At 41.4% G+C, this 70,624-nt stretch overlaps 2 protein-coding genes across 2 annotated transcripts; one reads left to right on the top strand and one right to left on the bottom strand.

The window, feature by feature from the left end:
- Positions 1–12,673: 12,673 nt before the first annotated feature.
- Positions 12,674–25,183, top strand: LOC134639889 (uncharacterized). The gene is made up of 8 exons (XM_063491402.1): positions 12,674–13,225; positions 13,531–13,589; positions 20,690–21,017; positions 22,316–22,432; positions 22,547–22,788; positions 23,259–23,426; positions 23,532–23,589; positions 24,189–25,183. The coding sequence occupies exons 2-8, from the start codon at positions 13,573–13,575 to the stop codon at positions 24,285–24,287; spliced, it is 1,029 nt and encodes a 342-aa protein (XP_063347472.1). The 5' UTR covers positions 12,674–13,225; positions 13,531–13,572; the 3' UTR covers positions 24,288–25,183.
- Positions 25,184–30,223: 5,040 nt separating this feature from the next.
- LOC135933744 (transmembrane protein 254-like) lies at positions 30,224–51,364 on the bottom strand. The gene is made up of 5 exons (XM_065471893.1): positions 51,224–51,364; positions 50,871–51,041; positions 48,684–48,787; positions 31,886–31,945; positions 30,224–31,677 (listed from the first exon to the last, which is right to left on the bottom strand). The coding sequence occupies exons 1-5, from the start codon at positions 51,362–51,364 to the stop codon at positions 31,557–31,559; spliced, it is 597 nt and encodes a 198-aa protein (XP_065327965.1). The 3' UTR covers positions 30,224–31,556.
- Between the last annotated feature and the right edge of the window lie 19,260 nt (positions 51,365–70,624).

Below are 70,624 nucleotides of genomic sequence, written 5' to 3' on the forward strand. Positions count from 1 at the left end.
CAGGGAGGAAGCAAAACTGAATGCACTGAACACGGGACAAGCAACTATCAAAATAAAACAGGAAATACGAGACACACACTAAGACGCGAACTGACTGAATACAGAGAACAGAGGGAGCGAGAGACACGACTGGAACACAGATGAATAAACACGGAGACAGAACTTATCATACATGATAGACATGACAGATCAAATACAGGGAACGCAGGAAGAAGACAGAGGCATCAAAGGGGAAATGCAAAAGGAACTAAACAATCTAATCAGAACTCATAAGCACAAGAAAACTAAAAATAAGTCACTCAGAGAAAATAACTAAACTCAGAATATAACTTCAATATTTATATCCTGATGATGTAGAAGTGAATCAAATATTATGGTGGTTAAACGTAGTACTGTTAAGTGCTTTAAATATGCAATATTCCGAATCGCCAACAGGGGGCGACTCCTGTGATTTCAAAAAGGAGTGTTTATACAGAAGTCTTTGAGGCAATTGTCTGCAGATCTGTGATGAGTTGATGGGCTTTATCTCTAGTTTCACATCTAATTTAATACAACATGAAGTTTATTGTGTAAATTATGTTCCCCCGTTAGAGCCAATCCGGTCAGTAAGTGATGACGTATGAAACCTGCTTCCGGGTCCAAACTACTCTGCATTTATTAAGGCTGTTGTGTTTTTAACATGTTTTAATGCTTTGTATCTTGTTCTGTTTAATCTGAGCAAGCCCCTAAAAGAAGTCAGTGATCACTGTCAGCCTCTCTCAGTTTTTATTAGCACTATTCATTTTAAAGCTCAGTTTTTAAAACCTTATGATGTAACTACAGCCCAGGAAACTAGCGAGCTAACTCCCTGCTAGCTTCTAACACCGTTAAATTTCACATATTCTGTTTTCATGGATGTGGATGTTAAACTTAATTGTTACACCTGGTAGAGCAGCAACAGTGATCATTTGATTAAAGATGAAAGAATCTGAACAGTTTGTAACTCTCAGTGATGCCGCAGTGTTCGTTTGACGTTGGGATCTGAAGCGGAGTTTTGGCCCGGAATTCACTAATGATGTCACACTCAAAGATCGGATAAGGACAATAGAGCAGGGCATGCTTGTGGTTGGGCCTTCTCTGTAATTTATACACCACATCCCGTGGTGTATCCCTCAGTTTAGGAGTCAGCGGACAGCAAAACTACTCCGCTTGAAGCTTCACACTGGGTAATCACTAACTAATGGGTAAACTTACGGTGGCTACATCAATATACAGTCTTTTTGAAACACAACATTTCAGGTTCTCCCTCAGAAACCTCTGGATGTTGCAGTAATATTTAATGTTGACAGCTGAACCCTGGGGGACCAATGCAGGCTACACTGTGAACTGTGCACTATGGATGTCGTTCTCCTGATCTGATGTGGTGGCGAGAGGTTTGGACTTTGTGGACTCACTGAGGGATTTGAGGGAGACCTCTCTCATCACCCGTGTTAATCATAGATAGCTAAGTAAGATCATGTTGACGGGCTATAAGCTATCTGAAATGTCTTTTCTTACATTTTGTTTGTTGCTTCTGTAGGAACAGTCCATAGTGCCACATTAATACTTAGCAGTGTCATTTTATATTTTCACAAAAAGCCACTCTGTTTACTTTCCCTGAGCTCCAGTGCCCCTAAAAGCCACTAAAGGTTAACCTGTCTGGTCAAGATAAATTTAATTTCATCATTTTATTGTCTCTGCATGAATGTCCTGTGATTTCCTCTGACCTGATGACCTGAACACATGTTTCTTTATCAAACACACCATGGAAAAAGCCCAGGATAGTACACAAGATGTCAGGCTCGAGGCTTTGCACTGTTTTTCCTGCAACAGTGAAACGTGTGTATGTTGTTTGTACTGTTTTGGCCTCCTGCCTTCATCCTTAAGATGAGAGGAAGGGAGTTGTCCTTTTGTTAGAGTCTGCCGTGGGTTCCTGTCCCTTAGGATTAAAAAAAGACACAATAGGCTAAGACGCAGGAGGCAACGTGGCTCTTCAGCCTGTTGTGGTCCCTAAAGATAGATCAGCAGAGGAAATGTTGCAGACTGTTAGTGCCGAGCAGGTGTTCACAAGCACATGATGCATAATAACAAGATGCAGACAGCTGAGAGTAAAGAATACTACCACTGAACCAACATAGGATTGAAAGCAGTTCTCTTTGTGTTTCTCTTTCAACAAATGTGCCCCCTCGAGTCCTCAGCAACAGACTCGGCTTATATGAAGAAGTGATATAAGGTGACCCTGAAATGACCAGCTTTTTAGGTTTTGAAGCTTTGTTCATTTTCTCTATTTGAACTATCCCTCTGTTTTTAGAATAATTTATCATCTTTTTAGCTCATCATTAATTCCCCCCATCCCCATCAGACTTTAAGGAATCGCCGGTGCAAAGAACAGTAAGTCTTGGCATGGATATCAGTTGTCTGTTCCCCGAAACAGTAGCTGATCATTAAGAAGCTAAGTCATCAGATCATAAGTGATGGGTTCCCAGATTGTTTCAGCTGTCCCCCTATGGGCATGTTTTGAGAGCCAGGAAAGCGCTATTATAAAAATATAATTCAAACTTGAGTCCGTCCTTGTGACTGACAGGATTAAACAGGATGAAATAGCAGTTCTGTCCACTGACATGAGTCATGAGGCCAAGCTAAAAGTTTTTGCCAGTTTGTTTGCATGTTTGGAAATGCCATTTTCCTTCCTTTTACTTAAATAGTCTTGAGAGGTCAGGCCATAAAACATCCTGAAGACGTCATATTATTTGAGCAGAGCACTTCACTCTGAGGCTGCAGGTTTACTTGTGGTTCCTTAGAGTTTCTAAAAGTAAAATGGGAGGCAGAGCTTTCAACTATCAGGCTGCTGGAACCAGCTCCCAGTTTGGGTTCAGGAGACAGACACCCTCGGTACTTCTAAAATTAGACTTTAAACTTGTTTATAGTTAGCGCTGGATCAGTGAAATCAGTGGAAATGATGCTTGCATTATATGTCATTAACTTTTGTTTCTTCGTAGTTTTTATCTTCTTTGTATCTCCTTCAGTGACAGACTGCTGCATCCCAGATGCATGAAGGAGTGTTTCCGCAGGTCCTTCCTCCCTGCAGACTGCAAAATCAAAACTGCTCCCAACAAACATAGATGTTTACATCAGCGCTGTAATTTGCACTAATAGACCAAACAACTACTACTGTTATAACTTGCACTTTACTTTTCTCAGTGTATATATACTAACTTATTGGAAGTTACATGTCTACTTTTTAATGCACAGCTACAATACACAATCTGCACTTTTCTAATTATTCTAAATATTCTTAACTATTTAAACATCTTTCAGTATCCTGCTCTGTTTGCACACTACAACCTGGGTTTGCCACTTATCTGTACTTTAATTTTAATAACTGTACAGTACTGTTTTGGTAACTATTGTCCATGATGTAAATATGTAAACATTTTGTGTGTTTCTGTTCTATGTCCTGTGTCCTATTCTGTTTGTATATGTGTTTTTGTATATTGTGCTACTGTTACAACCAAATTTCCCCCTGTGGGACAATTAAAGGATTATTCTATTCTATTCTATTCTATTCTATTCTATTCTATCCTATCTGTGCTCCTCCTTCTGTCTTCTCCCTCCCTTCACACACTAGACCTGTTTTTTGCTGGAGGTTTCTTCCTGTTAAAAATGAGTTCTTCCTCGCCACTGGTGCCAAATAATCATAGGAGACGCCATGACGACGGGTTATCTCTCTAATAATGTTGTCTTTGGAATAAAATATAAAGAGATGAATGTTTTTGTGACATTGCTTTACATAAATAAAATTATATTGAATTGAATTTAGCAGACGGTGCTTTGATACTCAGATTAGGTGTGAAACACAAGTTACCATGGCAATCTATCTGTTCCACGGCAAAAAGTGTATCAACTTGCTAATGTCATGATGGATGACACAGGGATTGTTGCATATGGAATAACAGTCCATGTATTTAGATTCCCCCAAAATGAACAACACCAGGATCACTCAGAATCACATCATCCAGCCTGTTTCATAATCACAACACTGCAAATGTGTCTACGATCAGTCTTACTAGACGCTATTGCTATGACTGCCACTGCTCCATGTTTAGAAATGCAAGTGAGAAATGTTGTTGATGTTTGTTTTTCTTGATGAAAAAGCCGAGCTACATATTTCACATGATCCTTTGACAGCTCCCCCACACGCTGAATAAATTTATGAGTCAACCACCAACCATCAGATGTTTCTGTTAATCGGACCTTGTTTGGAAAAAAAAATTATGGTGCTAATCATCTGTCTCTGTTTGCTGTAGATGACTGCTTGTTTCTTCTCTTTTTGCCCTTACAGTTAGAAGTGATTGCTTAACAGAAGCGGTTCCTCTAAACCTAAACTTGGTTCCACTCGGTGGTGTGCAACATCATGAGGTTTAGCATCAGTTTCAGGGTTAGGCTGCTTCCAGACACAGTAATTTCCACTCGTAATCAGCTGAGGTTTTCATGTGATGAGGGTTGTGGCCACATCTGAGGCTGGAAGTGTCTAAGACCAGCGTAACATGGCATGACCTACATTCATGTGAACATACTTATATGAGCAAGCTTGATTAGCAAGACAGCTATAAACTGTAAAGGCACATATACATTATATTGCCAGAAGTATTTATGCACCCATACAAATCACTAAATTCCGATGTTCCAGTCATGGCCACAGGTGTATAAAATCAAACACCTAGGCATGCAGATTGCTTCTACAAACATTTGCTACCTGGATGCCACCTGTACAAAAAGTTTAGCCATGAAATTTCCTCGCAACTAAATATTCCACATTCAACTGTTAGTGGTATCATAATAAAACAGAAGTGATTGAGATCAACAGCAATTCAGCCCTGCAGCGATAGACCGCCTTAAACCACAGAGTGGGGTCAGTGGATGCTGAGGTGCATAGTGATGTGGCCTTTAGATTAGCTCAAGAAAGCTAAAACCTCGAAAAACGTATTCATGCTTTCATTATCTCTAGACGGGACTATTGCAACTCTCTTTACGTGGGCCTCCAACACTCTCTCCTTCAGCGTCTGCAGTTAGCTCAAAATGCCGCTGCACGCCTCTTAACTGGTACTAGAAGGTATGACCACATCACTCCAGTTCTAGCTAACTTACTCTGGCTCCCCGTTAAATACCGTATTGATTTTAAAACTCTTTTGATCACTTTTAAAATTTTAAATAACCTGGCGCCTAGCTACCTAACTGATCTCCTCCACTTGTGCAACCCCAAGAGAGCACTAAGATCTTTGAGTCAGTCGCTGTTAGCGCAACCAAGGTCTCGGTTAAAGACCAGAGGTGATCGAGCCTTTGCTATATCTGCACCTAGACTCTGGATTAATCCCCCAGCTGATATTCCCACGTCTGAGTCTATCCAATCGTTCAAATCGCGCCTAAACACTCACTTCTTTACTTTGGCTTTTGAATCAAACTAGTTAGACTTTCATCCGGGTTGCTCTGTGCTATGCAAATGTGTTGTTTGTTCCCTGTTTGCTTGTTATGCTCTGTCCCGAATTTTATCTGTCTTGTGGTCGACTGTGAAGCACTTTGATGAACATAGGTCTTTTAAAATGTGCTATAGAAATAAACTTTGATTTTATTTGATTTGAACAGATTACCACAGACCACAGGCAGTGGAAAAATGACACCAGGTAACATGGCCATGGCCATTCTCTGTCTGGTGATCTGATGAGTCTGGGTTTAGCAGTTGCCAAATGTGCCAAATGTAAAGTTTGGTAGAGGGGGGATTTATGGTATGGGATTGTTTTTCAGGAGTTGTGCTCAGCCTCTTAGTTCCAGTCAAAGGAACTCTTAATATTCCAGCATGCCAAGACATTTTTGACAACTTCATGTTCCCAACTTTGTGGCAACAGTTTGGGGTTGGCCCCTTCCTGTTCCAGCATAACTGTGCACCAGTGCACAAAGTAAGGTCCATAAAGACACGGATGAGCCAATTTGGTGTAGAAATACTTGACTGGCCTGCACAGAGTCCTGACTGGGCAGACATCATATTAAACTCTTTGGATTAAAAATGGGATGTCACTCAAGTTCATATGTGTGCGAAAGCATACAAGCAAATAGTCAAAGGAATTTGCAAAGAAAAGCGTCTGGACTTCTTTGAGTTGCTTGAAGACGTTTCACCTCTCATCCGAGAAGCTTCTTCAGTTCTAAGGTCAAATGGCCGAGAGTCCCAGATTTAAACCCAGTGGGAGTATCCCCCCAAAGAGGGACAAAGGACCCCCTGGTGATCCTCTAATCACATGAGCCAAGGTGTGAAAGCGGGTGTGGTACTTCCTTTGACTACGATGACCTGGATGACTGAGAACCTTCACAGACATACGAGCAAATACTTTTGGCAGTAAAGTTTATGTGTAGATTTCTGCTAAACAAAACGGAAATAATATGCTGGAGCTTCACTCACCAAAACCTAAGCACACATTTCTTAGACTAGTGTACCACAAAGTTCCTCCTTATGATCTATAAGATAATGCCAGAAGGTGCAAACAGCAAAAACACAGTGGAAAATCTTCACTCTGTAGAATTGTTATGAAGGTAGAAATCAGCTCTACAAAACAAAACCATTTTATTTTGCAGCAGGCTATAAACATGCTACTTGCTGAATATATGGGAGTCTAAGGGAGATGTCTTAAGGTTTTACTAGTCTTTAGTTGCCATTAGAGGAAGTGCAGTTTTTGGCACTTCCTTATTGGCTTCATTTCTGACTGTTGGAGGTTGCCACTTGAGACTTCTGGCCTCTTTGGTTTTTGTCTGTCTGCGGCATGCGTGCGATCCAAAGCAACACTGTTGTTCCCAGTAATTAATATTTACAGGGCACATATACAGAAGCTCACATCAAGCAATAAAACTGTGACCGTTTCTAAGAATGGCCTCATTTTGCTCCTGCTCACCAGACACACACATACATTCGCAGGCGTTAACAGCTCCGATGTTGAGCAAACTGGAGGCCGACAGGCGTGTGAGTGATGGTCCTCAGCTGCCCTGGCAGTTCCAGGGATGGAGCCTAGCCTTCACTAAAAATATGGCCTGTAATTTAACCAAACCCTCCCAGGGAGTCCGAGCGGGCTACGCGCGCTAAATTAGGAGCTCATCTGAGCACTCTGTGATTGCACAGCACCACTCTCTCCTGTCTGCTGCCTTGCCTGCGCTTTACACGTCTCCACTGTGACTGATGTTGGTCAGTCACAGAGAGGGAGCATGTGCTCTTGTGAGTGTTTGTCTGCATGTGCACTATACCTTCTGAAAGATAGTATCAGGAAACTGGATAGGAGACGTGAGAGTGAAGAGTTCTAACATTTATTTGGCTTTATTAAAATAGAACAACAAACCACTGGCCAGCCAGTGGTTTGTTACAGACCGATGTAACACGACACAGCTGACTATGTGCATTAAATGCATGTAATCATAATGTAATTTTGTCTGTTGGGAACACGGAGATTTACAGGCTTTATACTGACATGCAGAATTTAACAGTGGAGCATATTTTATTGCAGCCTGCACCTCTAAACTTGGCTCCTTACAGAAATAGAGAGTTGATATTAAATGTCATCCACACAGAAAATAAGGTCAGCAGCTCACTGATGAACTCCCCGGCAGCAAAGTCTTCAGGTACCTGCCAGCACTGACTTACTCTATGGCTACCTGATCCACTGCATTAACACAATATGTGTCCTTCATGAAACGTCCTTAAAACATAATGGAAGGTTCACATGACCCCCCCTCCCCCCGGCAGGAATATAAAAGCACAGGAGAGGAAAAACATTATAAGCTCATTACAGACCGCAGGCAAAATGAACAATAACACATGGAGCTATTTCATTATTTATCATTTAAATAACTAGTTAACACTTTTATTTGCACTTTTTTCTTTATTGGATAATCTTCATATTCACATTCAAGTCTGAAGATTATGTTCAAATCTGTCTCCCGTGTGTTTTCAAGGTAACCTGGTTCTCTTTCTGTTGTCTTGTATCGTGATTCCTGGCCTCTACAGGCCAACCTTTAAGAGATTTTTAGGGCTCCACTCACACGCCGCTCCACTTCATCCTCTTCTACGCCATCTTCACCTTACAGCAGCAGCAATGTTTGACACCACCGCTTATGGTACATTCATGCTGCAAGCAAAAGTACCCAAAATCTTATTCCTGTTTTGTTTTTTTCTAATCTAAACAGCGCAAATCCTCTCTCTGAACTTCTGATCTTCTTTGATTCTCTTTTGGCCCACATCCACATGTGTCTTAAGTCAAATACAGACCTCATTCTGAACAATCAGTTTATGCAGTTTCTACATCCTTTGCCTTGTCATGAGAAATAAAGGCAGACAAACTATGAAGGCTACAGTTTTTGAATTAGGAATGTGAAGAACAAATCTGTTTTTTTCTCCAAAGACACACAGTTAGCAGAGTTAGGTTAACTGGTGATTCTAAATTGCCCATAGGTGTGAATGAGAGTGTGAACAGTGGTCTCCCTGCGTTAGCCCTGCGACAGACTGGCAAAGTGTCCATGGTGTACCCACCTATTCTTGCCTGGCTGGGATAGGTCAGAGTTGAAGGTCAGAGGACAGCTTTTCTGGGAATCACCTAGGATTTTTAAATTCATTCTACAGTTGCATGTTCTAGGAGGCAAACTGTAAATTCGAAATTTTCATTCAAATCTTCTCACCTGCTCAGAAGCATGATTGAAAGCGAAAGTTTGTTTTCATGGTGTCCTGTATCCCCCGTTGCAGTAACTGTTTAAACTGTTTCAGCTGCTGCCCTGACCAGTGTTGAGTAAGTTACTTTAAATTAGTAACTTAGTTACATTACTAGTTACTTCTCTAAAAAAGTAACTCAGTTACTTCAAGTTACCCGTTACTTTCAGAGTAACTAGTTACTAGGGAAAGTAACTTTGGTTTTACTCAGAATTCTCTTGTTAATGTGTTGCTTCCGTAACTGGATACCCAGCAAGATTGCCAGTCTTCTAGCTTGCTTACTTGCCACAAGTGCACTGTGCCACCTACCAATAGAAAGGAAAAAATAATGTGCACATTTCCACGAGAGAAATCCCACGCCTGGACCGTCGTTGACCGCCGCCATGATTCTAGCCTGCTTTTTTCATCCAACACAAAAACTACAGTCGTGGTGCTTTTGATTGTACTCAGAACTTGGAAATTCTGCCTTCTGAATAGGAAGATGTAGGTAACACCAGACTGCAGATGAGCTGCATACAGAGCTGGACTGGGACAAAAAAATCGTCCCGGGCATTTTGACTAGAGACCGGCCCACCATTATAGGAAAAATCATAAAGCCTTTGAATGAAAACAAACACTGTTGTGACAGTGATGTAGACTGTTCTGGTGGTATATATGTTTCAATCTATCAATTGTTTGTTGTAAGACTCAGATAATTATTTTTTTAAAAGCGAGACATTTTAAATGAGAATAATAAAGAAAAGTATTTCCTTGTCCCCCCCTTTCCCTGTTAATGCCCTACCTGGCCCCCTGGCAACACTTTGCTAGACCCGCCCCTGCACAGTTACCAGCTGTCAGCTACATAGAAAAGGATCCTGGTGTTATTTGTCTCTCAGAAACAGTTCATAACTTCCCTTCAACTCATTCATGTGACCTAAAAGGTAAACCTGTTTCTACATCACCTGTTCAGCTCTGATGATTCAGTAAGGACATCTCCTGGTTTCATCTTCATGTTTCCCTCTCACCAGATAACCAAACTGATATCATGACCAGCAGCTTTACAGCTGTGGCTCCAGCAAACATCAGCTGATACTAGAAATTAATATTAAATAAATTCTAACAACAGCTGATCAAGCTTAAGCGTGCTGCTGTTGTTTAGCACAACATCCGCTGGTTTCCTCTTTCTGGCGCAAAGTGGGCGATAAATAAACAAGAGAGAAAAGCCGATCAGCTGATCATTGATCAGTTTCGTGATTGAAGTAGAAACAGGAGAGAGAGGAGAGAGAATGAGAGAAGAAGAGGCAGCTGTGCAGCTCCAGCTTTGTGTCTTTTTCATTGTAGCTGAAGTCCGGGACAAACTGTGTTCCTTTTCAGCTCAATACGAAACGCGAAATATTTTCTTACGGGACGGTTGGCAACTCTAATAATTAACCGTATGAACAAAATAAAGTTCAACATCAGTAACATAGCACCCACCCAGCTGTATAGAAACTCCGTCGTGCTAGCTAGCACACAGTACGAAAATGTCAGCATAACGAAAATAAACTCCACCTAAACTTGGTTTATATCTGACCCAGATAGACTGCAGGTCATAACTTCTTACCTGAAGTTCAGTTCACCTGACACTCGGACCAGCGGCCGCCTCGGGTCTCTCCTCTTGCCTCCCTTTTCCTTCATCCACCTGCTGCCTTCCACCACTTGCTAATGTTATTGAATCTGTGGAAGCTCCGCGATATCCACCGCAAGAAGTAACGAATAACGAGCCTATCTAAATCCCAGTAACGAGTAACGCGTTCCTGGTTTTGGCATAATAACTAGTTACCGTGCTCGTTACCACAATAATAACGTAGTTACTGTAACGCGTTACTTAATAACACGTTAGTCCCAACACTGGCCCTGACCGGTAGTCATCTGTGGGTTTCAGTGGTGACACATCCATAAATCAGCACCTCTTCATGAGAGACACGTGTCTCACGTCAGTAAGTGGGACATATCTCAATATGTGGAAAGTGTGCACACGTGGTCACCCAAAACTCACAAACACATTGATGAACATGCCGAACATCAGTCAGCTTCAAACTGCTAAAGATCCATGATGATAAACTACATCGAACTTCATGCACTTGTTCTAATTTTGCAGTATGAAGACGCCATGTAGTAGCTACATCTGGTGGGTGCTTGGCTTGACTGGAGGCTCTAATTAACCTTGTCATTTAAAACCCACTGATATCTACAGGAAGTGAAATCATCACAGTGATTTCATGAATGCTCCCTCTCCCGCCACCATCCCAGCCCAACGCAGGGAGCGGTGCCTCCAATGTAACACCTTCAGCAGGAGTACTACATGTATGAGGTAATTGTTGTTTGGTCATGTGAGCCGCTGCAGCAGCTGTCAAATGTGATGATAGCAGGAGAATCCTCGGCACCGCCCCCTTCAGCTGATTGGACGGCTCGTAGTCGCCTAGGGACCATCAACCAAGAGATCAGCTTATAGAGGGAAGAGGTGGGCGGCTATGAAGATTAGTTTTAACAATACACGGAGATTGAAGAATAGAAACTATTGATGTTGTAAAACTTTACAGTAAAGCCTCTGACCTCTGTCTGACTTCTGACATCTCAAGTTTAGCAAACTGGTGTTGTTGTGCTACTGTGACTTGTGCTTATTTGCTGACTCTATAATTATTATTTTTTTCTTTCACACAATCAGTTTCTAGATATGAGACGTTTCCTGCCAAACTGTGACTTTGCTGATTATAAATGTAGATTGTGTTTTCACTTGACGATGGTATCTGGTTTATGTGGTTATATTTTACTGCTGTTCTGCTGCTGCACTGCCTCATTTCACATTTATAAAGTCAGAAATAAAACTAAAGATATGGTGTGAACATGGACTGCAACAGCGCTATCAAATGTGTGGTCTAAGCGAGACGAGCTCTTCAAAACAAACTTGTCTCTTGTTGCCTCTTAAACTTTTAAGATTAAGAAGTCTTTGCCTGACTCTGGGATTCCCCTTTGCTTTCTCCAGGTCCTGACTCTTTAAATGCCCACAAAGCAGAGACAAAAATATGGAGAGACAAGAAAATAGGCTGCACATGTGCCTGCTCACTCCTTTTCACTTCAAAAAGAGTCGCTCCTTATTAAGATGGCTACGGGTGCACTAATTCAAGGAGACAGCCCACACCTGGCCAACTGCATCGCAGAGGTCAAATCTGTGTGCCTCCTTCACTCCTTTCATAAACACATGCCTCCTCCTGTGGCGTCTCCATCTGCAGCTCCCCGGTCCCATCTCACATATCGCTTATTCCATCCATCCCACACACACACACACACACACACACAGCAGGACAGTAAGGATGGATCGTCTATTCATCCTCGCAGCCACAAAGTCATGTGAAACGCAAACAGAGAGAGAGGGAGACGCCTAAATTTAGAGGCTGAATGTTGACTTAGACTTAGGTTACACCATTTCTAAACTGACAGGCTGGGCATATTCTTTCATTTTATTAACAAGTGTTCAGTGACACATGCATGTCTGGCCAACATATATCACTACTGTCTTTATTTAAAGATTTATTGATACTTTAAATGAGGTTTAATGTAATTTTCTTCCATGGACATCCTACTGTGAAGCTTATAAGCCAATAAACTTTGTACCAGCCTTGGACTGAGAAAGATTCAGATGGTGTGTGTGTGTGGAAACTAATGGTAAGTTTATCTCAAAAGCAGGATATTGTTTTATTTCCTGTAACACCCCCTAAGAGAAATCTAATGTTTGCACACAGGATCCTTCTAATGAAGCGTAAATGGCTAATTACTGTGTGATCCAGGCATTCACAGCAGGCGGACTGTACTTTATCCGGAGCCCCTTGGTTTTAAACCCAAGCCCCGCCTCTTCAGTAGGCTAAGCGCACCCACCTTATCCACCAGCGGCACAGTGCGCCAGGGAGCAAGAGCGCAGGCTGCACCGGGGAGCGGGCACGGTGGACATGCAGTACCGGCAGACTGCTTCTCCCATAAAACGCTTCCGATATTGGGTTTAAGGAGACAGCTTATTTGAAAACCGGCTTGGGCCGAGGGGATCTTATTCTTTCTGACAAAAAGAATAGTACAAAAAAATAAAATTAAAAAAAAGGAACTCACTGACATTTGGAAGAACCTGATGGGTGGTGGGGAGGAGGGGAGAACGATGCAGTTCCAGCCCGACTCGGTGAGCCGCGCAGTCCGCCTCCGACGCTGGTGATGCCCGCCGTGCGTGGATCACCGCCCAGCAGCAGCAGCAAGAGGAGGAGGAGGAGGTCGGGATAACAAGGGCGTCAGGGGCCGATGATGTCGTTGGGAAGGTCGGGATCATGGCAAACGGAACCGGTACTATCATGTTAAAATGCATCGTGGTCGGAGACGGTGCGGTGGGTAAAACGTGTCTGCTGATGAGCTATGCCAATGACGCCTTTCCAGAGGAGTATGTACCCACGGTCTTTGATCATTATGCAGGTAGGAACACAGTTCTGCTGCTCGCCTTTCTGTCTTTATTATCTCATAATAGCGTGACATGCTGAACTGCTGCCGCTCTGTGCTCACTGATAATTGGCCACATGCGAATCTAACAGAAGAGAGATTTTAGAGACCCCCCCACCCCACCACTCTTCCTCCAACTGCATTGCATCTGTTGCTATAACCAAAACCACTTATTTGCCGTCTTCATAGCACAGAGGGGCTGGGACCCCCCCACCCACCAGCACTCCCCACCCTCACCCCTTGCTTCCTCCTCTAAACTGCTCTTTGTCATTTCCTTACAGTGAGCGTCAACGTCGGAGGAAAGCAGTACTTGTTGGGACTGTATGACACAGCTGGTCAGGTAAAGTTTATTTTTTCCTCTGGCTCTGTGCCAAGCACGTCAAGGACACGCACACACGCTCCAGCTCTATCTCGGTCTCCCCATGTGCTCCTGGGACCAATAACTATCCAACAGTGCCTTCGAAATGCCCACAGGCTTCATATTCAGGCCAGACACTAAGCTGCAACAGGTGATGGGTTTCGCACATGGCTTTAACTGCCAGAGTGTGCTGTGGCATGGACAGTGATGGTAGTGAAGGGGTTTCAATAGTTCTATTATGTGGAGAACAGGGCTCCTATGTCCAGTAGTGATGTCACAGGTTTGTTAATAGGGCTGCTTAATGCTTGGGCCTTTTCTTTACAATGTGCCATTCAGTGGGCAAGAGTTAAAACTGTAATACACACACACACACACACACACACAAAATAATGTTTCCACTCAGCAGAAGAGCCAGGGTACACACAGATGGAGGAAGCTACGTGAAACACACGGCACACAGAAGCTCACTGAGGTGTGTTTATGGGAAAGACCCTCCATTATTTGTTTTTAGTGTAAAAGTTATCATTTGGTTTTTATGACGGTTTCGGTTTGATGTGAACAGCTAAGCGACAGCAGCTAAACAGGAAGCAGTTAGCACATCAACTCTTTACATATTAGTTATGTCAAAATTTGGTGCTTCCATCTTTGGGATTTGACTGTTTGCTTGTTTTCTTAGTCGTATTTCACACTATGACTGGATACGTATGCAAAGTCTTCATCAGTGTTTTTCATTATTGATTATAATTCAATTCAATTTTCAATTCAATTTTATTTATATAGCGCCAAATCACAACAAAAGTCGCCTCAAGGCGCTTTATATTGTACAGTAGATAGCACAATAATAAATACAGAGAAAAACCCAGCAATCATATGACCCCTATGAGCAAGCACTTTGGCGACAGTGGGAAGGAAAAACTCCCTTTTAACAGGAAGAAACCTCCGGCAGAACCAGGCTCAGGGAGGGGCGGGGCCATCTGCTGTGATTGGTTGGGGTGAAAGAAGAAAAACAGGATAAAGACATGCTGTGGAAGAGAGACAGAGATTAATAACAGATATGATTCGATGCAGAGAGGTCTATTAACACATAGTGAGTGAAAAAGGTGACTGGAAGGGAAAAACTCAATGCATCATGGGAATCCCCGGCAGCCTACGTCTATTGCAGCATAACTAAGGGAGGATTCAGGGTCACCTGGTCCAGCCCTAACTATATGCTTTAGCAAAAAGGAAAGTTTTAAGCCTAATCTTGAAAGTAGAGATAGTGTCTGTCTCCTGAATCCAAACTGGAAGCTGGTTCCACAGAAGAGGGGCCTGAAAACTGTATAGGAGATAGTTATCAGCAGATCAGCTGAAAATGAAAATCAAGAACTGAAAAAGAATTATATTCAAACACAATCTGTCTACAGAAACATTTGCAGGTTGGATGACTGTCTGAAATGTACTGACAGTGTAGTTTGGAGACTACATGAACCTGTGTGCTAATGAAGCTACTCAGAGTCAGGTGTTCCAGTAAAGGTGATGGGAGGCGTTGGGTTGGAAAAAAGCTGAAAAAGGCTCCAAGAAGAATTTCTAAAGGCCACATTGGCAGGTACTACCAACCTCAAACTAAGCAAAAATTGTGCCTTTGAAACTAAAATAATATTTGTTATTCACTGGGAACTATTAGACCGTTCCCAAAAGACTAATCAACAACTAATCAACCAGTTTTAACTGCTAAACGACTTGTCATTTGCTGGCTTTACCTGGAAGTTTGCAGTGGACTTTTATTTTTTAAGTAGTTTCACAGTGAACTTTGACTGTTTGTTCTAACAGATTGCCATTTACATTTTCTGGAGATATTATGCTTCGTCGATGGTAACTTGCAGACTCTACCTTACAGATTTAGGCGGCCCATCTACCTGCAGAGAGCATCTCTTGTCAAACGGGGGCAGTCAAAAATATGTCGTACAGCCGCTCTGTGGGCTGCTCTTGTGCTTTTGTCGGTCCATCAGTCAGCCACGGAAAAGAGCAAAGTTATAAACAGACAAAGAGGTGACGTCAACCTGAGTGTTTAAAAACAACACTGTCGCTGTCTGCACTTTTCCTGCTGCTTCTCCTGTTCCCGACGAACTCCGCCGCTCCGTCTCTTTTCCGGCCCGCCTGTCGGCCGGTCAGCATTTGCTTGACACGCAGCATTATCCACATCGCGTACTGTGCAGTTGGGTTTTTGGAAGAACTCACAGGAGCACATTTGTGGTGGTTGAAATTCCCCCAAATATCTCCTCAGGTGGGCACAGCCACAGTAGCTTAACTTAAGCCTAGTTTAGTTACCCAGTGGCTCATCTTTGGTAACATGTTCTTTTATTTTTGTTGTTCAGTGACGTTAGTGTTTGTTAGTGGTCCACTGATCCAACTTTTTCCTCCTCCGATTCAGTACAGATACCTTGGTTTAGAGTATCTGCTGATACACTGTTACATTAATAAGCATTTGATGATCTCTGCACCCTTAATAATGAGATTTGACACTTAAGTATATATGGTTCAGTATGGTGTGATGACAATTAGTGTGGGTTCTGGAATATTCCAAGAGTAGCCTTCGTAAATAATAACGTAGGCATTTATTGAATTGGTAAGAAAATAAAGCACAATAGGCTCAAAATACAACAAAGAAAAAATATATATCAACGTTATTCATCTTTATTGAATTGGACAAGGATTAGGCTTTCAGTGTGAGTCCACCTCCTCTCTACATGCACTCATTTCACGTTTGGAGCTGACAAACAGGTTAAGAGAATATTAATGAAGTTGGTGACTAAGTGTTGTTTTATCCCAAGTGCAGTAAAACCTTCCAAATAAGTGTTTTACAAACTGTGACAACAGTGAGAGTGAGCAAGTGATGTCATCATCATCTCTGGTTTTTTTAGTTGTGCCAACTAACATGACTGCAGTTTCTCTTTAAACTAAAAACTTTTCCAAAAATATAAATGAAATCTTTTGATGTAACTACAGTGAAATACCTCGAAATACCTCCACACTGCTGAAAATGTGAAAGTCTACACCATGACTACTATAAATTCTGTTACTTCCTGAAAGCAGGATGTAACTGAAAGTACCAGGTCTTGCTTTAATCATTGTTCATGAATCCGGTTTATGAAAAACCCTGAATAACAAAAACAGTGACTCAACCAACCAGGAGCCAAAATAGCAGATTGCCTAACATTTGAAATAGGCTACTTTGGATGTGCAGTAACATGAGCATGGTGGAGGGAGCATCGTGAGTTAGGCTTTCTTTGCTACCTCAGAGTCTGGATGCCTCACAGTCATTTGGAGAATAAGGATTTAATAATTGTGCCATAAAATTTTAAAGAACAGTGTCAGGGTAGCAGTTAATGTCCCGAATCTTTGGAAAGGTTTGGTGAAAATACAAGATGACAACTGCACAAGTAAATCATCAAGCACAAAAAAATAAGGAAAGTAATGTTTTTAGGATTTACAGAGTCAGTTTTATGACATTACCTAATTAGGATGCCCTGGCATGACCTAGGGAGAGCTGTCCAGTCAAGACATCTAAGCAGTACTGATGAACTCGAAACAGTTTGTTAGCTCTAAAATTCCCCCATCATTGTGAAAGTCTTATTAGCAGCAACAGGAAATGTCTGATCGAGGTTCTCCAAATCGCTAAATTCATGAGATCACTTTCTTTTTCTATAGTCTGCACTTTGGACAGTGTTATTAGCTTAGTCAGATCATGTTTGTGAGTCAGATGACAATCATTGTGTGTAATGCGCTCAGAAATCCCAATAATTTCAAATGGCAAAAGCTCTGAATGGGCCTCTCTCGTATCATTTCAGGCATTTCTATGGCTAAAGCAAAGGACTAAAGGCACCCTGTAGATTTTAAACCTCCAGTAGTGCTTTAAAGCAAGAGTTTAATCAGTGTGTAACAGATTGGTTTATTTTGTGCATGTGCAAGAACCAGAAGCATGTGGACAACTGCATAGACCTTCCTGTGTAGGGTATGTCTCGTTCATGCTCCTTAACAGTTGGCAGCTCAGAATAACCTAGCAATAGTTCAACAGCTGAGCAGTAGAAGAAGCAGCCATGCTTACTGTATATTGCACAACTCATAATACTCAAACACTGGCTGTGCAAATGAGGAGGAAGGAAATGGATTCAGCACTTTTGTAGACACAAGACTAACACACAGTGTGTTTTGGTGAGAAAAACTGAATCCACTCAACTATGATTTTCTTGCAATAAGGCCTTCTGGTCTAACTTCAGCTGCACTGCAGGACAGCGAACAGTCAGTCACCCAAGGTTAACCTCCCCCTACTTACAGCAACCTAAAACTACACTCTTGTCAGAAGCTGAATAGTTATTAACACTTTCGTCGTGACCTGTTCCGACGTGATCCATGCAGCAGAGAGACAAATGCAAAGCTCAGAAAGGTCAGCTTTGGCATATTTAGCTGGTTTCCTTCACAAACCCTGATTTACACACAAATCTGTGAGTGGGAAAAGATCGCAGACAGCCTCCATTTTTTTCCCTGTCTTAAACAGCTACCTGTGGCTGCGCTATAATTTTCCCGTAAGAAAACAGATGGTAGAAGTGTTACTACTCACTTGTGAAAAGAGGAACACAACCTTTTGTCTATTCTGGCGTGTTTGATAGGGTGTGTGTGTGTGTGTGTGTCAGAGGAGGGTTTGTTTTCAGCTGATTCAGAGTGTCTCTGAAATGGAGAAGTTCTCCCAGATGTCTGCTGTGGGCGCCGCCGGCCTCCCAGAGTATAGTTACTGCTCTTGAAAATGTGCCCCCGCCACCCCCTCACGTTTCTCCCGTGCCTCCGCCCCCGACTCGGCTGACCTCTTTATGTGGAGCACAAGGCCAGCTGGTAATGTTTATAGCTTCAGCGTCTGATCAAAGATTCAATGCCCCCAAGGAGAGGAAAGGGGGAGGAAAATAGTGTGTGTGAGACAGAAAGCAGAAGAGAGAGAGACAGATGCGGGAGGCTAATCAAATGTGTGGGGGTGAAATAGCTTTGGTTAAATTCAGACGCCTCGGTTTCGTTTTCCTTTCCATTTCTCTCTTGTCGATGTAAAACTCGCCCTTCATTACGTCCACCTCTGTCCTGCGCTACACGTGTTCAGTTGGCTTCGATCTCTCTGCAATATTTATATTCCTGGCATTGGCTGAAGCTCCCATAATGCTTCGCTAATTCCCAACGCCTATCAGAGACCTTACGTACGCATTGGGGTCGGCGGTCGCGACTCTGTGCTGTCACGTCGGTGTCACATGTCACTCAGTGCCACATAATCACAGCTCGGCTCTGAGCCCAGTGCCGCTGCGCCGCGTCTGTTGTTGATATTGCTTCCCTGCCAGCTATTGTCTGCGTCTCTACTCCAAGCTCTGCCTATTGAATTATTCCATATGGAAGGTCTGTGAAGTCTGTTTCGCTGCAATGTGGCGAGGGAGCAGGGGGGAAAGTCTTTACTTATTCATTCATTCATTCATTCTCCTGCTGCTGCTGCACTCAAGAAAATCTAGCACCACTGGCGAGGAGGAGCAGGAGGAAACAGGAAGTGGATGCTAAGTGCACTAGAGCCAATGGAAACGACTTTTAAGGACAGGAGCTCAGGAGCTGCGACCCCGAGGGATCCGAGTCTTACTACGCTATTGACTTCTGCTTTGTTGTTGGATTGTTGCTGATTTTCTCAGCATGTCAGATGCACTCTTTACTCAGCTGCACTTCCTGTAAACACTTTTAAACTTCCTGTCCAGGCTTTGGGTACAGTCTGATGAGTCTTTTTTGACTCAGCAACCCAAGGTGACCTAGTGACCCAATAGGGGTGAAAGGATGACAGGTGGGGACGTGGGTGGGGTTTGGAAGAGGGGAAACTGGTTTTACTCAGCCGTGAGCCGGTCACCAGTCAGCTGCTCCAACATAGAGAAACAGGAGTACTGTAGGCACGCCTCAGAAAGAGATTTTACACTTCAGAACAACTCTAGTGCTATTCTCTTGAATGGAGTCAACTAATTTACACACTGACTGACGATTGTGAGTGATTAATCAGTCAGTTTGCAACTAATGGATTCTCTTTTTAATAAAATATCAGAATAGTGAAAAAAATTAATAATAATTTGAGTAAATAAACCTTTGATTTTATATATTTCAGGTGAATTATGCTCATAATTGTTGCTTCACATCTATGAGGGCAAACGATGTGCGATTATTAATAAAACTTGGAGCTGTAGTGATGATGTATACTTTTAAAATGTAGAAAATATCAGCTGATACTGTCTGCCAAAGGCCTCGCAACTCCGCCCTAGATTCTGGCTGACATCCAGAGGATAGAAATTAGAATTTGTGCCAATAAACTTTTGTTAAATTGTTTTCTTAAGCTGTTGGTCCGGTTTTAGTTTTTCTTTATATCTTAAAATTGTGTTAATTTGTCATGAGTAGGAAGTAATAAATCAGATCTGATGCTTGACAGATGTTCTATTGTACTATATATAGTACTATGTTACTATTTCCAAAGCATACCCTGCTGTTAAAAAATGTTTTAAAAAAATTCCCTATCTTTCCGAAACGACTGGTTTAATACTGGAAACCAGATACAAGCTGATTGCAAAGCTACTCACTGTGGAAAAACATGCAGCTGAAAACAGTAATCGGTTTTAAAAGTTCCCTCTGGTGGTGCATTTACGTACTTGGGAGAAATAACCTTCATGATTTGAGAGCTAGTGGACGCCAACAACCTGCTTAATTGGAAAAGCTATTATATTCACATCAGCGTTCTCACATTTGCTCACTTTTTATCTTCGGGGTTTGGAAGATGCAAATCAAATCTCGCTGCACTCCAGCTCATGACTGTGTGGTACTTTGCTAAAGCCTCCGTGTGTTATTTTGCTGTGTTAGCTTGCAGTAGTATGTGTGCAGAAAATTACAAATTTACACTGTGAAAAAGACCAAGGTAGGATCAGGAGCTGTAATCTTATGGTTTTAAATGAGAAGGACTCAGCAGCTGTGCAGAAGCACACTTTAGTTTTCTGAATATGATTTGATATGATTTTTAAGTGACACCCCTAATGCCTGCTTGTGGTTTTCAGAGAGGAGTTGTATCTGGGCCCCAGTCAGCCCGGTAGCTCTTACAAATATGGTCCCGTCAGTAACGTCACCGTGGGCCGCAGACCCACCCTTATTGAACCGGAGCGTCTGAAGGACTTTGGTGTGGAAGAACTTCTCAACGGTGATGTGAAAGTCCACGAAACCAAAGTAGTGATGGCTCCTGAGGTTGTCCTCATGGACCCCCCCAAAACCAGGCGAGTCAGCGAGTTCAGGATGATCCCGAGACCTCCTGCCCAGTACCTCCGCTTCGAGGACATCAGCGCGGCAGCCTTCAGGATCCAGTCAGGGATGCAGAAGACGCCTTGCACGGTACACTAACACAGAATAAGTGCAGGAGAACGTGCAATAAAGGTGACCTTTGACCTTTGTTTGGGAGCTGACATCACTTCCTTCAGTTTAGACAGAAGTTTAATTTGACAGGACAGCAGCCAGGCATCACATATCTAAGGAAGATTGCTGTAAAAGGACCACAAGAGGGTGAACTAATATCAGAACTAGTCTGAATGGGATGCAGATTTTTGCTCATGGAAAAACTGAACAAAGCATTCATGGTCTGTGTTACTTTGATACATTTTAAATAGATGATTTTATGTTAGAATTAAGTTGTGCAGAGCTTTTTTGTACCAGGTTCTAAACATGTTTGTTTTTGCTTAAAAATGGGAAAGTTAGGGATTCATTTTAGAGTATGCCTTAAGTTAAATGTGATCTGACAACAGTGTAATGCTATCTGAGTGCAAACTGGATACACAGAAGTGTCAGAATTGATGTAAATTGATGGAGTGATGAAGGCAGAGTTGCTCTAGAAGAAGGCCTTGTCACTTGTCACCCACCTTGAACCACCTCTCTCCGTCTCAGTAGTCACCAGGAAAAAACAAACAAACAAAAAACTCAGATATGTGCTTTTGCTTTCCCCAAATAATCCCCCCCAGAAGTAGAGTTACACTTTTAGGTTAGGTGGGTTTAGTTTCAGTTAGTCTCTAGAGTGGGTTTGGGTCCTTGGACGTTATACTTTTGCTGATTCAAGACCCTCCCATTAGTTTCAAATCAGGAGTGCCATGTCCCTCTTTTATAATGTCTCTGCACATCTCTGCATTTTCACTGTGCGTGGTTGTGTGTCGCTGCTAATAACCACAAAACGCACAAAGAAAAACTCTTTTAATTGAGGCTTGCTTTGACATAACTACTGGTGATGAAACTGTTAGCGGAACAGGTGATAATAACTAAAGATCACCCAAAGGTGAAGCCCTCATGGGGACATCATCGCTAATAATGCACTGCAGCTTTTAGCCAAATTAGGAGGAGCCCTCATATCTGCTTCATACTTTATATTGCATTATGCCCACCAAGTGCGAAGCAGATTGGATTAACGGCTGTTGGCAAAAAGCAAAGAGCAGGCAGAGACTCCTGGAGCTGGATGAGCACCAGCGTTAAGGTGAATTCATGCAAAAATAACATAAAAATTGAACATGACTCGGGGCAAAGACCATGGATTTCATACGTCAGGAGTAATTATATGAAGTGAAAACTATTTCAGCATGCATGTGAGCACCTGAGTGGTTTTTTGCTGCTGGAGCTCTTGAAATATGCTGCTTCTTTTGTGTGCTCAGTACTCCAGATTGTCCAAACAGTACGGGATGGAGATCTACCTGAAGAAGGAGCACCTGCACTACACTGGCTCTGTGAAGGAGAGAGGAGTGCTGTACCTGCTCACCTCCCTCACGCAGGTACATTGGGGCGGGGGAGCTGAAAAAGACGCTGAAAGGATCCACTGAAGTGTGCTGTGCGTGCATATTTGTTGCATGTGATTATATGTCAGGCGTGTGTTTCTGTGCTTGCAGGAGCAGCAGAGGATGGGTGTGATCGTGGCCACTGACTGTAACTTCTACATGGCCGTGGCGCACCACGCGGTGGAACTGAAGATCCCGATGTTTGTCATCATGCCGTCAAGTTGCTCCTCGCCCCGCCTCAGGATCTACAGAGACTACGGCGCCATGGTTATCTCCTACGGCCGCACCGGCCGCGATTCCCAGAACCACGCCTGCCATCTGGCCAAAGAGAATGGATACCTCTACCTGGAAGAGTCAGTCTAACATTCATATTACGACTTGGAATGAGAGTTTCTGTGTCTGTGCAGTACTAACTGATGTTTTAGTATCTTAGTAACATAACACATTTAGTAACATGGGTCAAGTGTATTAATTTCACGGTTTCCTACCTGAACCATGTAATTTCTCTTCACTCATTGACCTTCTAGTTTTCAAACAGTGCAAATTCCCACTAAAAAAGAAACATATATATATATATATATATATATATATAGATATGTTTCTTTCTCAAAGATATATATATATATCTATATATATATATAGATATATATATATATATATATATATATATATATATATATACATACCTACATGTATTTTAAATATAGCCTAACTCTGTTTTCCTTAACGCCTGAAAAGCTCACATTCTGGCAACATAACAATGTCAGCAGTGCTAATCCTTTTGGCTGCAGATAAACTAAGCCTTCCTCTGTGTCTTCTGCAGGGTGGCTGTGGTGGTGAGCAGTGCTAACATGGAGCTGGAAGTGGTGAGGCAGTGCATGGACCGAGCTTTGGTGTTGGACAACCGGATCAGTAAGTTCTCAGTGCAGCTGGGAGAGTGGCCAGGAGACATGGCTAAGCTGCTGGATGTTCTGACCAGAGAGGACGTCAGGTAGAGTAGGAACCTATTCGGACTTAATCGGTTTTGTTTTTAACGTTGCCCTGTGCCACCTTTAGTTTATTCATTCCTTCGCCTCTTTTGTCTTTTTCCTCCCAGGTTGTTGGACGTCTGCCATCGTAGACACAGCGATAAGTCAGAGCTCTTCAAGGCAAAGGTAGGCGACTAATCTGTCCTCTTCACTTCATTCTGTTTCCTTCTCCTCTCCAATCCGCTCATCCACTTTTCCTTTATTGCCGTGGAACTCTTGGCTTGGAGTTGTCAGGGAGTTGGCGGGAATTAAAAGACCAAAAATACAAATACATATTTAAAAGATATAAAAAAGTAGCATTGCTCAGTTCACTACCCACCTACAGCTTTACTTGGTCTGGTACAACCATTAGCCAATTTTGGCTGTTGTTTTAGCAAGTTACAAACACAGTGTTGCTATGCAACAGTCAAGTTATGACGTAACTTGACTGTAAAATGACTATAAATCTTGGGCCATCTTAGCTTTTTTAAATAATGGATTTGTTTTATTCTCCTTCATTTCTAAAGCTCAGGGATGGAGCAGACTTATCATGTGATCTCCTGGCTCTGCATTCTTACCCCCACAGTCTCCACTGACAATTTGTACTGCTTATTCAGAACTAGTGTCAGGAGGTGAAAGGTGTTGCATAATGCAACAAGCAAACCTCTCACTGCCCTAATTCTAGAGTGTGTGTGTGAGACGGAGAGTGACGTAAGAAGACTAACTGTATGTGTGTGTGTTGACAGGTGGAGTGTGTGGTGGAAACCAGGGATAAGATGCAGAGCGCTCATCTGCGCAAGACGCTGAGCGAGCGCTACCCCTCTATATGCTGGCTGGACCGGTGATCACAGCGAAATCCTGAACACAAAACTAGACTGACTGAAAACAGATTCCTGCCATCGGGATAACACATGCAAACCATTCCTGCAACACACACACACTCTTATGATATGCAAGCTCTGTTATATGAGACTCATTAAGAGAATGCTTGGTCAGCAAAACTAAGTGTAAACAGAAAAGCCTTGAGATTATAGTGCAAATCTACATGTTCCTTCTATCACTAATGCTGCTTTTGTTCTTCTTCATCATGGCACCTTAAATATACTGTGAAGCGGTTAAACTGCATCCCAGTTGATGATGCTAATTCTAACTGAATGCTATGGCGGATTCACACTATTTTTATAGTGGTTCCCAACTTGGGCCATTTAATGGGTTAACATTGGGCTGGCACAGAATAAAGTATTTTTCTGTGTTTTCAATTACTGTAGGGCCAAGATTTTTCTTCATTTACTCTTATTATATAAGCTTTTTATGTACGGTAACCCTCAAGTGATTAAATAAATCTGTAACAGTGGATAAAGCTTTTTTCCCCCAGTTGTTGGTAAAGCATACAAGCTAATTACAATTAAAATGTGTCCCTATAGAGAAACAGTTCTGCAAAAAAACTATTTGAGCTCTGTGAGTGTGTGTCGAGCCCTCTGGGTCTTCATTAACAGCTGTCATGGGTGGCCAACTTGTGGCTCCACCCCCTGGCAGAACGTGGATCAGTCTGCATTAGCTAAAGGATGGAGTGTGACCTCTGTAGCACACATACAGCTTCCTAGAGTGTCACTATATAAGGTCTATTTTTCATTGAATGTTCTTTTTAAAATGCTGTAAATATTTCTGTATTTGTTCTGTCCACAGTGGCAGTTTCAACCCTCCTAAAACCGTTCTCCAAATAAAACTCCGGACAAATGAACCGTAACCGTGTTTTCACATTTGTGAAGTTTATATGCAAAGTAGGGGACTAGCTAGACTAGACAACTAGCTTGAGTTTTTCTTCATTGCTGGTCTACTTTCACCAAAAGTATAAGTAACACAGGATTTAAAAATAAGTAGTGTCTGGGTCAGGTTTTGCTGGGAACCAGTGTTTTTGTCTTATGTTCAATTATATGGGTTAATAGGTTCAGACTGGTCAAATGTAGATTTAATTAAATATGTAAACAGCACAAAATATATATTGCTTTTCCTTTATGTCAGTTAAGATAAGTACCCGGAATGTTAAAGGGTCCAACAATGTGGTGAAAAAAAAATCGATTTTAAATTCTCTGAAGAAAGATTTGATTCACATTGCTTTTTTGCAAGAAACCCATCTGACAGATGATGAACACAGAAAATATTGTAGAGAATGGGTTGGTCAAATTTTTTTCTCATCCTACTCCACAAATAAAAGGGGCGTTATCACTCTTATACACAAAAATCTTCCCTTCAATGTTACAGCCACTCACAAGGACAATGAAGGAAGATATATATTGGTAAAAGGGATGTTACATGGGGAAACTGTTCTCCTAGGTAATATATATGCGCCAAATGCACAGGATGAAGAGTTTTACACAGTATTATTTAGTCAATTAGTGGCCATGGACTGTGCTAATATAATATTAGCGGGTGACTTTAACTGTGTTCTATGTCCCAAAATGGATAAATCTCCCCCACAATCTATTCTGACAAAAAATTCCAAAGCCCTCTGGCAAATTATAAATGAGCTGGATCTTATAGATGTCTGGCGACACTATAATCCAGTATCTAAAGAATACACCTTCTACTCTAACCCTCACTTGTCAGCATCTCGTATAGATTATATTTTTATGTCCAAGTGCATCAGTCAGTTAGTTCAGCAGGTAAATATTGGTCATATAGGTCTCTCTGACCACGCTCCTGTGGTCCTAACTATTCAACCCATGAGACATATTGAGCGCTCCATGTTTTGGAAGATGAGTACACTGTCTCTTTTGGATGAGAAATTTATACATTTCATAACAGAGCAAACAACATTATTTTTAGAAATAAATGATAAAGGGGAGATAGACATGAGAACTTTATGGGATAGCTATAAGGCTTACATGAGAGGGATGATTATTTCATATACAAGTCATAAAAGAAAACAACGATTAACAAGGCAGTTAGAGATCGAGAATAATATAAAAAAGCTGGAGAAACAATATTATGTAACAAAATCAGCTGAAACATTAAGTGAGCTTAATATAGCCAGGACATCTTTGCATAACTTGATAATGCGAAAGGCTGAAAAAGACGTCCTTCCTTCCAGACGACGGCTCTTTGAATCAGCTAATAAGCCTAATCGCTTTTTGGCTCGTCTTGCAAGGAATACTCCATCAAGTTCTTTTATTACAGCTATTGTGGATGTGAATGGTGAAAGGCAAGTAGGAAACAGATTAATGAGTGTTTTAGAGAATTCTATACAAACTTATATCAGTCTGAGATGGACATAACAAGGCTTAACTCAGGCTTTTTTTCTTAAACGACTTAGCATACCCTCAGCTCTCTGAAGATCAGGTTAGCCTGCTGGAGTCACCCATAACATTGATAGAGGTGGATAAAGCTATCTCTGCACTCCAGTCAGGGAAATGTCCCGGGGCAGATGGCTTTCCAGTAGAATTTTTTAAGGTAATGAAAGTGAAGTTAAATAGTTTATTATTAAGGGTTTTTAATAAAGCATTTGAAGAATCGAAACTCCCAGAATCTATGTACCGGGCTAATATAACATTGATAGCTAAAAAAGATAAAAATCCGGAGTCATGCTCATCTTACAGGCCTATTAGCCTTCTTGGGGTTGATAATAAGATACTTTCAAAGATACTGGCTCTTAGGCTAGAAAAAGTAATGTGCTCTATTGTGCATGCTGACCAGACAGGCTTTATTAAGGGGAGGAATTCTTACAATAATACCCGACGTCTATTTAATATTATTCACTTTTTAAATTTTCATCAGATCTCTGGGGTTGTTCTTTCTATGGATGCCGAAAAGGCATTTGATAGAATTGAATGGGAATATATGTTTGAAATATTGAGAAGATTTGGGTTTGGAAAAAACTTTCTGGGGTGGATCAAAATTATATACAAATCACCAATAGCATCTGGAGACACGTACGAACTCCAAAACACGTATAAACTCAGAAGCGCGGAAAAACTCCAAAACACATAAAAACTCCAAAACACGTAAAAACTCCAAAACACGTAAAAACTCCAAAACACGTAAAAAATCCAAAACACGTAAAAACTCCAAAACACGTAAAAACTCCATAGCACGTACAAACTCCAAAGCACGTACAAACTCTAAAACACGTAAAAACTCAGAAGCATGTAAAAACTCCAAAACACGTACAAAAGACAACAGAAGTGCTCCAGGATGCTAGGCCCAGTGTTGAGCTTTTGTTACCTAGTGGCTGCACAAGCCAGCAAGTACCAATGACCGGATTTGGTGTGTGGTAGTAGCAGGTAAATGAACATTTTTATTCATTTACCTGCAATTATCTTCATTACCTTCAATTATTTGAATATATATGAGTGCTTGTGTATAAATACACAAACAATACACATATGCTTTCAATTGTGTAATTTAAGTGATCTAGGTAGTTTGTTTTGGAAGTTCAGTTCATGCTAGAAATGTGCCTCGGAGTTTGTACGTGTTTTGTCTCTAGGGGCCACCGCATATATTTATATATAAATAAAACCACTTTTTTTTTACATTAGTAATTCCTTTTGTGTATAATTTTATATTATTGTTAATAATAAATTAATTAAAGCAACAAAACAACCTGAAGAGCCGGTTCGGAGCCGAAAGAGCCGGCTCTTTTTAGTGAGTCGAACCGAAAGAGCCGGTTCTCTAAAAAGAGCCGGAAATCCCATCACTAATTGTGACCCCGTGCTACTGCTTTAGCCTGATTTGGCCCACGTCGCACGCTGCTTTAGCCCACGTCATACACAAACAGCTTCTTGTCAGAAGAGATACATTCAGAGCTGTGATTGATGAGTCCAAGGTTTCCCGAAACGGCTAAAGCTCCTAGCCAGGAAACGATAACTTCTTACATTAACAATTATTATTACTTTGCTAATTGGGCTACATAATTAACATAAGTAGATAAGCTACATAATCTACATACAATCATTTAAGTAAGTGTTTAATTAAACATTTGACCCAGACATAGGGGGGTTACAAGCCAGTGTACTCCTAGTGCTAGTACCAGACTTGGCTAAATGGAGAGGGGCTCCACCAGGAAGGGCATGTGGTATAAAATGTTGGCCAAATCAAACACATGGATGATAAAGAATGAGATTTCCATAGCAGTTTGGTCAAAGCTCAGGTTAACAATGACCGCCTCTGTTGGTCAGAAGGATTCTGGTGGAAATTGTACTACTGTTGGCCAAAGACAAATAAACATGGTGGTTCTAACATGGTGTAGGTAGGAAGAGAAATGGAGTTGGGGTAATTTTGAAGGGAGAGTGTGTGACTAGTGATTGTGAGATCAAAGCTGGAAATCAAAGGGGTGGTGTTGAATGTTGTCAGTGTGTATGCACAAGTTGGCTGTCACAAGATAAAAGAGAATTTTTGAGATGAATGAAGGGGTAGAGAGTGTCCCCAGGGGGAGATGAGTGATTAGAGCAGATTACAGGGGACATGGAGGTGAAGGGAGCAGAGGTGATGAAGAAGTGTTGCGTAGATATGGTGTTAAGGAGAGAAATGCAGAAGGACATGACAGTGGATTTTACAAAAAGGACGGGAAGAGCTGTGGTGAATACTTCAAGAAGACGAAGGAACAAACACACAGGTACACACAGTTATATCTTCCTGCACTCTTTCAGACTGCAAGAGCTGCAATCTGGAACAGATAGGCAACTGGAAGGTGGTGACAAGGGAGAACATAGCAGCATCAGATGGCAGTCTATAGGAAACCTTTGGAACTTGGTAAATCAAGTAGATTAGAGCATGTCTGCACTTGAAAATATGGCTGACCTGGTAATCTTAGTACAGATTTTACAGGAAGATTTCTGGGACCCCAGTGAATGGGGTCTTGTACTTTGCGTCTGTCATTACATTCCCAGTGTTTGTTTGTTTTTTTAATTAATCAGCAAATTGAAATCTTGTATAAGAAGACACCAGCGCATCAGTCTCTGGTTTGAGTTTTTCATCTGAAATGGATTATGTTCAGTGAACACTTGAATTGATTGTGACCTAGACTTAATGTAGATTTCACAGTTCTGCAAGGCAAGGACTTCCTTTTCAATAGTGCTACAGTTTAGCTGTTTGTGAACTTCTTGGAAAAGTAGCAGATGGGATGATCTATACCCTGTGAAAGGACAGTTGAAAGGAAGTGCAAAATTGGGTGTTACACAATAATGCTCTAGCAGATTCAAAGCATTCAAAGTTCTTCAGTGAGCTAAATACTCCCATGGGAGGGTTAGTTAGCTCATAGAGAATCCTGGATCAGGCAGACTATATCATCCCAAGCAGATTCAGACAGATGGGACAGGATGAACTCTAAATGATCTAATACCTAACAATGAGAATTTTTTAACTGAGCACCAAACACAAACACCTTTTTAAATCAGCCCATCATCAGAGGGTTTATATTAAGCAATCGCACACAGTGATAGTGGAGCAGCCGGGCTGCTTCTTGGAAAGTAACATTTCAACATGTTCATATGGCAGATCCTAGTTATTTGGATTACATAACTTACTAGGCAGGATCCAGCAAACTGTGCTTGCAAGCTGGACCAAAAAATGTTCTCACCTGTTTAAAGAGTCCTGAAAATCGTCTTTTTGTCATAATGGGCCTTCATCTTAGACTGAGCATGGTTTTCCTTTGGCTAACTGATGGGCGTAATGGAGTTTCTTTCAGAAACTGCTGACTTGGGGGGGGCACCAACAACCTTTCTTAGGCAGGTTCTCTCACAGAAGACAACAGCAGACGGCACACTCTCCACCAAACCGAAGGCAAAACTTGCACCACATGGTTTGAAGTGTCTGATTGAGTCTTTCTATAGATAATTGAGACTCTAAATGGTAACAGTTGGATTCATCTCGAACCCTTTTACATGAAATATGAGCCTTGGTCAGTTTAAGGAACTTTTGGTAAAGGTGGGGAAAAAAAAAAAATGTTATAGCCTCTGGGAATCTTGTCACGATGTGTGTTTACATGTGGATTTAGTTTTGGGTAAAGGATCCACAAAATCCAGTCTTACTCTGTAGCAAAGTTTTGAGACTAAAGTATATAGTTAGGGCTGATCAGGTGACCCTGAACCCTGTCATGTTGCCATAGTTTCAGACTGCTGCAGAACATCATGTGGGTCATTGAGAATACCCTATGTTTAGACACCACAACAGGAGGTCATTAAATTTTTGTCTTGAGACTTCTGTTAAAAGGAAGTTCTTCCTTCCCATTGTTACCCAATACCTGCCCATTTAATTGCAGTTTTCTCTGGACTACTGAAAGGCACGTACCTCACAGTATAAAGCACCTTGAGGGCTGTTTTGATTTGCCACTACATAAATAAATCTGAATTGAAGAAAGCGGTGAGACTGCTTCATTCATCTCAAATCACACAAATGCTATTAAAAAAAAATGAATAATAAAGAAAACACCCCACAGTGGATTCAGTTCAGTCATCCTTTATTTTGTAGTGTCAATATTAAGACTGAATCACAGCACTTTAATCTGAGAAAGGCAAATTTGACAGCAGCTCCCCTCTTTATTTAATCCAAGAGCACTTTTGAGGGTGACGGCAAAAATACCATCTGTAGCAAACGTGTCAGGCATCCTGTTCATCCGAGCAGCTGAGAAAAAAGGGAAAACCCTCAAAAACCAACCCACCTGTACTGCACCACGTAGGCTGAATGTAAACACCTTTAGGTAATCTGTTCTAAAATTTGTTCCATGTACTGCACTCAAATTCATCAAGAGAACACTCATATTTAAATAACCCTTGTCCCTAGTCATCACCATCAAGACAAACTTTAAAATATATTATTTCTGAAAAGGTAGCACCGTTCTCCCTCAGCTCTAGAAAATATGGAATGAAACATTGAGCTCTATTACAGGAATTAAAGATATTTTGTAAACTATGTAAGAAAATTTCTAGCGTTTCTATCAAAGATATGTCTTTGGAATTCTATTAAAAGAAACACTATTAAAGAAAAGGCTCAAGAGTATTGCTCCACTTCATGCTCTCCAGCAGGATCTTATAATCAAAGTGAACAGTGGAAGAAGTTGAGGCCCCAAGAAGGGGTCTCTAGACTCAGATGTGTTGTTCTGTAGGCTTCTCCTGGTAAGGTCAGTCCTGCTTGGAACGCTCTGGGTCGTACTTAATTAGCAGGTGGAGGGAGGCGAAGCCAAACAGAAAGGTCTGGATAAACCACAGGCACCGAGTGGACATGTCCTTGATGCCTTTGTTACTGCAGGAAAAAGTTAAGTGTATTTGTAGGAAGTAGATTCATCATGTGCGCAATGGTTGTTAAACCCTTAAACAGAAAATTATGCACAATTTGAATCCAGATGGCCATTTTTTTTTTTAAATTCAGAAATGTACATGTTGACATGAAATTCTGCTAAAAAATAGATTGCAGCACCACCTAGTGGATGTTAAGGTTCCTGTATTCTTACCTGCACAACTTCAGTGCAACCAGGGCCTCAGAAAGATGAATAGCACAGGCCAACCACCATCTGAAATGGGGGGAAGAAAAAAAAAAAAAAAAAGAAGTTCAACTCTCCAGTGATAACATTTCAAACTAGGATAATGCACATGCTTCCAAAAAGGGGGGAAAACCTACAAGTTAACAGTGAGGACTTTTCTGGTCTGAAAACAAGTTTTCCCCTTGTGCTGTTCTAATCACCGAGTGCTGATAAGCTTAAATTGATCAGTCGTTTCAGATTTCAAACCACCAGTGACTCGACAATGGCTTCCAGCTGCCTTGCCTTTGAACAGACTGACTTAGCAGCTGAGTCACGTGACCGAAACCACAACAATACATTAAGCTCTGATTGCCGTCCTATTACTCCACAGCATGAGCGTCAATTTGCAACCTATGAATGTTGTGTCAACGATCCACATGTGCAGGGCGTGTGTGTGCGTGCGCGTGCGGGGCTGGGCGTGGTGATTTGCACATCATTAGAAAAATGTCTATTTAGATCTCCTAAAGTGATTGGCTTGCATTACAAAAGCTATAATGAGCAAACCTCATTACCAGAATTCTTTGTTTGCAGGCTTCACAGTGCTGCATTACTTACCCTTTGTACAGTAGATCAGGATGGTTATACGCAAGGTTTTTGGAGAAGGTGCCAAATGGACCAAGGAGCTCAAATGGGACTACATCTGGTGCAAACACTGTGCACTGGAACCAGAAAGAAGGAGTTTAAAAACACCATATACAAAAAACAAAACTCCCTTCTAAGTTTTTGAAGGGCAATATCTTTAAATAAGCAATTATTCTGAAAGTCTTTTGAAGTTTTTTTCCCTGCTCAAAAAAGACCTTTGGAATGTCCTTCAAGTCCAGAGAACTATTCCCAAAGACTACTTAAAGAAATCACATGAAAGCTTGCCCGAGAGAGTTAGTGGTGTTTCCAAGCGGTCTGTTACCGTTGTTTTGCTGGTAGCACATGGAGTGGTTCTTCCCTGGGGTTTGGTCCAAGAACACTGGGAAGTGAATGGATGTGTTCCAGTTTGTCACATTGAAGTTGATCCAGAAAAGTTGGTCACACGTTCCATTGTCAAGTCCAGCGTCTTCAATGGTGATTATCTCGTATTGGGGTGGTCCCTGAAAGATACTAAGGAAGTTAAGCGAGTAGATGGTAGATGAGCTTGTCTCGTTGATGGTGATTTTATTATGCTGATAGCCAATGCCCAAAAAGCTGGCGGCACATTTGGCTTGTGTTTTGTTCATGTAGTCTCCATAAAAGGTGGGATGCGTTGAGGTGCTTGGCATGTGGGAGCAGACGTAACACGCAGTGTTGTTAGGCTCTCCCTTGGTTCTGTCATGCACGTAGCGATACTATGCGTTATTCATCCATGGGTGAATGTGGTCTTGTGTCATGTCACGAAGATGTGAGTTGTCATGTGTCCATCTTGTCTGCAGGTGGTGTTGTCTTCTTTATTGTCCTCGAAAAGCGCGAGGAGTCCTGCTAGGAGCAGGAGGACAGCTGCTAGGACGGCGAGTGTCTTCATGACAGCCAAACACACCTAGATCCTCGGGTGAGTAGACTACTGGCGAGAAGTAGAGGGCGGGATATACCCAATCAGCCCTCTCTTCACCAGGTAGATCACCAGAAGGTAGGGGTGCTGGAGTCTATGAGTCTAGGCTGTCACTCACTTTCTTGCAGTGGCTTTGGTGAATCCAAGATGGTCTTTCTGCCATCTTACAGGCGGTTGGTGTGGTGATGAGCACTTGGTAGGGACCTTCCCAGCGGGGCGAGCTCCAATTCTTTCTATGGAGAACTCGAATCAGGACCCAATCACCTGGCTTCAACCTGCAAGATACTGGAGAAGATTCAGAAGGCAGTTTATTGTTCAAAACAATATCTTTGTTTTCTAGTAGCTTCGACATCCATTCTGCTAGTGTGGTCTCTCTGATTGATTTATCTAAAGGTTCACTTGTGATTGGCAGTGGAAATGGTCTGCCATGAATGATTTCAAAAGGTGTGAGTTTCTGAGAACCCTGTGTTAGTCTCATCCACATTTTTACTAGGCCTATACACTCAGGCCATGGTCTCCCTGTTTCTTCCATACATTTTCTAAGTCTCTGTTTTATTGTGCCGTTAGTTCTTTCCACTAATCCTGCACTTTGCGGGTGATAAGCACAGTGATTTTTGATGCTGAATCCTAGTGCTTCAGAGACTTTGCTGATTACCTCATTGACAAAGTGTGTCCCATTATCTGATCTTATCAGAGTGGGGATGCCATATGTTGGAATAAAATGGTTACATAAGCATTTTGCTACTGAAATGGCATCTGCTTTCTTTACTGGGTAGATTTCTGGCCATTTTGAGAATACGTCTATGATCACTAGAGCGTATTTTGAGCCTTGGCATTCATTTAGTTCAATAAAATCCATGTGGATTGTGTGGAAAGGATGAGGTGGTGTGGGAAAATGACCTCTTTTTGGTCTGAGATTCCCTTGTGCATTGTGTTTTTGGCAAATCATGCATGTTCTGACAAATTCTTTTGCTGAAGTTTCGAAATTTAGAGTATAGAAGTGTTTGGAAATTATATCTACTATCCCTCCTGTTGTCACATGAGTAACTCCATGTGTCACTAAGGCTGCTGTTTTGTGTAGAGATTTTGGAAGTATTGGTTTTCCTTCACAAATCATCAAGTCATCTTTTAGTTGCGCTCCGCATTTCAGCCATTTCTTTTGCTCAGCTGTGGGAGCTGCTTTTTGTTCATCCTTTAAAACATCAAGTGATATTTGTGAGGGTGATGTTGACATTAGTGTGTCTACAGTTTGTTGTGCTGCTGATTTTGCAGCTTGATCTGCGAAGTTATTGCCTTTTGTTATGCTTGAGTTGTCTCTTTGGTATGCTGCACATTTACATATTGCTAGCTGTCTTGGCAGAGTTATTACTTCTAAAAGTGTTTTTAGAAGATTTCCGTGTTGTACTGGATGTCCTGTGGAGGTAACCATGCCTCTATTTTGCCAGATTTTTGCAAAGTGGTGTACTGTAAACGTCAACTCGTGGTTTGGTTTCTTCATCTAGCTTTCTTATGCAGCAATGTGCGTCGCCATCTTCCAGAGTGGGAAGAAGTGTGCTAGGGTTTAGCTGTCCACACTTCTCAATTCTGATGTGTGACTGTGAGAGTAAAATGCCTACATAGGAAAGTTGTTGTGCATGTGTGAGGTATGATAGATTTGCTTGCAGTAAGATGGAGGTCACAGCATGTGGGACTTTAATGATCAATGTGTGTCCTAAAACAATATCAGTGGACTTTTTAACTTTTAATTTAAAAGCAGTACAGCTAAGGCACTCTATTATGCTAAGCTCACGTATTTTTCCTTCATTTCCCGTCCAGGTGTGGTTTCAGAACCGAAGAGCTTGCACCCTAAAATCAAAAGGATCCAGCAAAGCCCAGTGGCAGTCTCAGAGCCCAGCGCACAGTCTACAGGCTCGCCACCACACACAGGCCTTTGCACCTCAAATGCAGCAGGTGTTAAACAATGGACAGTTTCCTCCTGCCTTCAATGCCACCGGACAGTGTGGAGTCTCGTATGGGATTCAACCAGGAGGCTCAATGGGCAGTAACCCCAGCTCAAACCTGTGGGAGTACATGCCTCAGCCAGGCTGCCAAAAACTCCACTGGGGTGCCTGCGTGGCGTCAGCCTTCCATGGAGATGGTAAGCTACAACTCAAGCTCCAGCCAGGCAGCCTCCATGCACCCTAGTTCAGACATACACGGCCTCCTTCAAATATTCAAAGCAGACACTCCTGATTCTGGATTCTTCAACAGCAGCCGAGAGAGCAGCCCAACGGGTTGTCTGGAAGTCCCGACCCCACAGATGAGGAGTATTGGGGAGACTGTAGCAGCTCTTGAGGACGGCAGGGATGCAGGATATCCGCCAGTGGTCCAGGATAGCTCACTGCCAGTGCTGTCATTGCAAGATATTATGTGGGAGGAAATGGACTGGACAACGGAGTCACTGGAGAGGAGCCCCCTTACTTCTGATGGCTATGATGAGTATTTTTAATGGCTCAAGTGTTTGACGTATTTTCAAAATATTTTTTTTTAAAAAGCCATGTTTTTGCAGTAATTACTGCACATTTTTAGGATTTTTTTTTTCTTCAAGTTTACTTAAAAAAGAAAAAAAAAAGAAACAAAAATCAGTCGTTATATTGCATAATACTGTTTTCTTGGCTTCCCCTTTCCAAGAATGTACTCTCAGCTAATTCATGACCAGAGATTTGGCTCTGCTCATAGATGGTGCCTGTGAGTTGTAAATATGAGAAAAAGGGGATTTTCTTTCTGTGCAGAGACATTATGGAGAGTAATATAAAAACATGTTAAATCCTAATGAATGTTGAAATTAAATTTAATCTGTAATAAGACTTTATGTAAAAAATAATTTTAACAAAAATAATTTATAGATATAGAGATGTTATTGTATAATGTTTCCATTTTGATTGGTTAATTTTAAGGATCTGATAACAGAGGATGTTGTTTGCTGTAAAGATTATGAAGCCCTGTGAGGTTAATTATTGGTTTGGGAAACGAAGATGTTGATATAATATATTTGATTCTGTTAAGCTTTGTTCTTATGTTGTATGACTGACATATAGTGTATGATAATATAGAGAATATACAGTTATAAATATGATTCTGTTATTATGTTCGCATGTTTTGCCAATAAAGTTTATTCTAAATGAACGTTCACATTGCGTCCATGACTCATAACTTACAACATAGTACTGCAACATCATGGTGTCGTGTACAGTGATTCTTATTCTGTAATTTCTACTTTGTTTGTTTTTTTGCCTTAAATTCAATTTAGTTTATTTTCTACATAATTATTTTTATTTTATATTAGTTTAGTTTTTCAAGTTAAAGTTAAACAAAGATTTTTTTTTTCACAGCTAGTTTTAGTTTTTAGTTTAGTTCCAGTTAACTATAGTGAGTGGATAAAAATATCCACCCAGTTATTTGGGTTTAATTAGAGGCTTTTATATTTATCAGCTCTTTGGCTGTGCTGCCTTTCATTTCTCTTTTTTTCACCTGAGAGTGTCTTCTTGTTCATGGCAAGGAGGTTAACTTCTTTTCTACAGGGTGGGCCATTTATATGGATACACCGTAATAAAATGGGAATGGTTGGTGATATTAAAGTCCTGTTTGTGGCACATTAGTATATGTGAGGGGGCAAACTCCTCAAGCTGGGTGGTGACCAGGGGCGATTACAGGATCAGAAGTTTGGGGGTGCTGAGCACCCAGAGAGCTGCCCATCCAGGCAAGGTAAACTTTACTCATCACAATGAGGAAGGAAGGACAGAATAAAGACATGCTGTGGAAGAGAGACAGACGTTAATAACAGATATGATTCAATGCAGAGAGGTCTATTAACACATAGTGAGTGAGAAAGGTGACTGGAAAGGAAAAACTTCATGCATCATGGGATGCATCAGCCTACGTCTATTGCAGCATAACTAAGGGAGGATTCAGGGTCACCTGGTCCAGCTCTAACTATATGCTTTAGCAAAAAGGAAGGTTTTAAGCCTAATCTTGAAAGTAGAGATAGTGTCTGTCTTCTGAATCCAAACTGGAAGCTGGTTCCACAGAAGAGGGGCCTGAAAACTGAAGGCTCTGCCTCCCATTCTACTTTTAAATACTCAACAAGTAAGCCTGCAGTGTGAGAGCGAAGTGCTCTAATAGGGTGATATGGTACTACAAGGTCATTAAGATAAGATGGGGCCTGATTATTTAAGACCTTCTATGTGAGGAGCAGGATTTTGAATTCTGGATTTAACAGGAAGCCAATGATGGGAAGCCAAAACAGGAGAAATATGCTCTCTCTTTCTAGTCCATGTCAGGACTCTTGCTGCAGCATTTTGGATTAGCTGAAGGCCTTTCAGCAAGTTTTTAGGACATCCTCATAATAATGAATTGCAGTAGTCCAGCCTGGAAGTAATAAATGCATGAACTAGTTTTTCAGCGTCACTCTGAGACAGGATATTTCTAACTTTAGAGATGTTGCGCAAATGGAAGAAAGCAGTCTTCCATATTTGTTTAATATGTGCGTTGAAGGACATCTCCTGGTCAAAACTGACTCCAAGTTCCTCACAGCGTTACTGGAGGCCAAGGTAATGCCATCCAGAGTAAGAATCTGGTTAGATACCATATTTCTAAGATTTTCAGGGCTGAGTACAATAACCTCAGTTTTATCTGAATTAAGAAGCAGAAAGTTAGCGGCCATCCAGGTCTTTATGTCCTTAAGACATTCCTGCAGTTTAACTAATTGGTGTGTGTTATCTGGCTTCATAGATGGATAGAGCTGCGTGTCATCTGCATAGCAGTGAAAATTTATGCTATGTCTTCAAATGATGTTGCCTTGGGGGAAGCATGTATAATGTAAACAGAATTGGTCCTAGCACTGAACCCTGTGGAACACCATAACTGACCTTAGTGGGTGAAGAGGACTCTCCATTTACATGTACAAATTGGAGTCTATTAGATAGATATGATACAAACCAGTGCAGCATAGTACCTGTAATACCTACAGCATTTTCTAATCGCTCTAATAGGATATTATGGTCGACAGTATCGAACGCTGCACTGAGGTCTAGCAGGACAAGCACAGAGATGAGTCCACTGTCAGAGGCCATAAGAAGATCATTTGTAACCTTCACTAAAGCCGTTTCTGTTTCTGTACAATGTATGAAAAGATCTTTACTGCAGATACTACTATGGCTCTGCAGATTTTTTCTTTTCTTTTAACCTATGTCGCCTCACCTTGAGGTTGGCAAATCTGTCTATCACATTTTGGTGGTCAAGTCTCTCAAGCATCCCTTTCTCAACTGACATCACAGCCAGGTGCTGGAGTCTGCTTTGACCCATGGTCCTTCTCAGCCAGGTATGGAGCTGACTCCAGACTCTAAAAGACCTTTGACAGATACAGCTCTAACTGGGTTTGTTAGGGCAACCTGAATAACAGTTTTCAGTGTGGGGAAAATCTGATTATCCAGAAGATTGTACAATGTTAACATATCTGGAATGGCACCAGCCTCACTCTTGAGCTTCAAAAAGTTTTTGGCAACTGTGACTTCCTCTGACTGAAGTTCAATATGGTAATGCAGTGCCAGGGCTGACCACCCAGTTTGTTTTGCAGATTCTGTATAGCAGCTTTAATATAGGGAGAACACAACTTCCAGACTGTATGAGTAAAATTAGTTGTTGTTTTTTGTCTTTGCCAGTTTAACTTTTTTTGTTTTGCCTGTTAGTACTCCCTGTCTGTTTTCTTACCTGGTTCTTCCTGATCTTGTACTTGATAGTACTCTTGTACTCCTCATGTTCCCCTCTTTCCTCTCTCCCTCTTTGGACTGACAATCATACACAAATAGATTGTATTCAATTAGATTACAAAAATACTATTAAGATCACTAACAAAAAAAGTCCTCTCTCAGTGTACTTTCAACCAAAAGGCAAATAACCAAACCACATGTACACCTAATAAAGGATATAAATATTGAAACACTGATCCAACATTATCCTTTATTGATGGATCATTTGAGTTTACACTTTTACCTGAATGTGGCTCCTGTTTTTGAAAAAACTTCCTCATATCCATTATGAACCTGGCTGTGTCTCTGTACCAGTGGCGGTCCTAGCCTCTGCTTCACAGAGTCGTGGCTAACTGCGCTAACTCCGGACTCACATGTAAACATGGATGGTTTTCATCTGATCCGGGCCGACAGAACAACGGAGAGTGGTAAGAAGAGAGGAGGGGGTCTGGCTGTGTTTGTGAACGATAGATGGTGTAACTCTGGGCATTTATCTATCAAAGAGACGCTATGCTGTAAGGACATTGAGCTGCTAGCGGTTAGCATGAGACCGTACTATCTACCGCGAGAGTTTACACACGTGATTATGATAGCTGTGTATGTCCCGCCCTCTGCTAGCGCTGCAGCAGCCTGTGAGGTCCTGCACACTGTAACCAGCAGACTCCAAACACAGCACCCTCAGGCCCTTTTCCTGATCTCTGGGGACTTTAATCACATCTCCCTGTCCTCCACTCTCCCCACCTTCACCCAGTATGTTACCTGCCACACCAGAGACAATAAAACATTGGACTTATTGTATGCCAACACCAAGGAGGCATACAGCTCATCACCTCTCCCTCCCCTTGGGGGCTCAGATCACAATCTGGTTCATCTCCAGCCTGTGTATAAACCTCTAGTACACAGAGAACCAGTAGTGAAACGCACAGTAAGGAAATGGTCGACAGAGACTGAAGAGGCCCTGAGGGACTGTTTCCGTTCTACTGTGTGGGACAACCTCTGCAGTCCCCTGGAGGATGACCTCAACAGCATCACAGACTGCATTACGGATTACATGAACTTCTGTGTGGACAACACCGTACCCATCAAAAAGGTACGGTGTTTTTCTAACAACAAGCCATGGATAAATCCTGAAATTAAGGCTCTCCTCAAGGAGAAGAAGAGAGTCTTTAGAGCTGGAGACAAACAGGAGCTGAGAGTTGTTCAGAAGAAGCTGAAATGGAAGATAAGGCAGGGGAAGGAAAACTACAGGAGGAAGATGGAAGAGCAGCTGCAACAGGACAACATCAGAGGGGTCTGGAACAGCCTGAAGACAATCTCAGGACAAAAACCAACCCCCCAGGCTGCAGGAGACTTGGGGTGGGTGAATGACCTACTGCAATCTCCTTCATCTTCAGGGACTGCCTGTCCTTCATCTCAGGACTTCACACCTCTCAGCTTCACACCTCCCAGCTCCCAGTCATTACACCCACCCCCGGCTTCTGTGGACTCCAACATACACACCCCTCCCCCAAAACCCCCTCTCTCCATCTCAGCACTTCAAGTGAGGAACAAGCTTCGCAAGATCAAGTTGCGTAAGGCTGCAGTCCAGATGGCGTCAGCTCCAGGCTCCTGAGGTGCTGCGCAGATGAACTGTGTGGCATCCTAGGTTATCTGTTCAACCTGAGCCTGTCACTGGGGAAAGTACCACAGCTGTGGAAGACCTCCTGTGTGGTACCGGTACCAAAGACCTCCCATCCCAAGGACATCAGCAGCTACAGGCCGGTAGCCCTGACATCGCATCTGATGAAGACCCTCGAGAGGTTGGTTCTAAACCATCTGCGCCCCCTGGTGAGGTCTTCATTGGATCCGCTGCAGTTTGCTTACCAGCCTGGCATCGGGGTGGAGGACGCCATCATCTACCTCCTGCACCGAGCTCTGACTCACCTGGAGAAGCCTGGAAGCACTGTGAGGATCATGTTCTTTGATTTCTCCAGTGCTTTCAACACCATCCAGCCACGACTTCTGAGGGACAAGCTGGAGCTATCGGGAGTGGACCACCACATGTCCCAGTGGATACTGGACTACCTCACAGAACGTCCACAGTATGTGAGGTCACAGGGCTGTGTCTCTGACACGCTGGTCTGCAGTACGGGGGCCCCACAGGGAACTGTGCTGGCACCGTTCCTCTTCACCCTCTACACTGCAGACTTCTCCATCAACTCCCCACGCTGCCACCTACAGAAGTTCTCTGACGACTCTGCCATAGTCGGCCTCATCACAGGTGAGGACGACTCGGAGTACAGACAGTGGACTCTGGACTTTGTGGACTGGTGTCAGCAGAACCACCTGCTGATCAACGCCGGAAAAACCAAGGAGTTGGTGGTGGACTTCCGGAGACGCAGACCCACCACACTGACACCGGTGAACATCCAGGGAGTGGACATTGAGATAGTGGACTCTTATAGGTACCTGGGTGTTCACCTGAATAATAAACTGGACTGGAGCCACAACACTGATGCTCTTTACAGGAAGGGTCAGAGCAGACTCTACCTGCTGAGGCGGCTGAGGTCATTTGGAGTACAGGGAGCGCTTTTAAAGACCTTCTATGACTCTGTGGTGGCATCTGTCATTTTTTACAGTGTGGTATGTTGGAGCAGCGGTTTATCGGCAGCTGAGAGGAAGAGGTTGGATAAACTCATCAGGAAGGCCAGCTCTGTTCTGGGATGCACCCTGGACCCAGTGCAGGTGGTAGGAGACAGAAGGACTCTGGCCAAAATAACATCTCTGATGGACAGAGTCTCCCACCCCATGCATGTAAATGTTGCTGAACTGCAGAGCTGCTTCAGTGACAGACTGCTGCATCCTAGATGCATGAAGGAGCGTTTCCGCCGGTCCTTCCTCCCTGCAGCTGTCAGACTGTACAATCAGAACTGCTCCCAACAAACACAGATGTCAACATTAGCGCTGTAACAACTTCTACTGTTATAACTTGCACATTACTTTTCTCAGCTTATATATACACACAACTTATTGGAAGTTACATGTCTACTTTTTAATGCACAGGTACAATAAACAATCTGCACTTTTCTAATTATTCTAAATATTCTTAACTATTTAAACATCTTTCAGTATCCTGCTCCGTTTGCACACTATGTGTACGCTAATTTAAACAACTGTACAGTACTCTGCTCTGGTAGCTATTGTCCATGATGTAAATATGTAAAAATTGTGCTTCTGTTCTGTGTCCTGCTCTGTTTGTATATGTGTGTTTTTGCTGCTGATACAACCAAATTTCCCCTTGTGGGACAATTAAAGGATTATTCTATTCTATTCTATTATTGTATATATTGTTTGGAGTTTAGTCTGTTACTGTTACTATTTTTACCATTTCTTCTTGGAGGAACTGTAACCCACATAATTTCCTTAGGGATTAAGAAAGTATTCTGATTCTTAATGTTTTAGGATACATGACCTGCCATTATCCAATGACACATCTGCTTACCTGTATCTTTTGCTCGTTTCTCCTTGTAGGAGCCATAATTAAATGTATTGAATTTTAATGATCACTGGGTTTTCATTTGTTTGGTTGCTATGGTGATGTGTAACGGGAATCACGTGGGTGCTAGCGGTGACATTAAGAGGGCGTTGTCAGTCTGTCTTTCACTGGTTTGATTTTGACAGAGAGGGCTGGGTAGCCGTAGTTTTTGTTGATCACAGCACAACGAGTTTCCCCTTGTTGCATTAGAGCTGTGATGTTTTAAGAGTTTGAATCGCGAGCCGATCACATTGCTCTGTAAACTTTTCAAGCACTTTAATAAACGAGCAAGCAATTCCACCTCTGGCATTATTGCGTAAAGTTGACAGCGTGTCAGGCAAATAGGCAGGCTCCATCCCCGGCCTCTAGCGACTGTGGAAGTCGCGACACTCCTCTTCTTTTCTCTTTTTTTTAAACTTTAAAAACGGGTTGTGTGTGAGACTTTAAATCAACAAAATATAAAATATACATTTTAAATTGTTATTGATCCCTTTACCCCTGGTCCTAAAGTGTATATTTATTTTCTTACTCTTCTTATATTTATTGTTTGTTTACTTGCACTGCTGTAACTGGAGCCTCGTCGTCTCGTCTCTCTATATACTGGACTGTATGTAGCGGAGATGACAATAAAGTTTACTTTACTTCAGCAGCGAGCAGGCGCACCGAGGGCTCTCGCGCTCACTTTTCGCGTATAGAATTTCGAAAAAACATCGGTGCAAATTATAAGTCTGTATCATAATGTCTGCTGTTTTCGTGTTGTTGGTTTGTTTTTATTTTGTTTTATTTTGCGAGTTGGTTATTAGATGCTGCTCCAGCCACCCAGAGACTCCCCCGCCGCCCCGCCCTCTCCTCCCTGTGACACAAGCAGCAGGCGCACCTCGCAAGGGCGCTCCCAGCAAATGGGCGACAGAAAACCGATCGGTGCCTATGCCATTCCCAATATGCGCTGGCATGATGTCGGGGCAGCATGAGTACGAGCATTTTTTTTTTTTTGCCGATGCCCGTGATGCCGCCCCCCACCACGATGCCGCCCCGGGCAACCGCCCGTGTCGCCCGTATCTAAAACCGCTACTGCTCTGTACACAAACACACACACACACACACACACAACGGGAGTTATAAGGTTAATGGGCATCCAGTCAGTTAGCTAGTTAGTACCTTGGGTTCGATATGAGCACATGCATATATGACAAAATAACCAGTTTCTCTCATTACATTTTAAACAGGACAGTTGTAACAGCAGTAGCTGCGGACAATGTTAAGTTTTTTTATTTATTTATTTATTTAGGACAGTGCATGCTAATGACCATAAATGTAAAAACAAATTACATGAATGTAAACATGCCAGATTATAGCCAAAGGCTAATTTCCATCTGTTGTCCTTAAACATAAAAAAAATAGACATAATAATTCATAAAAATTCATCATTCATTCATAATAAAAACTCCATCACCAAACTTACACATACACACCATTCTGTTCCCAAATAAAACATTAAAACTATACAACTCATACATGATCACAAACTTGATTTGTCCATAACCAGTTTTTAAGCTTTGCCTTAAACAAATTGAAAGTCGAGCATTCTCTAATGGGTTGAGGAAGACTGTTCCACAGATGGCCACCCTTGACAGAGAGGACGTTCTGCCCAAATGCTGTCCGTCTGTGAGGTATAAACAAGTCTCCTCGGGTTGTAGCTCGAGTGGTCCTGTCTGAGCTTTCTTTATGCCTAATGAACTGCTTTAGTGGTGGTGGAGCAAGGGAGTGTAAGACTTTATATATTAAACAGACTCTTTTTAAGTTTCATTAAGTTATTGAAGTTCAGTAATTTATGTTTTTTTAACACATGACAGTGGTGGTGGGAAGTCGGTTTTTTGTCAAGTAGTTTTAAACTTCTTTTATAAATATTTTCAATAGTTTTAAGTGTTGTTGGACAAGCAAGTGACCAGGACGTCAAACAATAGTCCATATGAGAGATGATCATTGAGTAAAAATAAGTTTTTGCAACATTCATATTTAAATTATTACGTATATGATTAAAATTTCGATTATTAAATTTAAGTACCTGGGACACTTTATTTATGTGACTCTTGAAGGATAATGTTGGGTCTAGAATGACCCCAAGATATTTAAATTCTGGTGCTAGATCAAGCTCTACTCCATCCAGGAATATGTTTGACTGCTTCAAGTTTAAGGGGCGTTTTGAAAAATACATGCAGACAGTTTTTGAGGTGTTCAACATTAGGCATGAGTCCTCCAGCCAGCTATACATTAATGCTAAAGCAGCTGTAAGATCTTTTGCCACCTGCTGGACACTATTTGCTTGCGTATATATAACTGCATCATCCGCATACATCTGAGCAAATATATTTGGACAGACTTCAGGTAAGTTATTGATAAAAAGAGAAAACAATAAGGGCCCAAGAACAGATCCTTGAGGAACCCCTGTATCACAGTCTAAATATGGAGATTTAACCCCATCCAACACCACACACTGTTTCCTGTGTGAGAGATATGAGGCAAACCACTGAAGAGCCTGACTGGAGATATTAAACTGAGTCAATCTGGACAACAATATCTGATGGTTTACAGAGTCGAAAGCCTTCTTCAGATCTAAAAATACAGCTCCAACACAGGGACTCTTGTCCAGCAAGCTCTTCAAGTTCTCCACTAACATACACAGGGCAGTACCTGTGGAGTGATGTGCCCGAAACCCAAACTAGGTGAGCAGTGAGGAGTTTAACCACCCACTTCTCAGCTATTTTAGATATGACCGGGAGTATGCTTATGGGGCGATAATTAGATATGTCAGTCTTCACACCTGCTTTGAAAATTGGTGTAACTGCAGCAATTTTCCAATCTGTTGGAACAATGGAGTGTTCGAAAGACATATTCAAAACATGAGTGGTTGGATGTACAAGCAAATCCATATGTTCCTTTAGGAAATTTGTGTTAATACCATATACATCAAGTGCTTTTGATTGTTTTAAACCTGTAATTAGTTTAGCAACTTCAGTGTCTGAAATATGAGTGATGGTGAACAAATTTTGACCAACATCATTCACATTATCAGAGCATACGACTGAGTCAAAGCGCTGACTGATCTCCTTAACAGATGAAATAAAGAAAGTGTTTAAGTTACTGGCAATAGATAGAGGCTCTCTAACAATAGAGTTATTTACATAAAGTTCAATTGTATTTTTACTTTTGTTTGAATGACGGCCAAGTAATTTATTTAAGTGTTGCCAGATAATTTTACCATTACCTTTGGCTCTTTCAATTATATTTATAAAAAAAATTTGCTTTGGCCTGTCTCAAACTTCTTGTTACTTTGTTCCGCATTGAAGTAAATCTCTGTCTATCCAGAGTTAGACCTGTTTTCAGGAACTGTTTTAGTAATTGATCTCTTGTTTTCATTAAATTCTTGCACTCTTTGTTTAACCAGGGCAAATTAGATGTTGTCTTTATTTTTTGTCGACCTCTAATGGAGTATGTTGATATAACATCCTTGACAATGTCAGTGAAATGACTGCTGCAGAATTGTGGATCATCACTACACAATAAAGGCTCCCAGTTAACTGATGCTAATGCTTCTGCTACATTTTGTCGCTGACTTCTTGGTATAAATTCATAAAAGGATCTCCTATTAGATGAACTTTGAAAGTGATTCTTAACCCGTGATTTTATAAGTTTTCTAGAAAATAAAATAAAATTGTGGTCTGAAATACCAGTGATAAAATTATAAGATTTAATAATTCGCTCGGGCTTATTACTGAAGACCAGATCTATTTTAGTTTTAGAGTGTCTCGTTATTCTTGTGGGTTGTTCAATGTGTTGAGTAAAGTTCAAAGTCTCCATTATGTCCTTAAGTGTTTTTCTGTCCTTTTCACAGTCCCAGTTGACATTAAAATCTCCCATTACAATTATTTCATTAGACTTATTATTTATAGTATGATATTTAAGTAATATCTGTAGTTGTTCATAAAAAATATTCTTTGCGGAAGGAGGGCGATATAAACAGATCAACGTAAATGACATTTCAGGGGAAAGAGTGATTTTAACAGAAATATGTTCTATTTCGACATCTCTTGGTGAACTAAGTAAAGAGCAATCCAGGTGTTTTTTTTTTGTTTGTTTTTTTTTTTACATACACAAGTATTCCTCCTCTTGTTCCAATTCTATCCCTTCTGAATACTGTGTACTCTGGAAAGACAACCGCAGACTCAGGAGAAGAACTTGTGAGCCAAGATTCAGAGATACCCAAAATAGAAATATTGGAATTGCTTAGAATATGTTCCAGTTGCTCATGCTTTGGTAACATACTGCGAATGATAATGTGTCCACATAGAAGCCCCTTTGGTTTATTTTTAGTGTCCCAGTGTACTTTAGCCTGATTAAATGTCTTGCAGATCTTTGTTCCTCTGTAACTTTTAATAGCAGGATTTCTTGTCCTTTTGTTGACAATGCTATGAGCATTTAATGATGAAAAACCCTTTACCGGAGACTGTAGTTTGGGTACAGCAGGTGGGGGCCCAGGCAGCCGAAATGGGGGCCCAGGCAGCCGCGTTGGGGGCCAAGGCAGCCGAGGTGGAAGCCCGGGCAGCCGAGGTGGAAGCCCGGGCAGCCGAGGTGGAAGCCCGGGCAGCCGAGGTGGAAGCCCGGGCAGCCGAGGTGAAGGCCCAGGCAGCCGAGATGGAGGCCCAGGCAGCCGAGGTGAAGGCCCAGGCAGCTGAGGTGAAGGCCCAGGCAGCTGAGATGGAGGCCCAGGCAGCTGAGATGGAGGCCCAGGCAGCTGAGATGGAGGCCCAGGCAGCTGAAATGGAGGCCCAGGCAGCTGAGGCAGAAACTCAGGCAATTGAGGCGGAGGCCCGAGCAGCTGAGGTGGTAACCCAAACAGCAGAAGTGGAGGCCCGGACAACAGGGGGGTAAACACTATTAGCTGCAGGTGTAGCCTTACTAACTGGGACGGTGGTTGGAGCACAGTTAGTTGAGATGGAAAGCAATGCAGAGATAGCTGTGCCCATAGGCTAACTAGGCTAATTAGTTGTAGCCAGTCCAAATCACTGATGTTTGAATTAGGTCCAGGATTTAGTTCTATATCACCAGCCAAAAGTAGCATCAGAACAACTTTCAGAATCTCCAGTGACAGTTGTGGTATATTTGATTGTTCGTGTTTACCTGGGGGTGGTCTAGCATGACCAAAATCCAAGAATCTTGTGAACAAAAGATGTTGACTCCATTTGGCTGGGAAAGTGGTATAATTATCCAGCTTTCTTGGACATGTCGAACTCCACAGAAGATAAAAATGTATAAAAACAAAAAGACAAGTTGATGTCAAGATCCAGGGGTTTTTAGATGGTTTTTTAGGTGGGTTTTTTGGCAAAAGCACAGGACCTGCCAAGCTGTGTGTCTGCACCCTAGCAGCCATCTTGAGCTTTGTGTCAAGATGGCTGCCAAGATGTCAAGATGTGTCAAGATGTGTCAAGTTTGTGTCAAGATGGCCAGCACCCCCCAAAATGGGCTAAAATCGCCCCTGGCTTAAATTGATCAGTCGTTACAGATTTCAAACCACCAGTGACTCGACAATGGCTTCCAGCTGCCTTGCCTTTGAACAGACTGACTTAGCAGCTGAGTCACATGACCGAAACCACAACAATACATTAAGCTCTGATTGCCGTCCTATTACTCCACAGCATGAGCGTCAATTTGCAACCTATGAATGTTGTGTCAACGATCCACATGTGCAGGGCGTGTGTGTGCGTGTGCGGGGCTGGGCGTGGTGATTTGCACATCATTAGAAAAATGTCTATTTAGATCTCCTAAAGTGATTGGCTTGCATTACAAAAGCTGTAATGAGCAAACCTCATTACCAGAATTCTTTGTTTGCAGGCTTCACAGTGCTGCATTACTTACCCTTTGTACAGTAGATCAGGATGGTTATACGCAAGGTTTTTGGAGAAGGTGCCAAATGGACCAAGGAGCTCAAATGGGACTACATCTGGTGCAAACACCGTGCACTGGAACCAGAAAGAAGGAGTTTAAAAACACCATATACAAAAAACAAAACTCCCTTCTAAGTTTTTGAAGGGCAATATCTTTAAATAAGCAATTATTCTGAAAGTCTTTTGAAGTTTTTTTCCCTGCTCAAAAAAGACCTTTGGAATGTCCTTCAAGTCCAGAGAACTATTCCCAAAGACTACTTAAAGAAATCACATGAAAGCTTGCCCGAGAGAGTTTAAAATGTGAAGACGACAGTTAAGCTTTGTTTTTGCCCTATAAACTGCATTTCCATGTATGTCTGCACGTTTTAGTAAACTGCCATACTTCGGCCCAGTGTTATAAAAAATTAAAGAAATAAGTTTAAAGGATGGGTGGCTCAAGACTTCTGCTCAGTACTGTGTGAGAACTTTAGTTTAGTCAAAGACTGTCTGTGTTTCTAATGACTGTATGATATATACTCATTTCATGGCATGCATATGACCACAGCAAGTCGTATTTTTTCCCGCTGAAAGTCCCCTCCATGGTCCCCATATTAACAAGAGTTGCCAACATCAGACACTCCCAGTGCTCACAGGCAATGACTTGCTGTTTTAATGAGAAGACCCCACAGTGGCAATAATGAAGTGTATCATTTTATTTTCCTGCTGTGGAAGGGTGCTATGAATGACTCTTTCCAGCAGTTTAGACCATGACTGTAGCCGATTTATGCACTACAAAGTGCAGCCTTGTTGTGCAAAATGCCATAAAATATGTCACAGTTTTAGATGAAAATCAGTTCTGTTCACTGTGTTTGGCTGTTTGAGTTATACCAAAGAAAGCCAAGTGTAGGCATAATTGTGGTCTGATCCAATTACTGATCTTCTACACAATATAATCTTCAGCTTCCAACTAACTGTTAATTCATTTAATGATAAATATTCATGAAAACCATTTCTTTTAAAGACATGAGCTGACAAATAGAACACACTGCTGCCATTGTCCATTTCTTCCCACCTCTGACCTGTCAGGCTGACTGTGGCTCTGGCCACAAAAACAACACAGATATTGCTGGAACCCACTTTGGATGTCCACAAAATACCCTCAACAGCAAGCCTTGTTTCTTGAACTAGAATTGGTTATAGATAAATCAACCCTGGGATATTTTGATTTGGTGGCCCCAAGGTGCAAAATACACCATTTCAGAAAACATGGATATGAGAACAGTGACACTGTCAAAGGCACAAAAAAAGCACTTCACAGAGTAGGTAGGGACAACATTCCTGTCGTTTACCTAAATAAACAAACCTGGCACTGGCAACAGGTTGATAACATTTCGTCTGTTTAGCAGTGATACTCTCCAAATTTTAAACCAATTTTAGAAGCTTGGCATTAAAAAGTAATTTCAGCACAGTGGAACTTATTTAAAATTCGCGTGTTTTTAGTTCTGAAACGTTGGCATCTTCGGGCCACCGTACTGTTTGTACATTTAAACGGTTATGCTCCCATCTACCCCAGTTTGAGTCATTTCTCCTTAATGGCAATACTTTGGAAAGCAGGCGTGAATGCTTTGGGGTCACTTTACCATATTTTCTTGACCAAACAAAAGGTTAATTAGCTACAAGCTAAGCCCAACACGTACAAACCAGCCCACCTGTTAGCTTAAGCGCCCCTTACGTTACAGCGCAGTGTTCACCGAGCACTACCGCGGGCAGCCTTGATGAAAGAAAGCTAACGTAGCTAATTTGAACTGAGTTCTGTATCAGCTGCTAATGTTAACCCGTACAGTGGACTTTGAGCTGTTTGTTTGACCTGTGTCACACCGAGAACTGAATGAACCTCGATAACATTAGCTTTTACATAGACACCCTTGGCAATGGCTCCATACACTAACCTGCCGATATTTATACATTTTCCTCATTTAAAAATTAAGTAGCAATCGACAACAGGGAGGACTAAACTCTCCCCGAGCCCCGAGTAATTTTCAGAAAAATACAATTACCCGGAGGACATATTGTGCAACACAACTCCACGGGCTCCGCGAGCAGTTACAAATGAGAGAAAAAAGGCTGACGGTAATAATATCTCAGTTGTACCACAGTACAGCTGATTTAACGAACTTACAGCGAAATATATCAGCGCCACTGACAGGGTGACCATCCAGAAGAGACGTGTTCTCTGAAAATAATCGCGTCCATCACTTGTAGCTAGTGATGGGTCCTGCAACACTGACGCACCGACGCATGTATCAAGCTCACCTAGCGATGCCTGTATCTTCTTCTTCTTCTTCTTCTCCTACATTTTAATGGCGGTTGGCAAACAACTTTTAGGTGCATTTACCGCCACCTTCTGGAAAGGAGTGTGGGACAGAACGGTTTCGTAACCTACAGTCTCGGATACACACCCGTCAATCTTAAAAAAACAAACACTGCCCTATAAACAACATCCCCTGCATCCCTTTGAAATATGTCTCTTACCCTTAGGTGAACACTATTTTCTTGCAATTCAAACTGCAATCTTTCCCTTTCTCGCTTATACTTATCGCACTCCAACACTACATGCTCAAACGTCTCCTCCTGTCCACAGAAGTCACAAGTCCCCGTGTCATGTTTGCCCATCTTTTTAAGTGTGCTATTCAAGCCTGTGTGACCAAATCTTACCCTGGAGATTATATCCTCGTCTCTTCTACTTCTAAAGCTCCTTCTACATTGCCCGACTGTTTTCTGCATGCCATAATAATACCTGCCTTTCCCATCTCCATCCCATTGTGCCTGCCACTTCTCCTTCAACTTTACCTTGATTAAACTTTTCACCTCACTTTTACTGTATTTGATAGTCAAACCCACACAACTTCTTCTTGCTGCACTCTTTGCAAACTTATCGGCCTGTTCATTACCATCAACACCGATATGCGCAGGAACCCATAAGAAAGCCACTTCTATCCCTCTATGTTTAATTCTATACAATAAATGAAATATCTCAAAAACAATATCTTGTCTAGAGTCCGAAGACATATTACCTATACTCACCAGTGCGCTGCTAGAGTCTGAGCAAACCAAATACCTCCCCAGTGGTGCGTCCTCCACCCAGGTCAAAGCCATTAAAATTGCTACAAGCTCCCCAGTATAAACTGCCAATCCATCTGTAATTCGTGCACTCGCCATATGACTTATGTCTGGGAGAACAAATGCAACACCCACTCTGTTATCCAACAGTTTTGACGCATCAGTAAAAATCTTCACATAACCTGAGTACCTTCCCACTATATGATCTTGCACCTGGTTTTTAGTCACCCCCCCCCCCCCCCCCCCCCCCTTACGTAACAAATAGAAGTCAGGACTTATTTGGTCATATAACCAAGGTGGCAAAACTGACAAGGCTACTGCTGGGCTAAGGTCTGTGCAACTAAATCCCAACTCATTGACTTCTTTTCCTATAGTCCACCCGAAACTTCTCCATCGACCAGTCCCTTTTTCTTGTTCTTGGCAAGGCTTAAGTACACTCTGCGCTATATGACTGTCACTATGTCCCTTCAAATTTGCCCAGTAAGTCAAAGCAATTTGACGCCTCCTGAGTTCTAATGGTTGCTCCCCCATTTCCACCTGCAAAGCAGCCACTGGAGTAGTCTTAACAGCCCCACAACACAACCTCAGAGCTTGATATTGAACTCTGTCCAGGTCATTCAGCAAAGTTTTAGCTGCTGAACCATAAACCAGACACCCATAATCCAGCACTGACCGAATAAGACCTACATATAGAGCTCTCAATGCTGTCCTGTCTGCCCCCCAGTCATTACCTTTTAAACACCGTAAAATATTCAGAACCTTTTTACATTTCTCAGTCATTTTCCCAATGTGTGTTTTCCATGTAAGCCGTTCGTCAAACCAAATACCTAAATATTTAAAGCAATCAACCTTATCTATGTCACTCCCATATAACTTGAGACTCAACTGGCAATGTATTCTCTTACGCGTAAAAATAATCCACTTTGTTTTCGAAACAGAAAACCTAAACCCCCATGCCAGAGCCCAACTCTCCACCTTTTGTAATTCTCGCTGCATTTTAGCCATGGTGAACTGCAAGTTTCGTCCTCTCTTCCAAATAACTCCATCATCAGCAAACAATGAAACCCCCATTGAGTGATCTACAGCACCAAACACCTCATTAATCATTATGGAAAACAATACCGGACTAACTATACTGCCTTGTGGAGTGCCATTCTGGACATCATATCCTGCACTGAACTCCTTTCCTATTCGCACAAAAATCTTCCGTCCAGTTAAAAAACTTTCAATCCAGCTATACATCCTCCCTGTAATACCAATCTGCCGCAACCTGATCAGGAGTCCTTCTTTCCACATCATATCGTACGCCTTCTCGACACCTAAGAATACGGCTACGACACTCTCCCTATTCACTTGGGCACGCCTTATTTCATGCTCTAGACGCACAGCCGGATCCATCGTGCTTCTCCCTTTTCTAAACCCACTCTGGTACCACTTGATCTTATCATTAGTTTCCAAAAAGTAAAGTAATCTTTCATTCACCATCTTTTCCATTATTTTCCCCGAATGTGACGTCAAAGCAATCGGTCTATAACTTTCCGCCAAAGCTGGATCCTTTCCTGGCTTACATATGGGAACAATAATAGCCTCTTTCCACTGGTCAGGTAGCCTACCCTCTTCCCATACTTTGTTAAACAATTTAACCAGTATACTCTTACTAGTGTCACTCAAGTTTCTAATCATACAATAACTAATCTGATCTCTACCTGGAGTGGCATTGCTTACTTTCAGTAATGCAGTCTTCAACTCTGCTACTGAAAACACGATATTTATCAGACCTTCATGTTCCTCCGCATCTCGTAAGTCCTCCAGATGTTTCCTTCGTGTTTCCTCCCTTCCCCTGATTTCTGCCGTATTTAGAGTTTCTGTGCTGTGAACCTTTGAAAACATTCTAGCCAATAACTCAGCTTTACTCCCATTATCTACTAATATTCTGTCACCATCTTTCATCATTGGATAACCATACTCCTTCCTCTTCCCAGACATTTTCCTAATAGTTGTCCACACTCTCTCCAACGGTGTCGATCTCCCCAAAGTATCACAATACTTCCTCCAATAGTCCCTCTTTGCTGACTTAACTACCCTTCGTACTTCCGCCTGTTTCCTTTTGTAGCATATCAGATTCTGAACACACAGTGCTCCTTTCAGCGTTTTAAACGCTTTGTTCCTGGCTTTAATCACGGTTGTACACTCTCGGGTCCACCACGGCACTACCTTTGTCCTTCTACTGCCACCTTTCTTTGGGATGGATGCCGTTGCCACCTCAATCACACTCTGACTAATAGTAGAAGTTAACTGATCAATAGGCTGTCCAAAATCAACACCTGTCAATCTCCTTTCACTTAATGTTTTAAACAAACACCAGTTTGCTTCCTCAAACCTCCATGTCCTCTGTCTTTCTTCTCGTGACGCATCAGCATCTGCACAAAGATCAAAAAGTATTGGATAATGATCACTACCAATTGTACTCTCTTTAACCACTTTCCATGTGCTCCTACCTGCCAAACATTGCGAAACCATTGTAATGTCAGGACACGACTCAGTACCTCGTACCAAATCCACCCTTGTGCCAGAGCCATCATTTAAAACCACCAAATCCTTCTCCACAACCACATCCTCAACCACTTTCTCATTAGGGTCACTACGGCGCCCCCACAAAGTGCTATGTGCATTAAAATCCCCACACCAAACTATTTTCCCTCTCCAATCCCTTAAAAGTAGTTCCAGATCTCTCCTCTCCAACTTTTGGCATGGATTATAAAAATTAATTACTTTGATACTTCCTGCCCTAGACCAGACTTCTACAACTATCACCTCTAAATCTACTGCAATGTCTAGCTGACTATACGAAATCCCACTCCTAACAAACACCGCACACCCTCCTCCATTTTTACCCACCCTGTCCTTGCGAATGCTTGTATATCCTTGAATAACAAAATCCAACTGTGGTTTAAGCCATGTTTCTTGAACACAGATAATATCTGGCTTTGAATTTAATGCACAAATAAAGCCCTTCAGTTCCTGCCCATTCGCAATGAGGCTCCTAGCATTCCACTGAAGAATAAGCATTAAGTTACAACTTGTGGGTCTGATGCACCTTCGCCATGACTAAGGTCTGAGTGTATTTTTTCCCCAAGACAAATCCCGCATATCGAAAAACTTCGCTGCTGCTTTTACTATTATCTTGATCTTTTCTGTCTTTGTTTTGGCTTGTTCTGAACAATTAATGACATACACCAAGAACAAGACAAGTTTATCCATTTGGATGTCAGGGAGATTCCTGCCTGTCTCCCCCATCCCTCTCCCATCACCCATTCCTTGCCCCTCAGCAGGTCTTCTGCCCTTGTCTGCAACTCTCTTCAAAGCTTCTGCATAAGATATCCTCTCCTCTGTACGAATTTGTTGAACCTCTGCTGCCTGCTTCCTTACTGTGCACCCACCATACGCTGCTGCATGTGGTCCCCCACAGTTACAGCACTTCACCTGACTACTGGCACATTCGCCATACACACGTTCTCCTCCGCATCGTCCACACCGCAGTCGTCCTTTACACACACTAGCTATGTGACCAAACCTCTGACATTTGTAGCACCTGAGTGGAGGAGGCACATAGACACGGACACTAAAACTCATGTACCCCAACATAACTCTCTCAGGCAAGTGATTTCCGTTGAACTCAAGCAGTACTGATGGACTATCCACTTTTTCCCCATTTCTAACAGCTTGCAATCTTTTTATTCCAGTGACTTCCCCTCCTTTGATCAACTTCCTCAACTCCTCCAGATTTTCCCCAGCGGGAATACCTGAAATCACTCCTCTACATCCTCTCCTCTCACCAACCACCTTCCTGTCCACAACCTCCTTTTTACAAAGCGTTTGCAACTTAAGCGCTTTATTCCGTTGCTCTGCATTTTTACATTTAACAAACAAACACCCGTCTCTGAGCACCTTAGCTAGCTCAACATCACCGATCGCTTTCTTCAAGCCATTCGTCAGAGTAATTGGACTCACTCCCGCTATTTCATTACCAGGTTTGAATTTCAATAACACTTTAAATTCTTCCATCAACACTTTCTTTCTTTGAGCAAGCCTAGCATCTTCCTCTTCAAGTGCCCGCTTACCAGTTGGCGTGGATTTCAACTTGTCCTTACCAACCCCTACCTTTCTACCATGTCCAACTTTACGCCAATCAACATCCATGTCCTCATCATCAGAAAACCCTCCACTACTACTTGCCATTCTGACCCAGTCACAATCCAGATTATGCCAATCCACCGCCTCCAGAGATCAAGCACGCGATCCCAGCTACAGATCTCCTTAGCCCTCTGAAGTCTCCTCTACCCAGCCGATGCCTGTATCGGTGCGTGCGTCGCTTTAAGAAAAAGTCACGTGATCGATACAGCTGCTGTATCGCTCATTGCCAACGCACCAAACTGTGTTTAAAAGGTACCGCATCCGCATCTGCCAACGGAATGAGTCGCCACCAAAAAACCCCACAAAATTACTCTCGCAAAGATAAAAAAAAATAAAAAAATACACATCTCTCTATAATAAAATGGAGCCTGAAAGAAAAAGAAATGTTTCTGCTGTGTGGGATCATTTTGATCCTTTAACTGCAAATAAGGTAATAGTTTGTCTGTCTTTGTTTCAGTGTAATCTATCAGAATAGGAAAAACAGCAATGTGACTTGAAGTGTAAATTTTTATTTCATTTTATGCAGGTCAAATGTTGCATCTGTTCTGCTTTCTTACACAAACAAAAGCACCTCCTCTGTGTTTAGGCATTACAGAGCCAAACATGAAAATGAGGAGACAAACTCACCGAGAATGAACACTGGTAGGCCTATATAGACACTGAACAGCTTTATCATCATTTTTTTTATTAATATGTGTTTTATTATTTTCAAATCAAGCATCTAGGAAGACTGCTCTGGACCAGGCAGTCCTGAATTTTATTATAAAGGACTGCCAACCCCTTAGTATTGTGGAGAGTGTCGGAGAGGAACATTCCAAGATCAGAGGATCCTTTAACGTACTGGGGGAATAGGAAGACATCTTATCAGAACCTTTTCCACCTGGCTTTACAGCTTTTGTGTACCCCAGCTTCATCTGTCCCTGTGAGTTTTTTCCAAAGCTGGGGAAATGGTGTAAAAAAAAAAAAAAAACGCAATAGACTGAATGCAAAAACATTGGATAAACCTATTTTTCTGAATAGAAATTTATAATAAACTGAGTCAAATGGGTAATATTACATTCACAATACTTTCATTTTAATTTTCACTTAATGTCATTCACAATATATTTTAAAGATGTCTACAATATTTGCAATATAAAAGATATAAAATGATTCCATGGAAAGTACAATACCTTACAGTGTACAAGTATGACTAGGTCATTGAATCAGTGTCTGTTGTGAGTCTCAAGTAAGTTGCCTGCAATGATATTTAAGGTCCAGCAGGTGTCAGTATGGAGCAAAACAGCAAAACTGTGTCGACACAGTGTCGATACAGTTTGGGGAATGTGCTGAAACGCTTCACGAGGCCCCATCTAACCATCACTACTTGTAGCCATCGCTGCTGCCGCTGCTGCTGCCGCTGCTGTCCGTTGCCCCGTACAAATATGACCGTGCAATTAAACCCGGATATTTAAACTGTCCGGGCAGGGTTTGTTTTTCTTCTTTTTTTTTTCCTCCCCCCCCCCCTCGTTTTTTGATTATTACACAAATGGGAAAATTTTACCGAAATAATGACAATTATCGCTTTAATTTTAAAAATGTTTTTTTTTTAATTAATTTAAGTCGACAGAATAGTTTCATTAATCAGCGGACTGTCCACCCGGTAGCCCAGGTCATTTCCTTTGGTTTGAGGTTTTAGCAGCCACTTTGAGCTGTGATGTTATGTTAAAGTAGGAATAGGTTGAGGAGGAGCTCTCACAATCAGACACCAGGCGGCACTCGGTATCCAGCTGTAACTGTGGGGTCCAGGCAGGGCCGTGCAGAGACGTTTACAGGGGCGGGTGCTCAAAGCTAAAAAGGGGCACATTGAACCAGGCTGAATAACAACAACACACATTCATCAAGAATCTAATATGGGATCGCATCATACTATATCACTGTTGTGAGGCAAAGTAAACGTAGCCTATGTTTTACCTGATGGGTACAATGTTGGTGTTGAGGGGTTGCTGCTGCTCCTGCAGCTGATAGTGCTGGAGGGCAGGGCTGTGTTGATCTGAGACTGTAGACATTAAAAAGTCCATAGGAGAGATGGTAGCTGACTAAACAAGTGTCATGAGATAATAACAAAATGCAAAGATTGGTGTCAGTGCTTGGAACCATAAGGCAACAAAAAACAGAAATAAACAAGGCTCTGCCTGTGATTCACTCTTTGCCTCTCTTCCTCCTTCTATTTCCTCATCTCATCTATCACTCTCCACTTGCTGTCCATCTGAGAACAAGGCACAACTTGCTATTGCAATAAACTATTATTTAATTATCCACACTTAACAACTCTTACACTTAATCTATAATAAAATGATGACAGAAAAATGTTATAGAAGCAAAACATTTCAGTTGTGCTTATTATTATTTTTATACTGGAATACCTCTCCAACAACTGGTACATGTGTTAATGTTACCTGTGCTCTTTGTAATCCAGCTGCTGAGAGATTCACTGCCTTTAGTAGCCTCACAAAGCTCCTACTGTTTCCTCCTCATTCCTTACCAGCCATGTCTGGACAATATTATATCATGAGTAATAATTTAAAAAATCCATATACATAAAACACACACATGCATGCACACGCAGTGACATTTTAGACCTTCTTCAGAATACTGTATATACTGTGGGCACAAGTTTCCATCATGGTGCTGATCTAGAATCCTTCCCTTATTATTTATTACTAGAGCTACAATAATAAAGCGATGAGGGGAAAAAAGTAATAAATATGAAATAATTTATCTATGATGATTCCATTTGTTTCACTATCCACTCTGTGCAGGCAGAAAACTTATTACATTTTTAAACTGTAGAGATACAATAATTTTGCTGCTGTAAAATCAGCATTTTGTCTTATTTAAAATATAAATCGAATATAATCTGTTTCTTAATGTATGTTCTTTGAAATACAGCATGTTTTTTAAATATTATATTTATAATAATCCATTATTATGTGGACATGCATATTAGATCGTTTTAAGTGAAATATAATCCCTCCAGAAAGGCAGGAAAAGCCCTGTAACTTACTTTAAAACTAAATATGTTCCCTAAAACGGTGGAAAGAGCTACAGACCCACGACAGCCCTACCCAGTCAGCCAGCAGCTATGACCAGCAGCTATGACCAGCACTACTTGTGCAGTTAATAAAAGGACAGGTAATGTTTGTCGCGCTGTTACACACACAGCACGCTCGTTTGTTTCAGTTCGTCAGTTGTCACAAGACAGCTTACCAACGTGTACATAATAAGCTAATACTCCTGTGTGCTACATACTACAGTGTACGCTCTACACCTACTTCAGAACATCAGTCTGTGTGTCTGAGGTAATTTGTGTTTCTCCTACAGCTCCGTCCGGACCCCAAAAAATGCGCGTGCTCTTTGTGAGCTCGTTCCCGGCTCGTAACCAGCGCGTTCTGCCGTCAAGGGCGATCATTGGTTAATGGTGATCATGTTACTGATGCAAGCCAGATCCTTTTATTTAGCAAAACTGTGATAAATAGTTAAATATTATTGTTGAGGGGCACAGACAGGACTCCGCACTCACACACACATTTGAAAAAAATAATTAAAAATTAAAAAAATATTTGCCTCAACAAAAGGGCACTTTGGGCACCCATCGGGAAAGGGGCGGGTGCTCAAGCCCCTTCCGCCCCCCCGGAATATCTATACGTAACGTTAAACGATCCATTTCTGGGGAAGAGGAAGACAGTTTTGGGGTTGCTTTGCATTACTTTGAATGAAAGAATTAAATTCATCATTCAGACTGAATGATGAATTTAAAAAATTGCATTTCAATCTATAAATTTCAGTCCTATAAGTGTCACTATATACCAAGTAGTACTGAAGAAATTTAAAATGAAATATTATGTGAAAAAAGGACTCTCCGCAGTCCTGTGAAAACTACAGTAGATTACCCCCATGATTTATGCAGAACCACAATGATTAACAAAAATTCACAGTAATCATTTTCTTTATGACCCACTATTCTTTACAACATTACTTCAGTTCACTGAGGTTTGTTGCAGCTTTCGTAAAGTCCCGCCACAGCATTTCATACAGGTTGAGGTCTGGACTTTGACCGGAGCATTACAACACCTCAAGCTATTATTGACTTTACAATAGAATAGAGTAGCCACTTTATTATCATTCAGAACCTCCACCAGTTAGTGCACATCAGAACACAATTTTGGTGCATTTCTAATTCTAAAGGTATAATATATATATATATATATATGTATATATATATATATATATATATATATATATATATATATATATATATATATATATATATATACACACATATATATATATATATATATATAAATAAAGAATCTAGGATATATGCATGTAAGAATATGATGAAAAATGTGTGTATATACATATTATTAGTTAAGAAAACCCAATATTTTCTAACAATTCCAGTTATTCTGCTGTTGATTTGCTGTTTGGGATTGTTGTCCTTTTGCCTGGTTCAGTCTGGCCCAAGCTTTAGCTGTCACACAGAGGGCATCACATTTGACTCTAGAATACTTTGATATACAGAGTGCAGTGATTGCATGGTTCCTATAGTATAGTTTAGTTTAATTTAGTGTCGCTTCATTAAAGACACACACGGGTCCATAACCAAACATCTCCACTTAATATCATTAAAGTGAGTTATTTTGATGTTTTGGTCCCTCCTAAAAATTAATTACATATGCTGAATAAAGTAAGTTTCCATGGAAACATAAATTATATTATCAGAACAGCCAAACTGTAATATAAAACTAACAAAAACAATAATGAATTGTGGTCATTAATATGTTGAAAAAATAATTCTTTTGAGTTAGCATTTGAAACTACAAGAATCTATTGTTTATTTTGTTATGTTACATATATCTTGTAAGTTTGTGGCATTGCTCATCTACAAAGCTACAGAGTTTAGCCTGAATATACAAACTGTTAATAATTATATCAATTTAAAAACTTCTCCCTAGTTGTTTTTATTTACTTGTTTTTTTTAATTCAGAGGAGAAGTACTTTGCAAGTTGTCTGAAGGCATTTTGAAGACATTTTGAGGTAAGTTTGGCACATCTTCTTGGTCAAACAAAGGTACATTAGCTACATGCTAACCCTCAGCATTCACAGACTAGCTGGCATGTTAGCTTCAAGTGCCTGAAGCTAGGCGAGGTAAGCTAACATAATTGTAACGATGTTTTCGTATCAGCTGCTAAGTTCTGCTGCTACGTGGACTTCAGACTGTTTGCTTAATCTGTGCAGCACTGAGGCCTGAATGGATCTTGATAAGATTAGCTGACTTGGCAAGGATTCAGAAAACTGATGTGCTGACATAAAACCTGTTAATTACAAATCTGGTGATAACAGCGATTTTTAGTGAATTTCAGAAAAAAAACACTTAAGGAAATTTAATGCAAAAACAACTTTAAAGTTTAAAGTAAAGTAAACTTCAAAGCTGCAGAGCAGAAAACAAGGCTGATTTCAATTTTACCTTAATACAGCTGATTTAATGAGTTAAATTACCTTATTTCAGTGTTCTTCTCAAATAATCACACCAACCACTTTTATCCATGGCTGCAGTCTGCTGCTGTTCTAGTTCATAAGCGTAGGGATAAACCTACTGATGGGCTGGGAGGGGGTTCATGGAACAGTGCTGGTAGCCTCTTTTATTTATTCATTTATTTTTAAATTAGCTATTTATTTATTCTATGTAGAAAAATTACACAAAAGGAGACAATGCACTGCAGTAAAACACAAACATCAGTTGGTTATAAACCTGTTTGGTATTCTTTAACAACCCTGGAGATACACTTACACTCCAAACAGGGGACTATCCGGAGCATTACCCGGTGCTCTGAGGTTGTTTTGGCCTCCTGTGAGCATCTACCCCCGGGCAGTGATTTAAAGCAGGAGTGGGGAAAGTCTCAGAGCCACACGCCAGGCGCACTGCTTCACCTGCGACACCGTGAGCTTTGGTCACAGCGGCAGTCACCTGTGCGTACCCCAAAGACGAGCACAGCTGAGGCGGGCAGCCTGCCTCTCTGTCTCTGGCTGCCTGATTCGTTACTCTTGGTGCTTGACGATGAGATCGGAGTGAAGGTAGAGAACAAACAGAGATAATTTAATAATAACAAAAGTAAAACGCTGAAAAATTTGTGTGTGTAACGCATGAAGAAAACACTTGGTCTGCGTGTATATAGCTTTTTATTTTTTTAGTTGAAGTTTTTCTGTTTTAACTTCTGTTTAAAAGGTGTGCTCTAATCATCCTGCATGTGTATGCGCTATCATTTCTGCATCTCTGCTGAGTTTTTGCATTACCCCGAACACATGAATAAATGAATTAACTTGAAAACTAAATTCCAGTTTATGGGTTGTCTCTATAGCTGCACATTGGTGCTGAAAATAACATTTAAAATGAAATATGTTAATAATAAATATAAATTCACAAATGATTATATAGATCTTTGGCGCATTTAAGGATGGAGACTGTCCCCTTGTGCGTCATCTCTCTCTCTTTTAATTTTTTTTTAACTGCTAGACATCCAATAATCTCAGTAAAGCGATTTTTCTTTCCTGCCTCAATAATTACGGCAGCCCGGGTATTGTGAAGGCTAAATAACGCGCAGGGTAAAAGCAGCAAATGACCGGCCTGAATTACTGTTTCAGTCTTGTCCTGCTTATGTTAATTATACAGGTTATATAGAAAAATGACTGAGTCACGTTTACACCCAAAGGAGCTGCTCAGTCACAGAAATCCATGCCATGAAGCTTCCAGAGCAGTTTTTTTCCTTCTTTTTTGTTCTTGTTTTAAAATTAAAAAAATAATGTTACTTATTTCGTTTCTATTTTATTTTATTCATTTATTTTCGTTCTTAATGCCAGAGAAGACGTGGGACTCAACATGAAGTCATCAGCGCGACTTTTACGCACTGTGCGCGCTCGGCTCTCGGTGGCCCCGCTGTGTAACTTACAGGGTCTGCCACTTCACGGCTGAGTCCCGTGGCTCCTAAACGCTTCCACTTAGCAGTAACACCGCTTACAGCTGATCGCGGAATAACTAGGAGCGAACACATTTCATGAACTGACTCGTTGCAAAGGTGGGATCCTGCTACACAACCACGCTCAAGCTCAGCGAGCCCTTCAGAAAGACGCATTCTTCCACAAATGCTTGTCTTGAAAAGTCCAATGATAATAGAATATTACCCAAAACAAAACATAAAAATAATGCTAATCATAAATGAATACCAGTAATTAATGTCAGTTATAATAAACTAAACTCTTATAAAAATAAGAGTTTAGACTGAACATACAAATTGATCACCCTGAGGTAAGGTTAAAGGATTTTTGAATGTCTTTAGACATATGGTCTGATTCTCTAGTTGTTTTCAGTACTTGTTTATAGCTGCCATAATATTTCATTGCAAAGAATTTAACATATAATATCTTTGAGACAAACAGTGAGTGTCAAGAAATGACAACACTCATGTTTTAAAACTAGAAACCATCACATACAACAACAGTTATCAGCATAAACAGACACACTACATACATTAACTGGATTTGTATGGTGCATTGTGCTAAACTGGCTCTCCATTAACAAACCTTTGTGAATTTATCAGTCATATTCAAACCAAATTAAAATCAGTGCAGAGATGCACATAGAAGTGTTGAAGTTTTTTCTTATGTAAATTGTTCTTTTGTTCTTGCACATTTTACAGCTTTTACAGCAGAACGCATGCTGTTGTATCCAGAATGATATTTGCCTTTTTTTGAAATAAACAACGCTTTCACCGAAAACTACTGGTTACCACTGTTGCCTCACAGCAGGGAGGTCCTGGGTTTGAACCCTGGCACCCTTTCTGTGTGGACCTTACACTGACAAAAAAAAATGCTAAGTTAATGTTGACTGTCTGGGCCGAAGAGATTGTTGATGCCAAGAGTTCCACTTTCTGATTAAATAAAGGTCGATGCCTAAAAAATGTGCACGTTAGCCATGCTCTGTGCTTTAATGCACCTCCCATCATGGATGCTGGCTATTGAACTGCACTGATAACAAGTCAGATGTCCTTCTCCTCTTTTGCACAGAGAATTAAATGTTGATGATATATAAAAAAGGGACTTTTATATTATGATTGGTCAGATCTTATTACAGTTTTCCTCTTCCTTTCTCTTTAAAAATTGTTGTTGCACTGTATGATTTTAGCCTTTATCAAAAAAGAACTGTGCTAATGTAACTACTTCTTCTAGAGAACCATGTGTGTTTTCTATACACTGCAGCCTGAAGACCCAGAAATCATAGACATAGGCTGTTTATTTATTTAAAATCTTCTGCTCCAATTTTCTTTTTTAAAAAATTTGTTTTGCTGATATGAAATGTAAAAATTGCATAAAATTGTCATTTTTTAAAATATCATTTATATATTTATATAGAGAGCTCATGCTTATTTGAAAAAGTCATACTTTATTTTAGTATTCTGAAAGATTTCTGTACCCATTTTGAATTTTTAAAATGACCTCTGAGACTTCTGTACCCTTAGCATAACTCTACATTTAATTATTATTCAAATTGCAATCCCGTAATTCCCCCTGTAGATTTTTCTTCCAGTATTACGTTACATCAATTATACAGAAAGTAATAAAAGCTTGTATGTGTCTCTTGTGGAAATAAACAGAAAACCTGCAATAACGTAATAATCAATAGTCATAATCGTAGCATTAAGATTGCAGTGAATCGCTCCCCTACGCTGCAATGCACTTTTTTACGGTTTACCTTTTTGGAGGATATGCAATTTAATTGAAGTAATAAGCTGATCAGATGGCTGTTTGTGCAGCTCGCTGTAGGCAGCGGTATCAAACTAAGACTCTTTTCCATTAGTTGAACAACCTGTAGGCTGATCAGCTGCTTAGCAGACTTTAATCACATCGTCATTGTGTGCAAACTCACCCATGGCGTTTATATTCAAAGACAGATCTGCGTTTCATTTTATTTAAAAATAAAAATCGGATTTATTCCAGTTGGTAAAGTTGCTCTGCTCAAAACATTACCTCACACTGGTCATGATGGAAGGTCCCATTACTTTGCAGGACTTTGATAATGGATGTGTGATGGGATTTGGATATAGGACCCACAGATAAAAAACTAAGGGGGACTTAAAGGAGCCGGTCTCACACACCGAGACATTGATTCTGCTCCAGGAACAGATAACCACAAAAAAGAAAAACGTCGACGCCTGTATCAGATAACTCACAGAGACTTCAAAGCTGCATTGTGTTTTAATAATGCATACTACAGATCTGCGCACTTTGCTCTCTGGCACCGTGTTTCTTGATTTTAGAAGAATCAATAAAAGCTAGCTGCGTGAAAAATGGCCAAAGACTTAGGCAAACATTTGAGGGGGGATCCCCATGCATAGTAAGTGCAAGAAGTAATATCTGATTTAGTTTAAAGCATATGGTTTAAAGACAGAAAATAGAGTTTGACACATAAAGGTTAAAGGTCACTGCATCCACATACAGCTCAGTAAAGGCCTGGACATGTTAAACAATCTGCCCCCCCTCCCCACACACACACACCCACCAATTACTGAGGCTACTGTTGGACCAGGACAGTTAATCAAGAAGGTCCCCTTTGTCTTTCCTCTTCTGATAACAGCTGTGCTGGTGTTTTGCATATGAAGAGCAAAGCAAAGACACTGACAAGCTTCAACTCAGAGTGCTCTTTTCCAATTGGACAAAAGTGTTTGTTTGTTTTTCAAGATTGTTAATGTTTTGATTAATCATCAGGAGACTGTTTAAAACTAATCACATGACTCCCTGCTGTCATATTCGCATTAAAGACGAGTGGCTTCTAAAGTGGCCTCCTTTAAGTGAAAATATAACATTATATCTTTCTGCTGCACATTTCAATGCATCCACATTACTGGAATGAAACCACAGAGCACTAACACAAATAAAATATAACACTAACACAATAAAAATATATGAAAAACACAAACGAACATATAAAAAATATATAACTGTGTATCGATATATAAATATGTGCACAGAAAAGTTGCAGGCTAATCTTCGTGCTCTACCTTGCTCTGTATATTTACTGTTTCTTGGGCGGCCATCATGTGCTGACAATCCCAAAACGCAAACAATCACGTGCACGTCGTATTTTAATTAACTGGTTTCGACGATCAATCAACTTAGGTGATAATGGGTACGTGGGTGGGGGCAGAGTCAAGGGGTGGGGGTACTCTGAGTTAGCCATCCAGCTGCCGTGACGTCACTGGGATCCCCTATGGAGGCCTCAGGTGACAGCTCATAAAAGGTGACCTGAGGTAAACAGGGGACACTCAGAGACACTTTGAGGGAAAGACGAGTGACCTCCATTCACAACTGCTGCACATCCAGAGATCCATTCTAGCTGCTGCCATGTGGAACGACTCCTCTAATGGTAAGAGCTGCTCTCCAGGTTTGAAAACTTAGAAAAACTAAACTGTGTGTTTTCAGGTTTTTCTACCTGGGTCAAACAGTCCACCAGGTGCAAACAGCACTAAGTGTGGCGTGCTTTTTGCACGCTCAATCATCCAGGTTGACAATTTTTAAAATCCCAGAAAGTTGAATCTGTTCATTGAGACACAGCATTTCTCATCCAAGTGATATCTGGAGACTGATAGAGTCACTTAGATGAGTGAAGAAACATTTGTCCCGCTGGAAACACTGCATCCGGATGAACAGTCAGCTTCCTGGGACACTGCACAGTGACTCATACCAACAAGATCACAAGAAAACTATTAGCTGGATTACCACATTTGACATCTTTATGTAGCTGCAAAGATAGTACAGCAAGAAAATAGGTTGTATATCCCGTCTGATCTGATGGAACAATCTGCTTTCTCTTCTTTGCACAGATGACGCCGTTCCTGTGTCCTCCGGCAACGGCTCCTCTCGCACCGCCAGTCGCAGGAAGAGGACCAGCTTCTCCAAAGAACACGTGGAGCTGCTGCGCGCCACCTTCGAGATTGACCCGTACCCTGGAATCACCATCAGAGAGAGCCTGTCCCAGACCACAGGCCTGCCCGAGTCCCGCATCCAGGTAAATATTTGTTAATGAAGGAGCAAGATTAATATAATGATGAAATAAATACAGCTTGTAAGTTTAGATTAGGTTAGGATTTCCCTTTTTTTAACATAAAATAACAATACTTTTGACATTATTGGACCTGCGAGCTGGTTAAAGACCCTCATGGACTTTGTACCTCTTCCACTGTTGCTGTGCGGGACTTGATACCGCGCTCACTGTATGTCTTCATCTGTTGAGATAACACCAGCTGTTTTTATCAGGAGCTTATTTGAGGGAAGAGACACACTGACAGCTGATAGCTTCCGCTTAAAAGAGAAAGACGATTATTAACACAGCATAAGAGAGTGCTTTAGCTGTACTGCTTTTAAATCTAAGCTCACGTATTTTTCCTTCATTTCCCGTCCAGGTGTGGTTTCAGAACCGAAGAGCTCGCACCCTAAAATCAAAAGGATCCAGCAAAGCCCAGTGGCAGTCTCAGAGCCCAGCGCACAGTCCACAGGCTCGCCGCCACACACAGGCCTTTGCACCTCAAATGCAGCAGGTGGATGGACAGTTTCCTCCTACCTTCAATGCCACCGGAGCGTATGGACAGTGTGGAGTCTCGTATGGGATTCAACCAGGAGGCTCAATGGGCAGTAACCCCAGCTCAAACCTGTGGGAGTACATGCCTCAGCCAGGCTGCCAAAACTCCACTGGGGTGCCTGCGTGGCGTCAGCCTTCCGTGGAGATGGTAAGCTACAACTCAAGCTCCAGCCAGGCAGCCTCCATGCACCCTAGTTCAGACATACACGACCTCCTTCAAATATTCAAAGCAGACACTCCTGATTCTGGATTCTTCAACAGCAGCCGAGAGAGCAGCCCAACGGGTTGTCTGGAAGTCCCGACCCCACAGATGAGGAGTATTGGGGAGACTGTAGCAGCTCTTGAGGACAGCAGGGATGCAGGATATCCGCCAGTGGTCCAGGATAGCTCACTGCCAGTGCTGTCATTGCAAGATATTATGTGGGAGCTGAATGAGGAATGGCTGGGAGGAAATGGACTGTACAACGGAGTGACTGGAGAGGAGCCCCCTTACTTCTGATGGCTATGATGAGTATTTTTAATGGCTCAAGTGTTTGACGTATTTTCAAAATATTTTTAAAAAAGCCATGTTCTTGCAGTAATTACTGCACATTTTTAGGATATTTTTTTTTTCTTCAAGTTTACTTAAAAAAGAAAAAAAAAGAAACAAAAATCAGTCGTTATATTGCATAATACTGTTTTCTTGGCTTCCCCTTTCCAAGAATGTACTCTCAGCTAATTCATGACCAGAGATTTGGCTCTGCTCATAGATGGTGCCTGTGAGTTGTAAATATGAGAAAAAGGGGATTTTCTTTCTGTGCAGAGACATTATGGAGAGTAATATAAAAACATGTTAAATCCTAATGAATGCTGAAATTAAATTTAATCTGTAATAAGACTTTATGTAAAAAATAATTTTAACAAAAATAATTTATAGATATAGAGATGTTATTGTATAATGTTTCCATTTTGATTGGTTAATTTTAAGGATCTGATAACAGAGGATGTTGTTTGCTGTAAAGATTATGAAGCCCTGTGAGGTTAATTATTGGTTTGGGAAACGAAGATGTTGATATAATATATTTGATTCTGTTAAGCTTTGTTCTTATGTTGTATGACTGACATATAGTGTATGATAATATAGAGAATATACAGTTATAAATATGATTCTGTTATTATGTTCGCATGTTTTGCCAATAAAGTTTATTCTAAATGAACGTTCACATTGCGTCCATGACTCATAACTTACAACATAGTACTGCAACATCATGGTGTCGTGTACAGTGATTCTTATTCTGTAATTTCTACTTTGTTTGTTTTTTTGCCTTAAATTCAATTTAGTTTATTTTCTACATAATTATTTTTATTTTATATTAGTTTAGTTTTTCAAGTTCAACTTAAACGAAGATTTTTTTTTTCACAGCTAGTTTAAGTTTTCAGTTTAGTTCCAGTTAACATAGTGAGTGGATAAAAATATCCACCCAGTTATTTGGGTTTAATTAGAGGCTTTTATATTTATCAGCTCTTTGGCTGTGCTGCCTTTCATTTCTCTTTTTTTCACCTGTGAGTGTCTTCTTGTTCATGGCAAGGAGGTTAACTTCTTTTCTACAGGTTGGGCCATTTATATGGATACACCGTAATAACATGGGAATGGTTGGTGATATTAAAGTCCTGTTTGTGGCACATTAGTATATGTGAGGGGGCAAACTCCTCAAGATGGGTGGTGACCATGGTTGCCATTTAGAAGTCGGCCATCTTGGATACAACTTTTGTTTTTTCAATAGGAAGAGGGCCATGTGACACATCAAACTTATTGGTAATGTCACAAGAAAAACAATGGTGTGCTTGGTTTCAACGGACCTTTATTCCTTCATGAGTTATTTACAAGTTTCTGACCACTTATAAAATGTGTTCAATGTGCTGCCCATTGTGTTGGATTGTCAATGCAACCCTCTTCTCCCACTCTTCACACACTGATAGCAACACCGCAGGAGAAATGCCAGCACAGGCATCCAGTATCCGTAGTTTCAGGTGCTGCACATCTCGTATCTTCACACCATAGACAATTGCCTTCAGATGACCCCAAAGATAAAAGTCTAAGGGGGTCAGATCAGGAGACCTTGGGGGCCATTCAACTGGCCCACGACGACCAATCCACTTTCCAGGAAACTGTTCATCTAGGAATGCTTGGACCTGGCACCCATAATGTGGTGGTGCACCATCTTGCTGGAAAAACTCAGGGAACGTGCCAGCTTCAGTGCATAGAGAGGGAAACACATCATCATGTAGCAATTTCAAATATCCAGTGGCCTTGAGGTTTCCATTGATGAAGAATGGACCCACTATCGTTGTACCCCATATACCACACCAAACCATCACTTTTGTTGTTCCAACAGTCTTGGAGGGATCCATCCAATGTGGGTTAGTGTCAGACCAATAGCAGTGGTTTTGTTTGTTAACTTCACCATTCACATAAAAGTTTGCCTCATCACTGAACAAAATCTTCTGCGTGAACTGAGGGTCCTGTTCCAATTTTTGTTTTGCCCATTCTGCAAATTCTGTGCGCCGATCTGGGTCATCCTCGTTGAGATGCTGCAGTAGCTGGATTTTGTAAGGGTGCCATTTGTGAGTAGCTAATATCCTCCGAAGGGATGTTCGACTAATGCCACTCTCCAGTGACATGCGGCGAGTGCTACGCTGTGGGCTCTTGCTGAATGAAGCTAGGACAGCCACTGATGTTTCTTCATTAGTGACAGTTTTCTTGCGTCCACATTTTGGCAAATCCAACACTGAACCAGTTTCACGAAACTTAGCAAGCAGTTTGCTAACTGTAGCATGAGAGATGGGTGGTCTCGTAGGGTGTCTTGCATTGAAATCTGCTGCAATGACCTGGTTACTGCGTTCACCAGATATCAACACAATTTCGATCCGCTCCTCACGTGTTAACCTCTTCGACATGTCAATGGCTG

The sequence above is a fragment of the Pelmatolapia mariae genome, linkage group LG13 (genome assembly GCF_036321145.2).
Source record: "Pelmatolapia mariae isolate MD_Pm_ZW linkage group LG13, Pm_UMD_F_2, whole genome shotgun sequence".
In the NCBI taxonomy this organism is placed as follows: Eukaryota; Metazoa; Chordata; class Actinopteri; order Cichliformes; family Cichlidae; genus Pelmatolapia; species Pelmatolapia mariae.

Bases quoted from the DNA above. Each gene is read 5' to 3' on its own strand.
- LOC134639889 (XM_063491402.1), top strand. The intron at 21,018-22,315 runs GTACACTAACAC...TTGTGTGCTCAG, and splicing joins TGCAGAAGACGCCTTGCACG to TACTCCAGATTGTCCAAACA. The intron at 23,590-24,188 runs GTAGGCGACTAA...GTGTGTTGACAG, and splicing joins CAGAGCTCTTCAAGGCAAAG to GTGGAGTGTGTGGTGGAAAC.
- LOC135933744 (XM_065471893.1), bottom strand. From the start codon at position 51,364: ATGGGCAAACATGACACGGGGACTTGTGACTTCTGTGGACAGGAGGAG. The intron at 48,788-50,870 runs GTAAGTTCGTTA...TTCTGGTTCCAG, and splicing joins TGGCGCTGATATATTTCGCT to TGCACGGTGTTTGCACCAGA. The intron at 31,678-31,885 runs GTAAGAATACAG...TTTTTCCTGCAG, and splicing joins GTTGCACTGAAGTTGTGCAG to TAACAAAGGCATCAAGGACA.